Here is a 71573-nt window from a genome sequence, read left to right as displayed (position 1 = left end):
ATTTTAGTTTTCAATTGGATTATGCCTCACATGATAATTATTTTGTTGAGTTTGCTCCCACTACTATTCATGAGAAGAAATTTGCTTATGTGGAGAGTAGTAAATTTTCTATGCTTGTATATCATGAAAAGAATGCTTTAGGTGCTGGTTATATTGTTGAATTCATTCATGATGCTACTGAAATTTATTATGAGAGAGGAACATATGCTTGTAGCAATAGTATCAAGTTTCCTCTCTATGTGCTTAAAATCTTGAAGTTATGCTTGTTTTGCCGTCCTATGCTAGTTGATTATTGTTCCCATAAGTTGTTTGCTAACAAAAACCCTATGCATAGGAAGTGGGTTAGACTTAAATGTGCTAGTCATATGCTTCATGATGCTCCCGTTATGTTTCAATTCTCATCTTTTATGTGAGCATCATTGTCATCGTCAAGCCTAGCTAGAAAGGCATTAAAGAAAAGTGCTTGTTGGGAGACAACCCAATATTTACCCTTACTGTTTTTATGTGTCCACATGATTATGCTACTGTAGTAATCATGTTTTATAGCTTTTTTTTCAATAAAGTGCCAAGTAAGACCTTTAGGATAGCTTACGGTGATAGTTGTGTTGATCCTACTGAAAATCAGAAACTTTTGCACCTAGTAAATTAGTTTCACTAATTCACAGAAACGTGTTTTTGATCTGATTCATTTTGCTCTGGATTGGTACATAAATTTTTTAGGACTTCCTAATTTGGTAGGATTTTTTTAGTTCCATAAGTATACGTTTGATACAGATTACTACAGACTGTTCTGTTTTTAACAGATTCTGTTTTCTATGTGTTGTTTGCTTACTTTGATGAATCTATGAGTAGTATTGAAGGGTATGAACCATAGAGAAGTTGGAATATAGTAGATATTACACCAATATGAATTTAGAATGAGTTCACTACAGTACCTAAGTGGTGGTTTTATTTTCTTATACTAACGGAGCTTACGAGTTTTTTGTTGAGTTTTGTGTTGTGGAGTTTTCAAGTTTTGGGTAAAGAGTTTTCTTATACTAACGGGACCCGAGGACGTAGAGCACCCAGATGAGGGAAGGGGAAGGGGTTGATGCGAGTTTTGCTTAAGGACTGTCGCGGTTGTGGAAACGCGGCCAAGCATCACGCGGAGGCTGCTACCGCAGTGTGAAGATAAACGCGGATCGCAAAGATAAGTCTCTAAACATGCGCAAAGTATCAATCTCGCGATCAACGCCACGACCCTCGCGACCTCGCTCGGGCAAGGGTGCTTCCCTTTTGGTCCTTCGGGAGCTGATTGCACGTCAAAGGGGACCTCCTGAGCATCGTGCCTCAGGGGCTCTCACCGGACCTCGGGCCGCTCACCTCCTGGCCTTGACCACGGCATCGCGACCTGGCATACCAGCGATGGCTAAAGCCTGCCTAGGGACTGGGTCCTGCAGACTAGAGCGCTATGGTACCACGAGAATGAAAGGGGGGACCATGCCATAGTGGGGGACACAAGCATAGCACCAGTTGGAGAGTAAAAACTACTAAAAAAGCATTACAGTTTTTACATGCCCCAAGGGGTCTATCATGATATGCTGCAGGGACGAAGCAAAAGAAGAAGTCCTAAGGAGAGCGCGGCCTCAACGGCTTCACCTGCGACGTCGGGCTGACACCATTCTTGAGGCGCGAGCGTGGCGGCTCGGCGGCTCATAGCTAATGCCATCGCTCAAGTCGTGTTCATAAGAAGCACTGCTGCTGTCCAAAGAGGCGCTGCCATTGTCGGAGGAATCGTTGGCAAGGCCAAGGGCAAGTTCACCCCTAGTGGCCCTGTTACCGTAGCCACCTCCCTCAGAGTAGCACCTCAATCGTCGGCCTTCCTCGTCGAAGAGCTTGAAGAAGAGCGTTGACGCCCCGTCATACGTAAAGTGGATGGTGTGGGCCCCCTCCAGGCGGCACGCGCGAGCAATCGCGCCCCACCCTCGGGTCATGAAGGCATCGTCAACGTCCACAACCTCGACCTCAGCTTCTGCGGCCTAGCCGCAACATCCGTCGTGCTGCAACCACAGCTCGACAGGTCCCCTCGGTGGTATCTCCCTCGCAAAGGGCCCCGGGAGGCGAATCCATGTGTGCGGCGGCGTTGCCGCCCACACCATGAACTCCCGGGCCGAGCCTTCGGCATGGGTCCGTGAAGGAGGTGGCCTCACGGCCGCTGCATGTCCTCCTCCACGGCTCCGCTCCTCGCGGCGCCGGTCCTTGTGCGTAGGCCTTGCGAGCGTATGTACAAGGGAATCAGAAAGCCCGGCGGGGCCCATTCGTGCCAAGGCTGCGTCATCGCGGCCTTGTCAGCACTGCCCCGGGAGTGATCTGGCCTGTTCTTCGGCGGGGCGGCTTGGGTTCCACCTCGGGGGCCTTCCCTTTCTTCGCTACAGAGAACCTCCTGGTCGGTCCCAAGGACATGCTGGCTAGACGGTGAAGCAAGGAGAAGAAGGATCAAGAAACAAGAAGACGAAGATGGGAGGGGAGCTCCGCTCGCTCCCCCATTTATAGCCAGGAGAAGGTAAATTGCCAGCCTCCCACAATCCGGAGTAATGATGATTTCCTCTGCATGTAGCAGACAGTTCTCGAGTCGAACGGTTGCCGAGGCGACATGGGGAAGCGGAGACGCCTGATACGTCTCCAACGTATCTATAATTTTTGATTGTTCCATGCTATTATTTTGCCCGTTTTGGATGTTTATGGGCTTTACTTTACACAATTATATCATTTTTGGGACTAACCTACTAACCGGAGGCCCAGCCCGTATTGCTGTTTTTTTTGCCTATTTCAGTGTTTCGAAGAAAAGGAATATCAAACAAAGTCTAAACGCGATGAAACCTTCAGGAACGATCTTTTTGGAACAAATGCAAACCTGGAGACTTGGAGTGGAAGTCAAGAAACAAGGGAGGCGACCACGAGGGTGCCCGGCGCGCCCCCTACAGGTGGGCGCGCCCCCTACCCTCGTGGGCCCCTCGGGCGTACACCGACCTACTTCTTCCTCCTATATATACCCACGTACCCCGAGAACATCAGAACAGACCACGAAAACCTAATTCCACCGCCGTAACCTTCTATATCCGCAAGATCCCATCTTGGAGCCTTCGCCGGTGCTCCACCGGAGGGGGAATCAACCATGGAGGGCCTCTACATCATCTTCAAGGCCCTTCCGATGAGTTGTGAGTAGTTTACCACAGGCCTTCGGGTCCATAGTTATTAGCTAGATGGCTTATTCTCTCTCTTTGAATCTCACTACAAAGTTCTCCTCGATCTTCTTGGAGATCTATTCGATGTAACTCTTTTTGCGGTGTTTTTGTCGAGATCCGATGAATTGTTGGTTTATGATCAAGTTTATCTATGAGAAATATTTGAATCTCCTCTGAATTCTTTTATGTGTGATTAATTTATCTTTGCAAGTCTCTTCGAATTATCAGTTTGGTTTGGCCTACTAGATTGATCTTTCTTGCAATGGAAGAAGTGCTTAGCTTTGGGTTCAATCTTGTGGTGTCCTTTCCCAGTGACAGCAGGGGCAGCAAGGCATGTATTGTATTGTTGCCATCGAGGATAAAAAGATGGGGTTTATATCATATTGCATGAGTTTATCCCTCTACATCATGTCATCTTTCTTAATGCGTTACTCTGTTCTTTATGAACTTAATACTCTAGATGCATACTGGATAGCGGTTGATGTGTGGAGTAATAGTAGTAGATGCAGGCAGGAGTCGGTCTACTTGTCACAGACGTGATGCCTATATACATGATCATGCCTAGATAATCTCATAATTATTTACTTTTCTATCAATTGCTTGACAGTAATTTGTTCACCCACCGTAATACTTATGCTATCTTGAGAGAAGCCACTAGTGAAACCTATGGCCCCGGGGTCTATCTCTTATCATATAAGCTTTCAATCTACTTTTATTTGCATCTTTACTTTTCCAATCTATATTATAAAATACCAAAAATATATTTATCTTATCATATTATCTCTATCAGATCTCACTTTCGCAAGTGGCCTTGAAGGGATTGACAACCCCTTTATTGCGTTGGTTGCGAGTTCTTGTTTGTTTGAGTAGGTGCGTGGGACTTTTGAGGAGCCTCCTACTGGATTGATACCTTGGTTCTCTAAAACTAAGGGAAATACTTACGCTACTATTGCTGCATCACCCTTTCCTCTTCAAGGAAAACCAACTCAAGCTCAAGATGTAGCAAGAAGGATTTCTGGCGCTGTTGTCGGGGAGGTCTTCGCTCAACTCAAGACATACCAAGTCCCCATCACAAACTCCTCTCCCTCGCATTTACATTATTTGCCATTTGCCTCTTGTTTTCCTCTCCCCCACTTCACCCTTGCCGTTTTATTCACCCTCTCTTTCCCCAATCACCTCTCTCTTTCGCTTGCCTTTTTGTTTGCTTGTGTGTTGGATTGCTTGTCGCGATGGCGCAAGACAATACCAAATTGTGTGACTTTTCCAATACCAATAATAATGATTTCCTTAGAACTCCGATTGCTCCTCTTAATGATGTTGAGTCTTGTGAAATCAATGCTGCTTTGCTGAATCTTCTTATGAAAGATCAATTCTCCGGTCTTCCTAGTGAAGATGCCACTACCCATCTAAACAACTTTGTTGATTTGTGTGAGATGCAAAAGAAGAAAGACACGGATAATGATATTGTTAAATTGAAATTATTTCTGTTTTCACTTAGAGATCGTGCTAAAGTTTGGTTTTCATCTTTGCCTAAGAATTGTATTGATTCATGGAATAAGTGAAAAGATGCTTTTATCTCTAAGTATTTTCCTCCCGCTAAGATCATCTCTATTAGGAACGATATTATGAATTTTAAACTACTTGATCATGAGCATGTTGCCCAATCTTGGGAAAGAATGAAATTAATGATTCACAATTGCCCTACTCATGGTTTGAATTTATGGATGGTCATACAAAATTTCTATGCCGAATTGAATTTTGCTTCTAGAAATCTTTTAGATTCGGCCGCGGGAGGCACGTTTATGGAAATCACCTTAGGATAAGCTACTAAACTCCTTGATAACATTATGGCTAATTATTCTCAATGGCACACCGAAAGATTTTACTAGTAAGAAAGTGCATGCTATAGAAGAAATTAATGTTTTGAGTGGAAAGATGGATGAACTTATGAAATTATTTTCTACTAAGAGTGCTCCTATTGATCCCAATGATATGCCTTTGTCTACTTTGATTGAGAATAATAATGAATCTATGGATGTGAATTTTGTTGGTAGGAATAATTTTGGTAACAATGCTTATAGAGGAAACTTTAATCCTAGACCGTTCCCTAGTAATTCCTCTAATAATTATGAAAATTCCTACAATAATTCTTATGGTAATTTTAATAAGATACCCTATGATTTTGAGAATAGTGTTAAAGAATTTATGATCTCTCAAAAGAATTTGAATGCTCTGCTTGAAGAAAAATTGCTTAAAGTTGATAGATTTGGCTAGGAACGTTGATAGACTTTTGCTTGATGTTGATTCTTTGAAACTTAGATCTACTCCTCCTAAGCATGATATCAATGAGTCTCTCAAAGCTATGAGAATTTCCATTGATGAGTACAAAGAAAGAACGGCTAGATTGCGCGCTAAAAAGATTGCTTCGTAAAGGTGTGTTCTTCCAGTTTCCATGAAAATAATGATGAAGATCTAAAAGTTATTGATGTGTCCCCTATTAAATCTTTGTTTTGCAATATGAATCTTAATAATGATGGGACTGGAGATGAGTCAACTTTAGTTAAAAGGCGTCCCAATGATTCAGAGTTTATAGATCTTGATGCTAAATTTGGTAAAAGTGGGATTGGAGAGGTTAAGACTTTAAATAGCATTGAACCCACTATCTTGGATTTCAAGGAATTTAATTATGGTAATTGTTCTTTAGAAGATTGTATTTCCTTGTTGCAAACCGTTGTGAATTCTCCTCATGCTTATAGTCAAAATAAAGCTTTTACCAAACATATTGTTGATGCCTTGATTGCAATCTTATGTGAAAAACTTAATTTGGAAGTTTCTATACCTAGAAAACTTTATGATGAGTGGGAACCTACTATAAAGATTAAAATTAAAGATCATGAGTGTTATTCTTTGTGTGATTTGGGTGCTAGTGTTTCCACGATTCCGAAAACTTTATGTGATATTCTAGGTTTCCATGATCTTGATGATTGCTCTTTAAATTTGCACCTTGCGGATTCCACCATTAAAGAGCCAATGCAAAGGATCAATGATGTTCTTATTGTTGCAAATAGGAATTTGGTGCCCATAGATTTTATCGTTCTTGATATAGATTGCAATCTTTCTTGTCCTATTATTCTTGGTAGACCTTTCCTTAGAATGATTGGTGCGATTATTGATATGAAGGAAGGGAATATTAGATTGCAATTTCCATTAAGGAAAGGCATGGAACAATTTCCAAGAAATAAAGTTAAACTACCTTATTAATCTATCATGTGAGCTACTTATGAATTGAGTGCCAAAGATGACACTACTTAGATCTATCCTCGCTTTTATGCCTAGCTAGGGGCGTTAAACGATAGCGCTAGTTGGGAGGCAACCCAATTTTATTTTTGTTTTTTGTTTTTGCTTATGTTTAGTAATAAATTTTGCATCTACCTGCTGTTTAGATGTGTTTTCATGTTTTAATTAGTGTTTGTGCCAAGTAGAACCTATAGGATAACCTATGGTGATAGTTAATTTGATTCTGCTGAAAAACGGAAACTTTGCGCACACGAATATAATTTTAGTAATTCACAGAAACGTGCTTTTGCGTTTATTCTTTTTTCTGTAGATCAATAGCTAAATTGCCCAGGACTTCCTAGTTTGGTAGGATTTTAGAGTTCCATAAGTATTCGAGAGTTACAGATTGCTACAGACTGTTCTGTTTTTGACAGATTCTGTTTTTCGTCTGGTGTTTGCTTATTTTGATGCATCTATGGCTAGTGCGTAGGGGTATGAACCATAGAGAAGTTGGAATACAGTAGGTTTAACGCCAATATAAATAAAGAATGAGTTCATTACAGTACCTTATGTGGTGGTTTTTCTTTCTTGCACTAACGGAGCTTATGAGATTTCCTGTTGAGTTTTGTGTTGTGAAGTTTTCAAGTTTTGGGTAAAGATTTGATGGATTATGGAATAAGGAGTGGCAAGAGCCTAAGCTTTGGGATGCCCATGGCACCCCAAGATATTCAAGGATAACCAAAAGCCTAAGCTTGGGGATGCCCCGGAAGGCATCCCCTCTTTCGTCTTCGTCTATCGGTAACTTCACTTGGAGCTATATTTTTATTCGCCACATGATATGTGTTTTGCTTGGAGCGTCTTGTATGATATTAGTCTTTTCTTTTTAGTTTACCACAATCATCCTTGCTGTACACACCTTTTGGGAGAATCCCACTTGATTAGAATTTATTAGAATACTCTATGTGCTTCACTTATATCTTTTGAGCTAGATAGTTTTTGCTCTAGTGCTTCACTTATATCTTTTAGAGCACGGCGGTCGCTTAATTTTGAAGAAATTATTGATCTCTCGTGCTTCACTTATATTATTTTGGGAGTCTCTTAGAACAGCATGGTATTTGCTATGGTTATAAAATTGGTCCTAGAATGATGAGCATCCAAGTTGGGTATAATAAAAACTATCATAGAAGTGAATTGGATGCTATGATCAATTTGATGCTTGATAATTGTTTTGAGACATGGAGGTAGTGATATTAGAGTCGTTCTAGTTGGGTGATTATTAATTTAAAGAATACTTGTGTTGAAGTTTGTGATTCTCGTAGCATGCACATATGGTGAACCGCTTTGTGATGAAGTTGGAGCATAATTTTATTTATTGATTGTGTTCCTTATGAGTGGCGGTCGGGGACGAGCGATGGTCTTTTCCTACCAATCTATCCCCTAGGAGCATGCACGTAGTACTTTGTTTTCAATGACTTGTAGATTTTTCAATAAGTATATGAGTTCTTCATGACTAATGTTGAGTCCATGGATTATACGCACTCTCACCTTCCACCATTGCTAGCCTCTCTTGTGCCGCGCAACTTTCGCCGGTACCATACACCCACCATATACCTTCCTCAAAATAGCCATCATACCTACCTATTATGGCATTTCCATAGCCATTCCGAGATAATATTGCCATGCAGCTTTCCACCGTTCCGTTTATATGACACGCATCATCATTGTCATATTGCTCTTTGCATGATCATGTAGTTGACATCGTATTTGTGGCAAGGCCACCTTCATAATTTCCATACATGTCACTCTTGATTCATTGCATATCCTGGTACACCGCCGGAGGCATTCATATAGAGTCATATCTTTTTCTAAGTATTGAGTTGTAATCTTGAGTTGTAAGTAAATAAAAGTGTGATGTCTTCATTATTAGAGCATTGTCCCAGTGAGGAAAGTATGATGGAGACTATGATTCCCCCACAAGTCAAGATGAGACTTCGGACTAAAAAAAGAAAAAAAAGAAAAAAAAGGGAAAGGCCAAAAGAAAAAAAGAGGCCTAAAAAGAAAAAAAGAAAAAGAAAAAAAAGAGAAAAAGAAAAAATGAGAGAAAAAGAGAGAAGGGACAATGCTACTATCCTTTTACCACACTTGTGCTTCAAAGTAGCACCACGATCTTCATGATAGGGAGTATCCTATGTTGTCACTTTCATATACTAGTGGGAATTTTTCATTATAGAACTTGGCTTGTATATTCCAATGACGGGCTTCCTCAAAATACCCTAGGTCTTCGTGACCAAGCGAGTTGGTGCACACCCACTTAGTTTCTTTTGTTGAGCTTTCATACATTTATAGCTCTAGTGCATCCGTTGCATGGCAATCCCTACTCACTCACATTGATATATATTAATGGGCATATCCATAGCCCGTTGATACGCCTAGTTGATGTGAGACTATCTTCTCCTTTTTGTCTTCTCCACAACCACCATTCTATTCCACATATAGTGCTATGTCCATGGCTCACGCTCATGTATTTGCGTGAAAGTTGAAAAAGTTTGAGATTACTAAAGTATGAAACAATTGCTTGGCTTGTCATCAGGGTTGTGCATGATTAAATACTTTATGTGATGAAGATAGAGCAACAACCAGACTATATGATTTTGTAGGGATAACTTTCTTTAGCCATGATATTTTGAGAAGACATGATTGCTTTGATTAGTATGCTTGAAGTATTATTATTTCTTATGTCAATATGAACTTTTGTTTTGAATCATTTGGATCTGAACATTCATGCCACAATAAATAAAATTACATTGAGAATTATGCTAGGTAGCATTCCACATTAAAAATTCTGTTTTTATCATTTACCTACTCGAGGATGAGCAGGAATTAAGCTTGGGGATGCTTGATACGTCTCCAACGTATCTATAATTTTTTATTGTTCCATGCTATTATATTACCCGTTTTGGATGTTTATGGGCTTTACTTTACACAATTATATCATTTTTGGGACTAACCTACTAACCGGAGGCCCAACCCGTGTTGCTGTTTTTTTTGCCTATTTCAGTGTTTCAAAGAAAAGGAATATCAAATAGAGTCCAAACGTGATGAAACCTTCCGGAACGATCTTTTTGGAACAAATGCAAACCTGGAGACTTGGAGTGGAAGTCAAGAAACAAGGGAGGCGGCCATGAGGGTGCCCGGCGCGCCCCCTACAGGTGGGCACGCGCCCCACCCTCGTGGGCCCCTCGAGCGTCCATCGACCTACTTCTTCCTCCTATATATACCCACATACCCCGAGAACATCAGAACAGACCACGAAAATCTAATTCCACCGCCATAACCTTCTGTATCCGCGAGATCCCATCTTGGAGCCTTCGTCGGCGCTTCACCGAAGGGGGAATCAGCCACGGAGGGCCTCTACATCATCTCCAAGGCCCTTCCGATGAGTTGTGAGTAGTTTACCATAGACCTTCGGGTCCATAGTTATTATCTAGATGGCTTCTTCTCTCTCTTTGAATCTCAATACAAAGTTCTCCTCGATCTTCTTGGAGATCTATTCGATGTAACTCTTTTTGCGGTGTGTTTGTCGAGATCCGATGAATTGTGGGTTTATGATCAAGTTTATCTATGAGAAATATTTGAATCTCCTCTGAATTCTTTTATGTGTGATTAAGTTATCTTTGCAAGTCTCTTCGAATTATCAGTTTGGTTTGGCCTACTAGATTGATCTTTCTTGCAATGGGATAAGTGCTTAGCTTTGGGTTCAATCTTGCGGTGTCCTTTCCCAGTGACAGCAGGGGCAGAAAGGCATGTATTGTATTGTTGCCATCGAGGATAAAAAGATGGGGTTTATATCATATTGCATGAGTTTATCCCTCTGCATCATGTCATATTTCTTAATGCGTTACTCTGTTCTTTATGAACTTAATACTCTAGATGCATGCTAGATGGCGGTCGATGTGTCGAGTAATAGTAATAGATGCAGGCAGGAGTCGGTCTACTTGTCACGGACGTGATGCCTATATACATGATCATGCCTAGATAATCTCATAATTATTCGCTTTTCTATCAATTGCTCGACAGTAATTTGTTCACCCACCGTAATACTTATGCTATCTTGAGAGAAGCCACTAGTGAAACCTATGGCCCCCGGGTCTATCTCTTATCATATAATCTTTCAATCTACTTTTATTTGCATCTTTAGTTTTCTAATCTATATTATAAAATACCAAAAATATATTTATCTTATCATATTATCTCTATCAGATCTCACTTTCGCAAGTGGCCTTGAAGGGATTGACAAGCCCTTTATTGCGTTGGTTGCGAGTTCTTGTTTGTTTGTGTAGGTGCGTGGGACTTTTGAGGAGCCTCCTACTGGATTGATACCTTGGTTCTCAAAAACTGAGGGAAATACTTACGCTACTATTGCTGCATCACCCTTTCCTCTTCAAGGAAAACCAACGCAAGCTCAAGACGTAGCAACGCCCACGTTCCATCAAGCGCCACACATCGGCTCGGTCCGCAGGTGATTGGGGCTCGGGGCGTTCCGCACTTGCCCTTTGGCTTCGCCTCGAAGCCAAGTGCAAGCGCGCCTTGGGCCTAGGGGCTTCTGTCGGCATTCTGGGAACCAGGGTACCCAGACCTGCTTGCCTGCAGCCTAGGGCGTGGCTTCATCGACGGCCTGGTACGGCCCAGCTTCAACTGCGACAAGACAAGACCCTTGTGAGGGGCCAAGCCTCGCGAGGCGGGCGACATCAAGAGCTCCCAAGGGAGCGGCCTCCACAGGTGGCCTCCTGAGCGGAACGCAGATTTCTATGCAAGGCCCAGCCTCACGAGGCTGAAATGACATCAGCCATGACGACCAAGGCCAGGTGCGCGCCAACGGGCGCAGAGCGGCAGGTTTCCTCTGTGGTGCTAAGGAGGCAAGCGCAGATGTGGAGTCCCAAGGAATCAGCCAAAGGTTGCCATTTGCATGCAACGAGACCAAGACCGCCAGAATGGCAGGATGGATGTCATCGCCGAGCCCACCATGATGTCACGCTCAGAGGCTTTGTATGTGAATACCACCTTTCGTCGGGATTAGATGTACTTCTTGTCCCCTTTCAAATTTGGCCGCTGTGGGATCCCTTCCCGCCTAAGTTTTGGAGGAAGAGGACCCAAGCCACTATAACTATAGACTAGCCACAACCATAGAAGGGATCGGACCCCTGGAGACCGAATCCCCGGAGCTCATCACAAGAACACGCCTCCTGAGGCTGTTCTTTCACTTGTACTAGTTCATCCTCATCCCCTCGCTAGGCTAATCCACCACAAAGTAGGAGTAGGTATTACACCGCAAGGTGGCCCGAACCTGGGTAAACTGTCGTGTCTTTCTCTGTCGTGTTCATCGAGCTAGGTCATGAGAGCAGCGGATCGATCGGCTTGATAGGTTGAGTTCTTCGCACACGCCCGTGAGTTCGAACCTTTCTTGGGTCTGCGGAGCCCAGAATCCGACAATATGTGTTTTTCTTGGAGCGTCTTGTATGATATGAGTCTTTTGTTTTTAGTTTTCCACAATCATCCTTGCTGTACACATTTTTTGAGAGGGACACACATGAATAGTGAATTTATTAGAATACTATATGTGCTTCACTTATATATTTTGAGCTAGGCAATTTGCTCTAGTGCTTCACTTATATCTTTTTTGAGCACGATGGTGGCTTTATTTTATAGAAAATGTTGAACTCTCAGCTTCACTTATATTATTTTGAGAGTCTCTCAACAACATGGTAATTTTCTTAGGTTATCAATTTAGTCGTAATATGATGGGCATCCAAGAGGGTATAATAAAAACTTTCATATAAAGGGCATTGAATACTATGAGAAGTTTGATTCCTTATGATTGTTTTGAGATATAAAGATGGTGATATCAGAGTCATGCTAGTGAGTAATTGTGGATTGGTAGAAATACTTGTGTTAAAAGTTTGTGATTCCCGTAGCATGCGCGTATGGTGAACTGTTATGTGATGAAGTTGGAGCATGATTTATTTATTGATTGTATTCTTTATGAGTGGCGGACGGGGACGAGCGATGGTCTTTTCCAATCTACCCCCCCCCCAGGAGCATGCGTGTAGTACTTTGTTTCGATAGCTAATAAATTTTTGCAATAAGTATGTGAGTTTTTTATGACTAATGTTGAGTACATGGATTATACGCACTCTCACCCTTCCACCATTGCTAGCCTCTCTAGTACCGCGTAATTCTCGCCGGTACATTAAACCCACAATATACCCTTCCTCAAAACAGCCACCATACCTACCTATTATGGCATTTCAATAGCCATTCCGAGATATATTGCCATGCAACTTCCAGTGTTTCGTTTATTATGACACACTTCATCATTGTCATATTGCTTTGCATGATCATGTAGTTGGCATAGTATTTGTGGCAAGGCCACCATTCGTATTTTTTATACATGTCATTCTTGATCATTGCACATCCCAATACACTGTCGGAGGCATTCATATAGAGTCATATCTTGTTCTAGCATCGAGTTGTAATTCTTGAGTTGTAAGTAAATAAAAGTGTGATGATCATCATTATTAGAGCATTGTCCCACGTGAGGAAAGGATGATGGAAGATATGATTCCCTCACAAGTTGGGATGAGTCTCCGGACTTTACAAAAAAAAAATAAGAGGCCAACGAAGCCCAAATAAAAAAAGAGAGAAAATAAAAAATGAGAGAAAAAGATAAGGGGCAATGTTACTATCCTTTTTCCACACTTGTGCTTCAAAGTAGCACCATGATCTTCATGATAGAGAGTTTCCTATTTTGTCCTTTCATATACTAGTGGGATTTTTTCATTATAGAACTTGGCTTATATATTCCAATGATGGGCTTCCTCAAATTGGCCTAGGTCTTCGTGAGCAAGCGAGTTGGATGCACACCCACTTAGTTTCTTTTTGAGCTTTCATACACTTATAGCTCTAGTGCATCCGTTGCATGGCAATCCCTACTCACTCACACTGATATCTATTGATGGGAATCTCCATAGACCGTTAATACGCCTAGTTGATGTGAGAATTTCTCCTTATTTTTGTCCTCTCCACAACCACCATATTCTATTCCACCTATAGTACTATATCCATGGCTCACGCTCATGTATTGCATGAAAGTTGAAAAAGTTTGAGATCACCAAAAGTATGAATCAATTGCTTGGCTTGTCATCAGGGTTGTGCATGATTTGAGTATTTTGTGTGATGAAGATGGAGCATAGCCAGACTATATGATTTTTTAGGGATAACTTTCTTTTGCCATGTTATTTTGGGAAGACATATTGCTTTATTAGTATGCTTGAAGTATTATTGTTTTTATGTCGATATTAAACTTTTGTTTTGAATCTTATGGATCTGGATATTCATGCCACAATAAAGAAAATTATATGGATAAATATGTTAGGTAGCATTCCACATCAAAAATTATGTTTTTATCATTTACCTACTCGAGGACGAGTAGGAATTAAGCTTGGGGATGCTTGATACGTCTCCAACGTATCTATAGTTTTTTTATTGTTCCATGCTATTATATTATCTATTTTGGATGTTTTATATGCATTAATATGCTATTTTATATTATTTTTGGGACTGACTATTAACCTAGAGCCTAGTGCCAGTTTCTACTTTTACCTTAGTTTTGAGTTTTACAAAAAAGGGATATCAAACGGAGTCCAAACGGAATAAAACTTTACGATGATTTTTCTTGGACCACAAGACATCCACGGAGCTTGGAGAGGGGCCAGAAGAGTCCCGAGGGACTCACAAGCCCTCAAGATGCGCCCTAGGGGGCGTCCCCTGGCTTGTGGGCCCCTCAGGAGTCCTCCAACCCTAATTCTTGCGCTATAAATTCCCAAATATTCCCAAACCAATAGAAGCGTCCACCAAAATACTTTTCCGCTGCCGCAAGCCTCTGTTCCTGTGAGATCCCATCTTGGGGCCTTTTCCGGCACCCTGCCGGAGGGGTATTCGATCATGGAGGGCATCTACATCAACTCTATTGCCCTTCCGATGAAGCGTGAGTAGTTTATCACAAACCTATGGGTCCATAGATAGTAGCTAGACGGCTTCTTCTCTCACTTTGATCTTCAATACCATGTTCTCCTCGATGTTCTTGGAGTTCTATCATATGTAATATTCTTTTGTGGTGTGTTTGCGAGATCTGATGAATTGCGGATTTATGATCAAATTGTCTATGAATATTATTTGAGTCTTTTCTGAACTCTTTTATGCATGATTAAATTTCCTTGTATTTGTCTTATAATTATCGGTTTGGTTTGCCAACTAGATTGGTTCTTCTTGCAATGGGAGAGGTACTTAGTTTTGGGTTCAATCTTGCGGTGTCCTCACCCAGTGACAAAGTAGGGGTAGCGAGGCACGTATTGTATTGTTGCCATCAAGGGTAAAAAGATGGGGATTTCATCATATTGCTTGAGTTTATCCCTCTACATCATGTCATCTTACTGAAGGCGTTATTCCATTCTGATGGACTTAATACTCTAGATGCATGCTAGATAGCGGTCGATGTGTGGAGTAATAGTAGCAGATGCAGGCAGGAGTCGGTCTACTTGACACAGACATGATGCCTATATTCATAATCATTGCCTTGGATATCGTCATAACTTTGTGCTTTTCTATCAATTGCTCGGCAGTAATTTGTTGAGCCAACGTATGTTTTCTTTCAAGAGAGAAGCCTCTAGTGAAACCTATGGCCCCCGGGTCTATTTTCCATCATATATTTTCAGATCTATAAACCAAAAAACACAAAAAATACATTGCTGCAATTTATTTTGATTTACTTTAGTTTGCTCTTTTATTTATCTTTTATACCTATCTCTATTAGATCTCACTCTTGTTCGAGACCTTGAAGGGATTGACAACCCCTTTTTCGCATTGAGTGCAAGTGTTTGTTAGTTTGTGCAGACGCATAGATTGGATACTTGCTTGTGCCTCCTACTGGATTGATATCTTGGTTCTTAACTGAGGGGAATACTTATCTCTACTTTGCTGCATCACCCTTTCCTCTTCAAGGGAAAAAAAACTCAAGCTCAAGAAGTAGCAATACCTCTTGGGAGGGGGCTTGACCCTGGGGTTCCTCTCTGGAACCTCTTCAGACACTACGGACTCCTCATCGGAATCCGAGCTGTCATCAGGTAGGACCATCTTGGGCCTACACTGTTTCTTCGGGCATGAGGAGGTTGCTCCTCCTCGACATCATTAGGCATCACCCTCTTCTTGGAATGGGAGGAGCCGCTCTCCTCCTCGTGCTCTTCCTACTCGCCCTCTTGAGCGGAGGAGCCTGAGCGTCTCTGGACTTGTTATCCGGATGTCCCCTTGGGCGGAGGCCTTCCCTGGCCTCCGACACTTCCTTCTTCTTGTTTTCCTTCTTCTCCGGCACCTTGTACGATGCCACGGTCAACATCTCCTCCAGCAGAGCTGACCGGGGGTCTTCGGGCAGCGGGCCCAGACTATTGGTCTTCTCGGCCTTCTTGAGTCAGCCATGTGGAAGTAAAAGAACGGAGGACAAATCTCCTGGAATGCGAACATCCGAACTTAAAGCAAATATGAACTTTGTTACCTCCTTTGGGGGGTGCACGGCGTCGAGGCCGATGTCCTCCTCCTTGGCCAGCCACACCTTTTGAGGCTTAAACAACACCTTCCACAGCTTGTCGTGGGTGGTGCCGTAGAAGTATTGTATGGTGGCTAAGTCCTTGAGCTTGTAAGACCACATTGGGGTGGCCCTTTGTTGGCAGGGGAGGAGGCGAGGACAAAGCATCACCTGCACCATGTTGGTCAGCTTGGCGCCCGCCTTTATCATGTTGGAGACGCACTTCTGCAGTGCCTCCACCTCCGTGGAGGACCCCCGGTCAAGACCCTTCTTGGTCCACGAGGTTAGCCTCGTCGGGGGTCCAGATCTAAATTCAGGAGTCGTTGTCCAGGATGCATCATGTGGTTCTGTGATATAGAACCACTCCTTCTGCCAGACCTTGACACTATCAATGAACATGCCTTCCGGCCACTCGACTCGGCGAGCTTGCTGATCATTGCCCCACTGCAATCCGCCTACTGGTCGTCGACTATCTTTGCCTTGACGTTGAAGACCTTCAACCATAGGCCGAAGTGCGGCTTGACTCGCAATAAAGCCTCGCAGATGACGATGAAGGTCGAGATGTGGAGGAAGGAGTTCGGGGCCAAATCATGGAAATCCATCCCGTAAAAGAACATAAGCCCCCTGATGAAGGGGTGGAGCGGGAAGCCCAGTCCCCGGATGAAGTGAGGGACGAACACCACCCTCTCACCTGGTCGAGGCGTGGGGATAGCCAGGCCCTCCTCTGGGGCCCGATGAGCGATGTTGGCCGAGAGGTAGCCAGCGCACTTCAGATCCTCAATGTCATCATTGGTGACATTGGAGGCCTCCCACTTTCCTTTGGCACCAGATCCGGCCATTGCTGGAGTGAGGTGATGGCTTGAAGGGATTCTCTTTGGAAGAATGGCACGGGGCGCTTGATGGCTCGTGTCTGTGTTAGTTTTTCCCCGAAGAGGAAGGGATGAGGCAGCACAAGTACGGTAGGTATTTCCCTCAGTGATGAAACCAAGGTTATCAAACCAGTAGAAGAACCAAGCAACACTATGTAAACGGTACCTGCACACAAAGACAAATACTTGCAACCCGACGCATAAGAGGGGTTGCCAATCCCTCCTGGGTAAAAAGATAGATTGATTTGTATGATTTTGGATAAATAGATCTCTCGATAAAACAAAATAAACAAAATAAAGAAAAAGTGCAGCAAAGTATTTTTGGGTTTTTAGAATTATAGATCTGAAAACAAAAGCAAATAAAAATAGACCTCGAAGCAAATATGATAAAGAATAGGCCCCGGGGCCGTAGATTTCACTGGTGGCTTCTCTCGAGAAAATAGCATACGGCAGGTAAACAAATTACTGTTGGAAAATTGATAGAACTTCAAATAATTATGACAATATCCAAGCAATGATCATTATATAGGCATCACGTCCAAGATTAGTAGATCGACTCCTACCTGCATCTACTACTATTACTCCACACATCGACCGCTATCCAGCATGCATCTAGTGCATTAAGTTCATGGAGAAACGGAGTAATGCAATAAGAACGATGTCATGATGTAGACAAGATCTATTCATGTAGGAATAGACCCCATCTTGTTATCCTTAATAGCAATGATCAATACGTGTCTTGCTGCCCCTCTTGTCACTGGGAAAGAACACCGCAAGATCGAACCCATCACAAGCACCTCTTCCCATGGCAAGAAAATCGATCTAGTTGGCCTAACTAAACCAAAGATTCGAAGAAGAAATACGAGGCTATAAGTAATCATGCATATAAGAGATCAAAACTCAAATAACTTTCATGGATAGAATTGATCTGATCATAAACTCAAAGTTCATCGGATCCCAACAAACACATCACAAAAAGAGTTACATCAAATAGATCTCCAACAGACCATTGTATTGAGAATCAAAAAGAGAGAAGAAGCCATCTAGCTACTACCTACGGACCCGTAGGTCTACAATAAACTACTCATGCATCATCAGAGAGGCACCAATGAGGATGATGAACCCCTCTGTGATGGTGTATAGATTAGATCTCGTGGTTCTGGAACTTGCAACGGCTGGAATTGTGTTTCGTCGACTCCCCTAGGGTTTTTGGAATATTTGGGAATTTATAGGGCGAAGAGGCGGTGCGGGAGGCCACCGAGGTGGGCACAACCCACCGGGGTGCGCCTGGGCCCCCAGGCATGCCCAGGTGGGTTGTGCCCCCCTCGGGGCACCCCTCTAGTACTTCTTTGGCCCATCTTGTGTCTTCTGGTCCAGAAAAAACTCCAAAAAGTTTCGCTATGTTTGGACTCCTTTTGGTATTGATTTTCTGCGAGTAAAAAACAAGCAAAAAACAGCAACTGGCACTGGGCACTATGTCAATAGGTTAGTCCCAAAAAATGATGTAAAGTTGTTATAAAATGATTGTAAAACATCCAAGAATGATAATATAACAACATGGAACGATAAAAGTTTATAGATACGTTGGAGACGTATCAGCATCCGCAAGCTTAATTCCTGCTTGTCCTCGAGTAGGTAAATGATAAAAACAGAATTTTTGATGTGGAATGTTGCCTAACATGTTCATCACGTAATATTTTCTTTTGTAGCATGGACATATGGACTTTTATATGATTCAAAGCAATAGTCTTGTTTTGACATGAAGACTTCAATACTCAAGCATATCAACAAGCAACCAAGTCCTTCGAAATATCAACACTAAAGCAAGTTATCCCTAGCCCATCATGCTCAATAATTGATCCATTTATGAAACACACTCGCATATTAGCTACACCCAATGCTCAAGTACGATCATAGTGCCCCTTAGTTGGTGCTTTATAAGAGAAGATGGAGACTCGAATAAAAATTGCATAAAGTAAATAGAAAGGCCCTTCGCAAAGGGAAGTAGGGATTTGTAGAGGTGCCAGAGCTCAAAGCAAAACAAACGAGAGATTTTTTTTTCGGGTGGCATACTTTTCCCATCAACGAAAATGACCGAGTAATTCCCAACACTTTCCATGCTAGATATATCATAGGCGGTTCCCAAAGATAAAATAAAGTTTATTCATTTTTCCACCATTCTTTCACTTTTCATGGCTAGCCGTATCCACGGGTGCCTTCCATACCAACATTTTCCAAGGAATTTATTACTTGACAACATAAAGTAAATTTCTTTTTCATTTCGGGACTGGGCATCCCTAATACCTTTGTCGTACTCTCGTGCAATGACATGTGAATGAACACTCATCTTGAGAATAACACATCTAGCATGGAAAATATTGGCCACCCCTTGTCGCTTCATGAGCAGTACGAGCACACAAAAGGGAAATTATTTTGAAATTAGAGATGGCACATAGAAATTTGCTTAGAACGGCATGGTGGACTCATGTGGCAAATTTGGTTTAAAGGGTTTTGGATGCACAAGTAGTAATCATACTTAGTACAAGTGGAGGCTAGCAAAAGATTGAGAAGCAACCAACCAAGAAATGAAAAATCTCATAAGCGAGCATTAAGCATAACTAACACCGAATAATGCACCACAAGTAGGATTTAATTTCATTGCATAACTATTGACTTTCGTGCTTGCATAGGGAATCACAAACCTTAGCACCAATATTCTTACTTAAGCATAATTACTCGTCAACATGACTCATATATCACTATCATCATATCTCAAAACTATTACAAAGAATCAAGTTTATTTTGTCCAATGATCTTCATGAAAGTTCTTATTACATCCCTCTTGAATATCTATCACTTTGGGACTAATTTCATATGTTGCTTTTGATAAGCTCAAACAAATCTAAGTGAAGAACATGAGCATAATTTTTTTTTCTTCTTCTCAAAATAATATAAGTGAAGCATGAGAAAATTTCTTCAAAATTTTACTAACTCTCAAATAAATCTAAGTGAAGCATGAGAGCATTTCTTAAAAAATATTAAAGCACACCATGCTCAAAAAGATGTAAGTGAAGCACTAGAGCAATTCCATAGCTCAAAAAATTTAAGTGAAGCATATAGAGCAATTCTAACAAATCATAACATAATTTTGGCTCTCTCAAATAGGTGTATCCAGCAAGGATAGATGACACTAAAAATTAAAAGCAAAGACTCATATAATACAAGACGCTCCAAACAAAACTCATGATATGTGACGAATAAAAATATAGCTCCAAGTAAAATACTGATGGTCGTTAGAAGAAAGAGGGGATGCCACTCAGGCTATCCCCAAGCTTAGTTTCTTGTTCCTCTTTGGATAATAACTTGGGGTTCCATGGGGCATCCCCAAGCTTAGGCTCTTCTTACTCCTTATCCCTTCATCCACCGTGATCTCACCCAAAACTTGAAAACTTCAATCACACAAAACTTAACAAAAACCTTCATGAGATCCGTTAGTATAACAAAGCAAATAACCACTCTAAGTATTGTTGCAAACCAATTCATATTTTATTTTTCCATTATATCTACTATATTCCACCTTTGCTATGGCTTATACCGATGAGGACATCAATACCATTGTTACACCCACAGCCCCTGCTGCTATACATACTGGACCAATTACTAGAGCTCGCGCACGCCAACTAAATTACCAGGTACTTTTGTTTCTTGGTAATGATTCTAATGTTCATGAGAATATGATGCTGCCTAAATTGGATACATTTGTTTTGCTTACAAATGAAGGGCCTAGCTTGGAGAAGGATGAACATTTGAGCAAGAGAAAGCATGGAGATGATGGCATGCGCAAGGGGAACAAGAACGGAGTTACGAGTGATGATTTCAGGTCTTTGAAGCCACCATAACGAGTGCATGAAGCCTTGGATGAAATATACAAGATGCCACTTCATAAATTTCGTCCAGAGGCTATTATAGGTGCTGCGTCACCTTTTTATTGGGCCAGGCCCATGTAATTTCGAAATACATTAGTATAGGCTATTTTTAGAGTCCGTATGTGTGGGGAAACAAGAGATAGGGTTGATTTCGGACCCCTCCACCAAGGGCCACGAAATTCCCCCTCTCTTCCTCCATATATACAGCCCTTAGGGCACCGTTTAGACTTTGGGTTTTGTTTAGATTAAAGTTCGCCATAGCTGCAACTTCGCGTACTTCGTTTGTGTTCAACGACCAGACAAAGGCGTCACAGAACCCCACCTTGATCAATAAAGCTTTCATCTTATATTCGCAATATCCAGATTGCAATCTTAGTTTCTTGCTTGTTCTTCGTTTGCTCGCAGGAAAAAGACCCTCGTGGTCAGGTTGATCGTGCTCCGGCGTGGTCAATAACCTCTCGGAGTTGGTTTAGCGATTGCTAAGGCGCGACGTCCTCGCACGTTCGTAGTCGGATCGTCAAAGTCGACTTCCACCAAAGCGAAATCCATCATCTCATCGAAAGACGGGACACCTTTGCCTCTATCAAGTGGTATCAGATTTCCAGGTTGCTCGGTGAGATTTTGCATTTTTTCGTAGTTTAGATCGAGTCTGTTCTTCATACCTACAGTCCATGAAAAAGCCACAAAAAAATTAGGGTTAGTTCATCATATCCGAACCAATCTGAGCCTTTGCATAATCTTTTTAGGGTTTTGCTTTGTTGAATTTGCGGTTGCATCGTCGTGTCTAGTTGCTGGTCTTAGAGTGTAGTCTTTTAGAGTTTCGAGTTCTGGTCATAAGTTGTCACGCCGCTGCCGCACCATCATCATCGCCCCTGCCATCTACCACCACCGCTTATCCGCCACCGCTTCGAATCCGTATCCATATACCACCACCGCTGCCATATACCACCACCGCTGCCATCTACCATCATATATCCACCACCAATCTGAGTTCTTGTCATATTAGGTTTGTTTTCGAGATCCATCTAGTTTTCGATTCGTGTTTCCTTGCCGGAGTAGGTTTCGGCAAAAAAAAGAGTCCGGAAACCACCCTCCGTTTAGGCCCAAAATTTTCTGAAAACGCACTTGTCGAAAAAATTTCTGGCTATCCTATTTTTAGGTGTTTCTAAGCGTATTGAGACAGTCGCTGTTATAGAAAGTTGTTTTGACCCGTTTCCAGTTTTTGGGTCCGGGCAGTCGAAAAAAAAAATTGGTCAAAAAAATTTCGTGCCCATCCTGTCAGTTTGACCTCGGAAGAGTTTTGAGACACTCGCCATTATAGTGATTTTTCGCAAAAAAAAACAGCGCAAAAAAAAAAGGAGCGCAAAAAAAAGCGAAAAAAAAATCCAAAGTGTGCTTTTCCCTTGTTTACATGCAGCGCCGTGATTTTGTTAGTGTTCTAGGCTCGCGTCTCTAGTACAGTCTAGCCTAGGACCAGCACAGTACCGTCGTTGAGCGTTTATTCAACTTTGCATCTCTGAATTGATTATTGCTGATCCTTTTTTCCTACCATATTATAAGCTTTCCCAGCTCCACATACATCTACGTCGTGCGTTTGACTCTCCCTGGTAATCGCTCTGTCCAAGCTTTGAGAGTTTTGACTACAACGGTTGCCGATCACCACCTGCTGCTGGGTAAGAACTAGTAAGAATTTGAGATTTTCTTGACGGGTTTGTGATACACCACCACCACTTCTTAGTACTCTGTAGGATCATATTCTTGTGTGTTTCTATTTGCTGCTAACCATGGTAGGATCACAAGCCGATGAGACTGATTGGGAGAACCTGACGAACAAACAGCTACATGATAAATTTCAGCAAATGATGAGTGGACAGGTGCAAGATGTGCTAAACAGATTTGACGAGGCCATGGAGAAGATAGATGGCATTGAGAAGACGTTTGAAACAAAGCTTGATAGCAAGTTTAATGAATTGCTCACGCGTTTTCCACCACCACCGCCGGCTGCACCTATCGCACCTCTGCAACAACAACAACAACGCCTCCTTCCGAATCAGTATGGACGAGCGAAGCGTGTTCCTATTGAGGATGGCCAAACTTTTGGTGCTGCTGTTCCTGTTGTTGATGCTTCTTTGGCTCGTGCTACTGCTGCTGCTGGTACCCAGGAGGAGGATGAGTATGCGGGCGATTATGAGGATGAGGTTGATCAAAATCCGAACTACGTGCAGCCACCAGCACCACCACCAGCAGGTCGACCTCAGGTATATATTCGTAATGGTAGGCCTGCACCACCACCTCAGGTATGAGATGATGTCCATATTCCTAAACTGAAATTGAATATTCCACCATTTGAGGGTAGATATGTTCCTGATATATATCTTACTTGGGAGTTAGAAACTGAACAATGTTTTACATGTTTACAATATCCCGAGGAGAGACGGGTTGCTACTGTTGTTTGTGCTTTCACTAGTTTTGCATGTGTCTGGTGGTCTGAACATTGTAGATTATATCCTATTCCAACTACTTGGGCTGCTTTGAAAACTGCTATGCGTACGCGTTGGGTTCCACCATATTATCAACGTGAATTGCTTAAAAAATTGCAGCGTTTAAGACAAGGAAAAATTCTATAGAAGAATATTATTAGGAATTACAAACTGGCATGATTCGATGTGGTATTGTTGAGGAGAATGAAGCTATGCTTGCACGTTTTCTGGGTGGATTAAATAAAGAGATTCAGACCATTCTAGACTATAAGGAGTATACTAATATCACTCATTTATTCCATCTTGCTTGTAAAGCTGAACGTGAAGTGCAGGATCGACAAGCATTGGTGCGAACTAACTTTTCTGCAGGCCGACTTTCATCATGGACATCGTGTGCATCTTCTACTTCAACTGCACCAGCACCTCAATCAGGTGCCTCCTCCAGCCGTGATACAAGAAAACAGGCACAACCACCATTATCTGCCAAGAGCGCACCTGCCGGGCCTGCACAGAGTTCTTCTTCTTCCATGGCATCAACAGGGCACACAAGTGATATTATTTGTCGTCGTTGTAAGGGAGGAGGTCATTATGCGAGAGAATGCAAATCTCCGCGTGTGATGATTGCTACCGAGGGTGCTGGATATGAGTCCGCTAGTGACTATGATGAGGAGACTTTGGCTCTTATTACACATGAAGAACATGGTGGAGATGATTCTGATCATGAGACGCAATACATGGCTCCTGAAGACGCTGACAGGTATGAATGTTTAGTTGCTCAACGTGTTTTGAGTGTGCAGGTCACACAAGCTGAGCAAAATCAGAGGCACAATTTGTTCCATACCAAGGGAGTTGTGAAGGAACGTTCTATGCGCGTCATAATAGACGGAGGGAGCTGCAACAACTTGGCTAGCATGGAGATGGTGGAGAAGCTTTCTCTCACCACAAGACCACATCCACATCCTTACTACATCCAATGGTTCAACAACAGCGGCAAGGTTAAGGTAACATGTACTGTTCGTGTGCATTTTAGTATCTCTACATATGCTGATTATGTTGATTATGATGTGGTACCTATGCAAACATGTTCCTTATTACTTGGTAGACCATGGCAATTTGATAAAAATTCTGTACACCATGGTAGAAACAATCACTATACTCTTGTTCATAAGGATAAAAATATTAGTTTGCTTCCTATGACTCCTGATTCCATTTTGAAAGATGATATTAATAGAGCTAATAAAGCAAAACAGGAGAAGAATAAGAGTGAAAATCAGATTGTGGCAAAAGAATTTGAGCAACAAATGAAGCCTAATAATAAACCATCTAGTGTTGCTTCTGAAATTAAATTGAAAAGTGCATGTTTATTTGCCACCAAATCTGATATTGATGAGCTAGATTTCAGCAAATCTATTTGCTATGCTTTTGTGTGCAAAGAGGCATTATTTTCATTCGAGGACGTGCCTTCCTCTTTGCCTCCTGCTGTCACTAACATTTTGCAGGAGTTCGCTGACGTCTTTCCACAAGACGTGCCACCGGGATTACTGCCTATTCGAGGGATTGAGCATCAGATTGACTTAATACCCGGTGCTTCACTGCCAAACCGTGCACCATACTGTACCAATCCAGAGGAGACGAAGGAGATTATGCGTCAAGTACAAGAGCTTCTCGACAAAGGTTATATACGTGAATCCCTTAGTCCTTGTGTTGTTCCTATTATTCTAGTTCCGAAAAAGGATGGTACATCACGTATGTGTGTTGATTGTAGAGGCATTAATAATATTATTGTTCGTTATCGCCATCCTATTCCTAGGCTAGATGATGTGCTTGATGAATTGAGTGGCTCTACAATATTCTCGAAAGTTGATTTGCGTAGTGGATACCATCAAATTTGTATGAAATTGGGAGATGAATGGAAAACAGCATTTAAAACTAAGTTTGGATTATATGAGTGGTTAGTCATGCCTTTTGGGTTAACTAATGCACCCAGTACTTTCATGAGATTAATGAACGAAGTTTTACGTGCTTTCATTGGACGATTTGTGGTAGTTTACTTTGATGACATATTGATTTATAGTAGATCTTTGGAAGAACATTTGGAACATTTACGTGCTGTTTTTATTGCTCTACGTGATGCACGTTTGTTTGGTAACCTTGGGAAGTGCACCTTTTGCACCGACCGAGTATCTTTTCTTGGCTATGTTGTTATTCCACAGGGAATTGAAGTTGATAAAGCCAAGATTGAAGCTATTGAGAGTTGGCCGCAGCCCAAAACGGTCACACAAGTGAGGAGTTTTCTTGGCCTCGCTGGATTCTATAGGCGTTTTGTGAGAGATTTCAGCACCATTGCTGTACCTCTCAATGAGCTTACAAAGAAAGATGTGCCTTTTCTTTGGGGTACCGCACAGGAAGAAGCCTTCACGGTATTGAAAGATAAGTTGACACATGCTCCTTTACTCCAACTTCCTGATTTTAATAAGACTTTTGAGCTTGAATGTGATGCTAGTGGAATTGGATTAGGAGGTGTGTTATTACAAGATGGCAAACCTGTTGCATACTTTTCTGAAAAATTGAGTGGGCCTAGTCTGAATTATTCTACTTATGATAAAGAATTATATGCTCTTGTTCGGACTTTGGAAACATGGCAACATTATTTATGGCCCAAAGAATTTGTTATACATTCTGATCATGAATCTTTGAAACATATTAAAAGTCAAGCTAAACTGAATCGTAGACATGCTAAATGGGTTGAATTCATTGAGACTTTCCCTTATGTCATTAAACACAAGAAGGGAAAAGAAAATGTGATGAGGACATCAATACAATTGTTACACCCACAGCCCCTGCTGCTATACATACTGGACCAATTACTAGAGCTCGTGCACGCCAACTAAATTATCAGGTACTTTCGTTTCTTGGTAATGATTCTAATGTTCATGAGAATATGATGCTGCCTAAATTGGATACATTTGTTTTGCTTACAAATGAAGGGCCTAGCTTGGAGAAGGATGAACATTGGAGCAAGAACAAGCATGGAGATGATGGCATGCGCAAGGGGAACAAGAACGGAGTTACAAGTGATGATTTCAGGACTTTGAAGCCACCATAATGTGTGCATGAAGCCTTGGACGAAATATACAAGATGCCACTTCATAAATTTCGTCCCGAGGCTATTTTAGGTGCTGCGTCACCTTATTATTGGGCCAGGCCCATGTAATTTCGAAATACATAAGTATACGCTATTTTTAGAGTCCGTATGTGTGGGGAAACAAGAGATAGGGTTGATTTCGGACCCCTCCACCAAGGGCCACGAAATCCACCCCCTCTTCCTCCATATATATAGCCCTTAGGGCATCGTTTAGACCTTGGGTTTTGTTTAGATTAAAAGTTCGCCATAGCTGCAACTTCGCGTACTTCGTTTGTGTTCAACGACCAGACAAAGGCGTCACAGAACCCCACCTTGATCAATAAAGCTTTCATCTTATATTCGCAATATCCAGATTGCAATCTCAGTTTCTTGCTTGTTCTTCGTTTGCTCGCAGGAAACAGACCCTCGTGGTCAGGTTGATCGTGCTCCGGCGTGGTCAATAACCTCTCGGAGTTGGTTTAGCGATTGCTAAGGCGCGACGTCCTCGCACGTTCGTAGTCGGATCGTCAAAGTCGACTTCCACCAAAGCGATATCCATCATCTCATCGAAAGACGGGACACCTTTGCCTCTATCAGGATATGAGTCCGCTAGTGACTATGATGAGGAGACATTGGCTCTTATTACACGTGAAGAACATGGTGGAGATGATTCTGATCATGAGACGCAATACATGGCTCCTGAAGACGCTGACAGGTATGAATGTTTAGTTGCTCAACGTGTTTTGAGTGTGCAGGTCACACAAGCTGAGCAAAATCAGAGGCACAATTTGTTCCATACCAAGGGAGTTGTGAAGGAACGTTCTGTGCGCGTCATCATAGACGGAGGGAGCTGCAACAACTTGGCTAGCATGGAGATGGTGGAGAAGCTTTCTCTCACCACAAGACCACATCCACATCCTTACTACATCCAATGGTTCAACAACAGCGGCAAGGTTAAGGTAACACGTACTGTTCGTGTGCATTTTAGTATCTCTACATATGCTGATTATGTTGATTGTGATGTGGTACCTATGCAAGCATGTTCCTTATTACTTGGTAGACCATGGCAATTTGATAAAAATTCTGTACACCATGGTAGAAACAATCACTATACTCTTGTTCATAAGGATAAAAATATTACTTTGCTTCCTATGACTCCTGATTCCATTTTGAAAGATGATATTAATAGAGCTAATAAAGCACAACAGGAGAAGAATAAGAGTGAAAATCAGATTGTGGCAAAAGAATTTGAGCAACAAATGAAGCCTAATAATAAACTATCTAGTGTTGCTTCTGAAATTAAATTGAAAAGTGCATGTTTATTTGCCACCAAATCTGATATTGATGAGCTAGATTTCAGCAAATCTGTTTGCTATGCTTTTGTGTGCAAAGAGGCATTATTTTCATTCGAGGACGTGCCTTCCTCTTTGCCTCCTGCTGTCACTAACATTTTGCAGGAGTTTGCTGACGTTTTTCCACAAGACGTGCCATCGGGATTACCGCCTATTCGAGGGATTGAGCATCAGATTGACTTAATTCCCGGTGCTTCACTGCCAAACCGTGCACCATACCGTACCAATCCAGAGGAGACGAAGGAGATTATGCGTCAAGTACAAGAGCTTCTCGACAAAGGTTATATACGCGAATCCCTTAGTCCTTGTGCTGTTCCTATTATTCTAGTGCCGAAAAAGGATGGTACATCACGTATGTGTGTTGATTGTAGAGGCATTAATAATATTACTATTCGTTATCGTCATCCTATTCCTAGGCTAGATGATATGCTTGATGAATTGAGTGGCTCTACAATATTCTCCAAAGTTTATTTGCGTAGTGGCTACCATCAAATTCGTATGAAATTGGGAGATGAATGGAAAACAGCATTTAAAACTAAGTTTGGATTATATGAGTGGTTAGTCATGCCTTTTGGGTTAACTAATGCACCTAGTACTTTCATGAGATTAATGAACGAAGTTTTACGTGCTTTTATTGGACGATTTGTGGTAGTTTACTTTGATGACATATTGATTTATAGTAGATCTTTGGAAGAACATTTGGAACATTTACGTGCTGTTTTTATTGCTCTACGTGATGCACGTTTGTTTGGTAACCTTGGGAAGTGCACCTTTTGCACCGACCGAGTATCTTTTCTTGGCTATGTTGTTACTCCACAGGGAATTGAAGTTGATAAAGCCAAGATTGAAGCTATTGAGAGTTGGCCGCAACCCAAAACGGTCACACACGTGAGGAGTTTTCTTGGCCTCGCTGGATTCTATAGGCGTTTTGTGAGAGATTTCAGCACCATTGCTGCACCTCTCAATGAGCTTACAAAGAAAGATGTGCCTTTTCTTTGGGGTACCGCACAGGAAGAAGCCTTCTCCGTATTGAAAGATAAGTTGACACATGCTCCTTTACTCCAACTTCCTGATTTTAATAAGACTTTTGAGCTTGAATGTGATGCTAGTGGAATTGGATTAGGAGGTGTGTTATTACAAGATGGCAAACCCGTTGCATACTTTTCTGAAAAATTGAGTGGGCCTAGTCTGAATTATTCTACTTATGATAAATAATTATATGCTCTTGTTCGGACTTTAGAGACATGGCAACATTATTTATGGCCCAAAGAATTTGTTATACATTCTGATCATGAATCTTTGAAACATATTAAAAGTCAAGCTAAACTGAATCGTAGACATGCTAAATGGGTTGAATTCATTGAGACTTTCCCTTATGTCATTAAACACAAGAAGGGAAAAGAAAATGTTATTGCTGATGCATTGTCTCGTCGCTATACTATGCTTTCACAACTTGACTTCAAAATATTTGGTTTGGAGACCATCAAAGATCAATATGTGCATGATGCTGATTTTAAAGATGTAATGCAGAATTGTAAAGAAGGAAGAATGTGGAACAAGTTTGTCGTTAACGATGGATTTGTGTTTCGTGCTAACAAGCTATGCATTCCAGCTAGCTCCGTTCGTCTTTTGTTGTTGCAGGAGGCGCATGGAGGAGGATTAATGGGACACTTTGGCGTGAAGAAGACGGAGGACGTACTTGCTACACATTTCTTTTGGCCAAAGATGAGACGGGATGTTCAGCGTTTTATTGCTCGATGCACTACATGTCAAAAAGCTAAGTCACGCCTCAATCCTCATGGTTTATATATGCCTTTGCCTGTACCTAGTGTTCCTTGGGAGGATATATCTATGGACTTTGTTTTAGGTTTACCTCGAACAAAGAAGGGGAGGGATAGCATATTTGTTGTCGTGGATAGATTCTCGAAAATGGCACACTTTATACCATGTCATAAAAGCGATGATGCTGTTAATGTTGCTGATTTGTTCTTTCGTGAAATTATTCGCTTGCATGGTGTGCCAAATACTATTGTTTCAGATCGTGATACTAAATTTCTTAGCCACTTTTGGAGATGTTTATGGGCTAAGTTGGGGACTAAACTGCTTTTTAGTACTACTTGTCACCCCCAAACTGATCGCCAAACTGAAGTAGTCAATAGAACATTGTCTACTATGCTTAGGGCTGTTTTGAAGAGTAATAAGAAAATGTGGGAGGAATGCTTGCCTCATATTGAATTTGCTTATAATCGTTCATTGCATTCTACTACTAAGATGTGCCCTTTTAAAGTTGTGTATGGTTTCCTACCTCGTGCACCTATTGATTTGTTGCCTCTTCCATCTTCGGAGAAGGTTAATTTTGATGCTAAACAACGTGCTAAATTGGTTTTAAAAATGCATGAGTTAACTAAGGAAAACATTGAGCGTATGAATGCTAAATATAAACTTGCTGGAGATAAGGGTAGAAAACATGTTGTGTTTGCACCTGAAGATCTTGTTTGGTTACATTTGCGTAAAGATAGATTTCCTGATTTGCGCAAATCAAAGCTAATGCCACGTGCTGATGGTCCCTTTAAGGTGTTAGAGAAAATAAATGATAATGCATACAAACTTGAGCTGCCTGCAGATTTTGGGGTTAATCCCACTTTTAACATTGCAGATTTGAAGCCTTATTTGGGTGAGGAAGATGAGCTTCCGTCGAGGACGACTTCATTTCAAGAAGGGGAGGATGATGAGGACATCAATACCATTGTTACACCCACAGCCCCTGCTGCTATACATACTGGACCAATTACTAGAGCTCGCGCACGCCAACTAAATTACCAGGTACTTTCGTTTCTTGGTAATGATTCTAATGTTCATGAGAATATGATGCTGCCTAAATTGGATACATTTGTTTTGCTTACAAATGAAGGGCCTAGCTTGGAGAAGGATGAACATTTGAGCAAGAGAAAGCATGGAGATGATGGCATGCGCAAGGGGGACAAGAACGGAGTTACGAGTGATGATTTCAGGTCTTTGAAGCCACCATAACGAGTGCATGAAGCCTTGGACGAAATATACAAGATGCCAGTTCATAAATTTCGTCCAGAGGCTATTATAGGTGCTGCGTCACCTTTTTATTGGGCCAGGCCCATGTAATTTCGAAATACATTAGTATAGGCTATTTTTAGAGTCCGTATGTGTGGGGAAACAAGAGATAGGGTTGATTTCGGACCCCTCCACCAAGGGCCACGAAATTCCCCCTCTCTTCCTCCATATATACAGCCCTTAGGGCACCGTTTAGACTTTGGGTTTTGTTTAGATTAAAGTTCGCCATAGCTGCAACTTCGCGTACTTCGTTTGTGTTCAACGACCAGACAAAGGCGTCACAGAACCCCACCTTGATCAATAAAGCTTTCATCTTATATTCGCAATATCCAGATTGCAATCTTAGTTTCTTGCTTGTTCTTCGTTTGCTCGCAGGAAACAGACCCTCATGGTCAGGTTGATCGTGCTCCGGCGTGGTCAATAACCTCTCAGAGTTGGTTTAGCGATTGCTAAGGCGCGACGTCCTCGCACGTTCGTAGTCGGATCGTCAAAGTCGACTTCCACCAAAGCAAAATCCATCATCTCATCGAAAGACGGGACACCTTTGCCTCTATCATATACCCCCCGACAAAGTCCATAGATTCATCAAAATAAGCACACAACGTAAAGAAAACAGAATCTGTCAGAAACAGAATAGTCTGTAGCAATCTAAAAACTTTGTATACATGTGTAACTTCAAAAATTCTGAAAAATTAGGACAACGTGGGCAATTTGTATATCAATATTGTGTACAAAAATCAGAAATTTATTGCACTTCTGTTATTTTTAATAATTCCGTGGCTGGCGCACAAAGTTTATATTTTCCAACAAGATCAAAGCAACTATCACCCAACATGATCCCAAAGGCTTTGCTTGGCACAAACACTAATTAAAACATAAAAAATACAATCATAACACTAGCATAATTGTGCAAACACTCAAGAACAAAAAGAAAAAGGCAAAAATAAAATTTATTCATTGGGTTGTCTCCCAACAAGCACTATCGTTTTATGCCCCTAGCTAGGCATAAAGCATAGATTCAAGTGTTATCATCTTTGGTTTTAGATCCATAGGATGACCTCATGATTGATTCATATGGTGGCTTAATTCTTGTTCTAGGGAAGTGTTCCATACCTTTTCTTAGTGGAAACTGAAATTTAATATCGCCTTCTTTCGTATCAATCACGACATCTATAATGCGTAAAAATGGCCTACCAAGTATAATTGGACAAGCCGGATTGCAATAAATATCAAGAACAATAAAAATCTATAGGCACATAATTCCTATTTACAAGAATAAGAATATCATTAATTCTTCCCATAGGCTTTTTAATTGTAGAATCTACTAAGTGCAAATTAAGAGAACATTCTTCAATACCGGTAAGATCAATCACATAACATAAAGATTTCGGAATTGTGGAAACACACAAGGCAAAACAGTCATAATTTTTAATCTTGACTTTGATAGTAGGTTCCCATTCATCATGTAATTATCTAGGAATTGAGATCTCTAATTCCATTTTTTCTTCCAAAGCTTTCATCATGGCATCTACGATATGTTTAGTAAAAGCTTTATTTTGTTCATAGGCATGAGGTGAATTAATCATGGATTGCAATAAAGAAATACAATCAATCAAAGTGCAATTATCATAATTAAAGTCTTTATAATCCAAAAGAGTGGGCACATCACTAGTTCAAGTTTTGACCTCTCCAAACCCACTTTTATCAATTTTCTCAACAAGATTTTCACCCTCCGAATTATTGGGACGCCTTCTAGCTAAAGTTGACTCTCTTCCAAACCCACTTTTACTATTATCACAAGCATATTCATCATGATGTTTAAATAAATTTTCGAGATCATAAGAATCATTATCACCCTAATCATGATCATTGCAATAAGTAGTGGATATAGCAAAACAAGCATCCCCAAGCTTGGGGTTTTGCATATCACTAACACAATTGACATTAATAGAATTTATAATAACATTCTTGCAATCATGCTTTTCATTCAAGGAGCTATCATGAATCACTTTACAAATTTCTTCGTTTAACACTTCATCACAATTTTCAGATTCATAAATCTCAAGCAAAACTTCATAAAGATAATCTAGTGAACTCAATTCACTAGCAATTGGTTCATCATAATTAGATCTCTTGAAAAAATTAGCAAGTGGATGATGATCCATATCAATAGATTTTTAGCAAGCAAAGATGCAAGCAAATAGAAGGCACATGGCAACACAAGCAAACATAGCAAACAAGAGATCTAACGAGAAAAAAGGAAAACAAAAAGGAGGCGAATAAAATGACAAATTTTTGTGAAGTGGGGGAGATGAAAACGAAAGGAAAATGGCAAATAATGTAAATTGCAAGGAGATGAGATTTGTGATTAGGAACCCGATAGATGTTGATGATGTCTCCCCGGCAACAACGCCAGAAATCCTTTCTAGATGGCTCATGTCCGCGTCAGTTTTTCTCCGAAGAGGAAGGGATGATGCATCACAACTACAGTAGGTATTTCCCTCAGTGATGAAACCAAGGTTATCGAACCAGTAGGAGAACCAAGCAAAACTATGTAAACGGTACCTGCACACAAAGAACAAATACTTACAACCCGATGCGTAAGAGGGGTTGTCAATCCCTCTTGGGTAAAAAGATAGATTGATTTGTATGATTTTGGATAAATAGATCTCTCGATAGAACACAATAAATTAAATAAATAAAAGGTGCAACAAGGTATTTTTGGGTTTTTAGAATTATAGATCTGAAAACAAAAGCAAATAAAAATAGATCTTGAAGCAAATATGATAAAGAATAGACCCAAGGGTTGTGCCCCCCTCGGGGCACCCCTCTGGTACTTCTTTGGCCCATCTCGTGTCTTTTGGTCCAGAAAAAATCTCCAAAAAGTTTCGCTGCGTTTGGACTCCGTTTGGTATTGATTTCCTGTTGAGTGAAAAACTGGCAAAAAACAGCAACTGACACTGGGCACTATGTCAATAGGCTAGTCCTAAAAATGATATAAAGTTGTTATAAAATGATTGTAAAACATCCAAGAATTATAATATAACAACATGGAACAATAAAAAGTTATAGATACGTTGGAGACGTATCAGCGTTGGAGCTCCGAAGATTGGGAAAGTGGTGGCGAGAGGAAGGAGAAGGCGTACACCGATAGTGGTGGTCGTTCCCCTTTTATATGCTGCCAAAATACCAAAGGTCCTTTAACTGTGCCGTAGGTCTCTCCACTTCCCCATATACTCGTAACATTATGCGCGAGTGGGATGATCGAAATCATTGATCATATCCCCAAAAAGCGGGGCACGATCCGCACCTAAGACGTGCCGATGAAGGGGCTGGCTTGAACCGCGCATCAAGTACTCACAACGGTTCGGTGTTTATGACCGGACGTGACCCTTCGCCGAAAGTTATCAGGCGAAGGCACTGTTCACACTTGAGAGGTTGGCCTTCGAGGCTAAGTAAGATCAACAATCTGGATTCCGGATACTACTTAATGGAGTGCGTGACCGATACTTGACCAGATGGTTTTTGTGGAGATTCAACCGAGGAAGATTATTCCGAACACAGGGGGAGAGAAGAACTCGCCCGCAAGCCGAAGACTGCAAATTCAGGAATTACAAGATGCCGGCGTTGGAGCCTAGTTCGGAGGCTACTGAGGGAGTCCTGGACTAGGGGGTCCTCGGGCCGCCGACCTACTTCTGATGGACCGGCCGGTGGCCCGCGATATGACTACTACGAGACCGAACTACAAGGCGACTCCGTATCCGGACAGGAAACCCTCGAAGTCTTTGTGTGTCCTCCAAGTCAAGATGGAAGATTCAACATGTTTATTTCCCTTGTTGTAACAGACCATGTGTAAACCTAGTACCCCTGGTGTCTATATAAATAAGAGGGTTTGGTCTGTAGAGGCTAGAACAACATCCATCATCCTACTAGCCTAGGGTTTAGTTTAACTGATCTCGTGGTAGATCGACTCTATAACCATCCTATACACTTCAATATAATTGAGCATGACGTAGGGTTTTACCTCTTAGAGAGGGTCCGTACCTGGGTAAACATTGTGTCCTTCGTCTCCTGTTCCCCATTAGTCCAAGATCCACAGCTCGGGACCCCCTACCCGAGATCCGTCGGTTTTGACACCGACAACATGCTCCACTCGCGAGCTGGTTCGCGCGGTGCTGCGAGGGCTGCATGCGTATGCTGCCAACTGAGCCACCTAGGGAGACAATGGCTGGTGCGTGATGACACTGGCGATGCGACCTGTGGTGCACCGAGCTTCCCCCTGTCTGTGAGCATAGCTACAACCGACCATGTCAGAGTCGCAACTGGCAAGGGGCAGAACTGCAATAGGCCAAGATAAAGCTGCAACCGACAACGACACTGCTACAATCATCGACGACGATACTGTGAGTGGTGTGTGATGGGGGACGAGCGATGGTGATGCGACGGTGTTGCTCCATGTGACGAAGGGCGCGGCGAGCTACACCGGCGAGTCGAGTTGCTGCAATGGGCGACGGGCAATGCTACAATGAGCCACCTACCGCGACAACAGTGCAAGGGCTGTGACGATGAGGACGAGTTGCAACGAGCGGCGAGGATGACGACCTGCGACCGATGGGGAGGGCGGCAAGCAACGACCGACGACGAGGGCGGTGGCCGGGAAGGACAACCGGCAGGAGACAGAAAACACGTTGTTTGTTTGTGAAGGGTGGCTACGCGTGCTGGATTGGGGTAGAAAGTGATTGTACTGCCGGGACATCGTGATGGAACGGACAGGAGGCGACCGATCCTGGGTTAGGATCGGTTGACCTACGCCGTTTATCGGCCTTACGCAAAAGCCTTTTGAACCTTGAACAGAGCACGAACTTGCTGAGAACCACACCCGTACGATCGCCAAGCCGACCTGACCGACCTGAGCCCATCCACCCAACCCAGCCCGAGCCGGTTCGTTCTCCCCAATCCATCCGCTCCCACTCCCAACCTCGCCGGTCGCATCCGACCCCGCCGCGCGCCGCCGGCCCCGCCCGTTCGTCCGAGGTCAGAAGCCAACCGCCGGCGACTGCCGCCCGTCGCGAACCCTCGACGACCCCCCCGGAGATTTCGCTTCGATTCCAACTCGAACCCAGCTCGCGGGAGGTAATTTCCGAGCCCCCCTCCGCGCATTCATCGACTCCCGGTTCGTGGTTGCTACGGTCGTTTCGATCCTTGCATGATTCGATCTAGGGTTAGTGGTTCGCGGAATGGGGGTGCTTCTGGTGGGTTAATCGCGTTGTTGGGTGTTTGATTGTTCCCCATCTCCTGTTCGATTAGTTCGTTTTGTGGAGTAATAACCAGCAGCTCTCTACTATTTTGCAGGAGGTTCCTTCAAGGGTTTGGACTCCGAGCCGGGGATGTACGGACATGGAGGGGGCTTTAATCCACACTTCCGTCATGCCGCACCACCGCCGCCTCCGCCGCTGTCGCAGCAACCGCTGCCGCCTCCACCGCCTCGACCACAAGCTGGGGTGACGGCTGGCTTCCTTCAGCAGTCACTACCACCGCCACCGCCGTTGGCGCAGTACCCGCAGACCCCAGCAATGCGTCCACCGCCTGGGCAGTACCAGCATGGCATGCTGCCACATCAGAATCAGGCCTATCCCTATGCCCATCTCGGTCAGATGCACCACATGCCAATGCTCCCACATCAGAGGGGTTTTGGGCATATGCAAATGCCTGGGCCGCCGCAAGCCATGTATCAGCCCCCTCCGCAGTATCCCATGCCAGTGCCTCTCCCTCCACCACCACCGCGGCCACCAAGCATTGCTCCAGATAACCTGCCACCTCCACCCCCGCCACCATCTTCTCCCCCTCTCATGCCTCCGTCACCACCAGCTGCTCCAGCAACTGCAGAGTCATGTGCAGAGACAGAAGGAAAGGAAGGTGCCACAGATGGTGGTCATGAAGGCAAAAGTGAGAAAGAAGCAACTGAATTAATTGTATCTGATGACTCGGATATGGATATGGGTGGTGAGTGGATCCTCCTCACTCTCCACATTGTGTATATCGTAGCATTCCTTTTTTGCGGGGTTGTATCATAACATTCAGCTTGGCACATCTTATGGTGCAAGTTGTTAATTACTCTGTGGGTTTATTTGGTATCCTGCCCATTTTACCTGATAGTGGTCCAGTATGTTCTCTTCTTCTTCTGTACAGTTCTATGATCATCAACCTTGTCCATCTGCATAGCAATCTATATGATGGCTAACTATCAATATATCTATGTCCTTCTCTACCAATGTACCACTACTAAGACTTCTGGATTGATATGACACAGCATTCAGCTTCATTCTTGAGCTAGTTTATTTCTGTAAATTTACTTTCTGAAGTTAAATTTCAGGAGATGAGGACTCACCATCAAGGGTTCATCTGAGCGTTGTCAATTCTTCGCCTGCTGCTGCTGAATGCTCTGGAGATAATAATACTGTTAATGTGCCAAAGGCTGTTAATGACATGTCCAACCTTGGCAGTGATTTGGCACCTGGCAGCAGTGGGAAGGCTAAAACTGGAAATGTGTCTGTCGAAGCTGGGAGCCAGTTGCACTTAATACAACAAGATTATGCCTCAGATGATAGCGAGGACGAGGAGGAGCATACTCGTGCTTCCAGCAACCCTCTGCTGCCTGAAGATAATGAGCCGAATCAATCAAGTGATATAAACACTGAAATTGGTCATCAGCAGGTTACTTATGCAGAGGAAAATGTGAATGCGGCTCCTTGCCTTCAGCAGAATTATGAGCCTAGAATGCATCAGCTTAAGGATGAGAGAAGCCCAATAAATCACAACTCAGATGAGCCGGGGCAGCCAGTCACAGAAAGTTTAAGTGGCAGTGAGTCTGCTGGAAGGCAACATAGTGAAAGGCATGGGAGGATCCAGACAAAACGAATTCGTAGCCAGTCACCTATAGCAAGGAGGAGCTGTAGCCCTTCCGGAGAGAACAAGCACAGTCCATCCCAAAGGTACCTGACCTTGTATCACTCACTAAAAAATGCATCTGCTTATCTCCATAAATTGGAAGCCTTTTTTCGCCTCTAATTCGTTTTACATGCCATCTAGTTTATTATTAGGGCCCCTTCTGGATTTCTAACAACATGTTTTTTCTTCTTTCAGTTCATCACATGAAAGGCAAACCAGGTCACCACTTGCTAAGCGGGCTAATCTTCATCAGAGCAAATCACCACACCATGTGAGTTTGCTACCAGGACAACCACCAGTTGCAAGTTCAGAACCCCACATGCAGTTTCAGCCAAATGCTATGGCACCATCAAATGATTTCCTGCAGAATCAGATAAGAACCTATCCTGCACCAGATCTTTCTCATCCTAGGCCATTGGATTTCCATCCTCATGCTCCCCAGCCAGCTCTTCCTTCTCAACAGCAGCCTGCTGCCTTCCACAATGATGAGTTTAAAAGCCCCTTTTCCCTCGACAATGCACCAGTTCTTCTTCCAGATGGACGGCCAGAATTTTCTGCTGGTGTAGGCCTATCTTATTCAAGTCATCAATCTTCATATAACCAGCAACAGCCTCCTCCTGGCAGTTTGGCTTCAGGAGCTAACATAGCTTACCCATCTTTCCAGATATTTCCATCAAATCTGCCAGGAAGTAGTGACTTGGGTCCTGTACCTATATCTGACATTGTTCTGCCTAAATCGTCTATCAAGCCACACTACAACCCATTTGCATCTACCTTTGAAACAGATCCGACTCTTGATATTAGTCCTATTCAAAGTCCAAATGCAGTTGAGTCTGCTTCAGCAAAAGCAGTAGAGCTCATGAATACAACTAGTCCTTTTGGTCAGTCTGTTCCTGGATCTGGAACTCGTTTCAACGAAAGTTCTGCAGAAGTTGTGCCCAGTCGGCAGAAACAACCTTGTCCTGGCTTTACTCCTATGGGTCCCTATGATCCACTTCTGGATAGTATTGAACCCTCAAGCAATTCAATCAACAAGATGGATCTTGGTCAAGAGGCGAATCTGAGTGCCACTGGTAGTCGCAATGCATCAAAACTTGTGAACATAGAAGTGGAGAGTAAAAATATGCATGGACTCGGGCTTGTTGCCGAATCAGAAGTTGTAGAACTTGGAGAGGTGGCAGCAGATACTGAAACAGGTGTGGTGGAGAATGTAAGTCCTGAGCCCTTAGGTGCTAAAGACTGGAGCTCAGATATTCCTGGTGATATCGACAATGACCAGTCATTGGATGTAAGTAAGAAGAGTAAGGACTCCAGATCAATGAAGCTTTTTAAGGTTGCTATTGCAGATTTCGTTAAAGAAGTTCTTAAGCCATCATGGAGGCAGGGAAACATGAGCAGAGAGGCTTTCAAAATGATTGTTAAGAAAACAGTTGATAAGGTCTCTAGTTCGGTTCCTGGCAATCATATACCGAAAACACCAGCCAAGATTAGACAGTATGTCCAGTCTTCTCAAAGGAAAGTGACCAAACTAGTAATGGTATGTCTGCACTGCTACCAGCATACTGGTTATGTACTGAATCTGCCAATACTCTTTCTGGCCATATGTTTACTTTACAGTTTCCAGTATTTACCATGCTGTAGTATACGGTCATCTTACATGGTTGTTTAAATATCTAAACACCCATGGAAAATATGCTATGCCACTTATAGTGTGAAACGCAACATATGTTCTTGTCTTCATGCTATTCAGTTCTTAAACTATGATTTTGTAAATGGAGATTTCGAGAATTCTTTGGTAATTGGGTATGAATTTAGCATCATGTAATTCTAGTTTGCACTGTTATGTTTGGGAGGCTGGGATTCATCTTAAGTTTTGTATGCTTAAATTAGATAAATAACAACCTGGAGGCAAGTAAGTTTTATTTATTAAACCGTTTATATTGAATTGTTGCAATGTTTTGACAAGAAGGAACAGTTGGAAGGCTATAGTTTTCAACAGTTTGCTGATGCTTTGTCTAATTTTTACCGAAAAAGGCTTTCGCCCCGCTTTATAGATAAAGCAGACCGCCAAAGGACATACAACCACACCAAGTCCACACACACACACCCAAGTACCACAACAAAGTCATAAGGTTCTGCTTTGTCTAATTGGCTGAGATGTTGAGTTTATTTAGGATGAATAAAGGCATTGTTGTGCACCTTTTGTTCTTCCAGCGTTCTTATTCTGGTTGCTGGTTTCAGTTTTAGGTTTTGGTTACTTTAGTTTCCAGATTGTGTAGGCTTCTTATGGCAATGAAGCTTTGCAGTCTGTTACAGTAGTAAATTTGTTTTATCTATTAATATGTTTCAGCAGGGAACCCCCTTACTGTTTTCCGAGAAAAAAGTGAACAAATTGGAAAAGCAGCTAGGCATGGGTGCACATAATTCTAAGTTTTACATATATATAGCGTTTCCCACGCTCTTTACTTGTGTCCAGCATAATTATGTTTGGATATGTATGTACCAATCGATTTATTTCATTTCTTCAGGGTTATGTTGACAAGTATGTGAAGTTATAGTTGCATCCTTAAATTGGACTGGGCCAATCAGAAGAGACTTCCTTTGCAGTTGTAAAACTTGTGAAGAATACTGATTCAGGTGGCAAGCCGTGTATTTCTTGGAACATCTATTTGCATGAGAAAGTCCTTTAGCAAGAAGGTATTCTTGTAAGTACTGAGGGAACGTCTGTATTGGAATCACGTGTTTAAACATCAGTTCCATATTCGGTTAAGTTGCTGCCTAGTCCTGTTCTGTTGGTTGTAAAGCACTTTGTTGATATTTCTTTCCCTTTCCACCCAACACAGGGTAAGTGATAGGTCTGATAGCAGGATGATGTATTTTTCCTTGAGCTGGTTTCTCTAGAACATTCATTTTTGTAGTAATACTTAAGTGTGGACCAAGCCGTCATGCTTACCTTCATCAGATGATCTTACATGTTCTGGGTGCTGATAGTCTAGATTTAGTTTCTAAGATCAAGTACAAAAGGAACTGGTGGAAAGATTAAGCTTAAGTCCGAGCAATCAGAAGTGTTTCGTTTTGGGGGTCATGTTATTTTCTCAGGAGCTCAAGCCATGGTCTGGTCGAATTCACTTGGAGAAAATTAGCTAGCAAAGGTTTTGTAGTATCAAGCCTTTATTTAGATAGATATGGGGAAATACTCCCTCCGTTCTTTTTTATAAGACGTTTCAGACAGCTGAGATTGAACTGTTTTGGGCACTGTCTGAAATGTCTACAACGTCTTATAAAAGTGAACAGAGGAAGTAACTTATTTGCATTTATTGGTCTGTGTGGGGTGACCCTCCCTGAAGTTGATCTATTTGTTGGATTGAGCTATGCTTTCAAATATAAGAAGAGGATAATGGACTATATCTGATTGAAGCTTGGGAGATCTGATGATTCCCTAATCGTTTTAATTGTCCATCCCGATGTATTCATGTTTTTTTTGAAATGGTCACCTGCGGGGGTGGGGGACTCCCCACCTGAACATATTTCAAAACGGTTTAGAGTTTACAGGAAATCACGCCACAGACCGGCGCGTTCCATCGGTGTCTCCGTCTTGAGAGGGTGAGCCCATACAACATGATCATCAAGGATAGCTTTAACAGTGCTATCAGCATAAATCTCTAGATTTTGGAAGACTTTCTTGTTCCTAGCATCCTATGTGGCCACTTGTGCTTTGGGTGATCTACCCCAGCACCGTTAAGTAATACAAGCGTTGCTTGACGATGGCAACATGGCATGGATCGGTGTGTTGAAGAACTCGGCGGTAGGGTTGAACCGAGGGCGAATCCCGGAGCCGCTGGGCAGGTGAAGAACAGACGGTTGCGGTCCTCCATCGCATGGTCGCATCGCAGGCAGGTCCCGTAGCTGAGAAAAAGTACAATATTGTTCCCTAACCGTTTCAAAAGTCTGCAGAGCATAATACTGTGCAGAAAAATGTTTTAAATGTGAACATCAATGTGAATAAGTTGATATGGCAGAGTTCAGTTGAGCTCCCGACGTCTCCAGTTCCTTTGCCATGTATACTTGCACTGTCGTGTCAAGTATATTTCAAGTCTTTGCCAGTTTTTTTTTTTTTTTGAGCTAAAAAAAAAGTCTTTGCCAGTTAGAGCCTAGAGCAAGGCAGACAGGGATTTTTTTTTTGAGACAATGCAGACAGGGATTAATGGCCTCAGCTTCTCTCTCACTGGGCTGAGTTTGGCTGGGCTGGGCCTGCAGGGAGAGAGAAATGAATGGGTGGGTTGAAGTCTGGGGCCATCAGTCTGTTTTCCTTTCTCGGGGCCCAGCTCGCCCCCTGGTGGTGATTGATGATTAGTCTGGAAAGAAAAATCATCCTAAACAAGCCCTCTCCACTGCCTCTCCTTTCTCCCTTCCGCTGGCGCGCCTTGCTCTGCACCTCCCCGCCGTCTATCTCTGTCTACCGGCGGGCCTCCCCGCTGTCGCTGCTGCCGAGGTACAGCTCCCCTCCCCGCTCCCCCTTCCCCCTTCCCTAGCAATGGACTCGCTCGTATGCCAACTTTGTAATATCTCATCGGTTACTGGCGTAGTTTTCTACTACCTCGGTTCCTAAATATAAGTCTTTTTTAGAGATTCCACTACGGACTACATACGGAGTAAAATGAGTGAATCTACACTCTAAAATATGTCTATATACATCCATATGTTGTCCGTAGTGGAATATCTAAAAAGACTTATATTTAGAGATTTCAATAACAACTACATACGGATGTATATAAACATATTTTAGAGTGTAGATTCACTCATTTTGCTTTGTATGTACTTCCTCCGTTTCTAAATATAAGCCTTTTTAGACATTTCAAATGGACTACAACATACGGATGTATGTAGACATATTTTAGAGTGTAGATTCACTCATTTTGCTTCGTATGTAGTCACTTGTTGGGATCTCTAAAAAGACTTATATTTGGGAACGGAGGGAGTAGTCCGTATTGAAATATCTGAAAGACTTATATTTAGGAACAGGGGGAGTACTACTCAGCAAATATTGCGACGATACCGCATTCGTACTAGGTTAAGTATTTCTGACTTCATGGTGGTTTTGTCTTGGTAAAAGGCTCATAGATTAATTTCAGAGTTACCAGCAATCAAGTCTGGTACTGGGAAACAGTAGGATTGATTTTTCTGGGTCATCTGGACAGCAAGCATGGCTTGATTCATCTTTGGTGAGAATTGCCGTGAGAGGATTGGACCGATTTATCATTTGTGTAGCCACCTAAACTCAGTGAAAACAATGCCTGCTAAATTGTAAATTGGTTTTTCATGTTATCCTGAAATCTGTCTGTATTCAAGTTTTTTGTTCTCTTCCTATTGCAGGCTGTTTGTTGCCCATCCAGTAGATTGTGAATTGCAGTAGACGAGAGGCACATTGGCCACAATGGCTCTAACGCTCTTACGAGGGATCAGAACACAAACCTTATCTGGAGCAAATGCAGGGCTGTTCTGTACCACTCGACGTCCTCCGCTAGCCCACTTCACAGCTAGGGTGGAGAGTGTGCAGACTAGTGAGCCCAAATCAGTGCACAAATCAATTCAACAGGCTACCAAGGAGGCAGTGGAGCAGAAGACACACGGTTTTGAAGCGGTGATCGGCATTGAGACCCATGTTCAGCTCTCAACCATCACAAAGGCATTTTGCTCCTGCCCATACGACTATGGCTCCCAGCCAAACAGCACCGTTTGCCCCACCTGCATGGGCCACCCCGGGACATTGCCGGTTCTGAACGCAAAGGTTGTTGAATGTGCTGTCAAGCTAGGCCTCGCTCTCAACTGTGAGATTTCCATGACATCCAAGTTTGACAGAAAGCAGTACTTCTACCCAGATCTGCCCAAGGGATACCAGATTTCGCAGTTTGACATTCCGATTGCTGAGAAGGGTTACCTTGATTTGGATATTCCAATGGAGTTTGGTGGTGGTCACAGGCGATTTGGGGTCACGCGGGTTCATATGGAAGAAGATGCTGGCAAGCTGCTTCACTCTGAATCTGGGAGTTTTTCTCAGGTTTTCCTTGTTATTTCCTAACTAAGTACTCCCTCCGTCCGGAAATACTCGTCGGAGAAATGCATAAAAATGGATGTATCTAAAACTAAAATACGTCTAGATACATCCATTTCTCCGACAAGTATTTACGGACGGAGGGAGTACCTGTTTTCTGTTATATTTTATTCTCATTCTATTCTGCCATGCTCTGTGATATGGCCCTGGAATCATGGAAAAGTTGACATTCACCACAGCGCAACAGTACATTTCTAAACCGATGCATTCACAAAAGCTAAAGATGGGGAGTCGTGGAATTTACTTAAGAGACGAACTCTCTGACACATTGGACTATAACTAAGAAGATCAAGTAATACAGGGAATTGTGTTTCTTGTACATTTGATGCTAGAGGGGGCATATAATAAGAGGAAACTGTACTTTCTGTCATACAGAAGGTAAGGACCAATCTCATATCAAACATAATTCAAATCCTACACATCATGGGGCAAGAGCAGCTTAATTGCACTTGATGTCAGATCATTGTGTTTAGATCTTTGCCTTTCATAGAAGCAAAGAGGCCTTCTCAAATCTGATACAAGAACACGAGGTTTGGGAAATCTGTAAAAAGGTGTCATTACATGTGTGGTTATGTGAAAGCATCGCTAGACAATGTGCTTGTGCACTAGCTCCTCCAATCTTGACAGAAAATCATACTCCCTCCGTCCGGAAATACTTGTCAGAGAAATGCATAAAAATGGATGTATCTAGAACTAAAATACGTCTAGATACATCCATTCCTCTGACAAGTATTTCCGGACGGAGGGAGTAGATAGAGAGAAGAAGTAATAAAATAGAGCAAATTCAGCATCAAATAATTATGTACTGGCTCATTGTACTGGTAGCTACAACTTTGAAGTCATTAAAGTGGTTGCTATTCTGGCTGGCTAGGTTGACCTAAATAGAGCCGGCGTTCCTTTGCTAGAGATTGTCTCAGAGCCAGATATGAGGACAGGCATAGAGGCTGCTGAGTATGGTGCTGAGATACAAAGGGTTGTTAGATACCTGGGTGTGGGCAATGGCAACATGCAGGAAGGTTCCCTCCGCTGTGATGTCAATGTATCTGTCCGGCCCATTGGACAATCAGAATTCGGTACAAAGGTAACCATCAAAACTTTAGACTTCCTCAACTGTTTTTATTCTGTATTAATATATTCCATGCCGACAATATTTGCATCAGTGTTATGATCTGATGATTCTTCAATACACTTATGTCCGGAGCACATGGTAGGCCATTAAAGCCTAGATTTCTTGCAAAGTTATCAGTTTAAACAATAAAATCCCTTTATGATTTTCTCAGATATTTTCAGTACATCATATAAAACTGACATTGCATGTTATATAGGTAGAATCAGAAGTTATTTGGTTAGCCAATTGGTGAATGCATGAAATATCTCAATTTTTTATAGGTTCACTTCTTTGTATAGGAAAAGAAAATCATGCATGCTTGTAAAAATTGTAGATATTTTCCCTTATTATCCTGAGTTATTTTTCTTTGCCTTCAAAACGTCCTGTCTTGTCATTGGCTGAATTCATCCTTGATGAAAATCCTTCATGCATGCTGCAATGACCGTCTGTTCGATCAAGCACGCTTGTATTGTGCAACACTGGTTGAATCCATCCTTGATGAGTCTGAAATATGGAAACAGGCAGGGGCTGTTGTCTATGGGAGCTGCGTCTGCACACATGGCCACTTGATGGCAGCCATGCCTGCTCGGCCTGCCAATGCTGCAGTTGCTGAGGCTTTGCCGAATCCCCTGTTTTCTTGCATTTCTCTTCTTTTATTAGTTAGTTTTTGGCTCCTATTTCTTATATTTTTCTGGTCTTTGTTTTCATGCCTTGGACATGTTGTGTTTCCCACTATTTTGGTGGTCTTCTAGTTACAACATTACAGCGTTCAGATGTGTGTTCAAGATAAATAAATCTTGTCTTAAAAGAAGTGGCCAGAGAGTCATGAACTACACCAAACTATGCTGCTAATTCCGTTGACACAGATCAGGAAATCTTAGCAACCATGGACATTACAACATGACCATTATTTTAAAAGGCGATAACTTCTGAGTTTTTGTAGCTATTGTAAGATGACAATGTGGCGTCACATGCTTCTTTCAATTCTAATTTCTGACAGGTTGAAATAAAGAATATGAACTCATTTTCTGAAATAAGTAGGGCAATAGATTATGAGATATCCCGACAGATTCTTCTTCACAAAGAAAGCCAGGCTGACAAAATTGTACAGGAAACCCGTCTATGGGATGAATCTTCTCAGGTTGTTGCCTCACCTTGCTGTTTGACTTTTGTTTTCACCTATTGGTCTTTTTCTACCATCTTTAAATTCGTTTCATTGTCTGCACTCAGAAAACTTTTACAATGCGGAAAAAGGAGGGACTTGCCGACTACAGATATTTTCCTGAGCCTGATCTTCCTGAAGTTGTTCTGACTAGTGAGTACGTTGATGAAATTCGTAATTCAATGCCGGAGCTTCCAGAGGCAAAGCGTAGGCGTTATGAGAACATGGGGCTCAGCATGCAAGATGTTATTTTCCTTGCTAATGATGATATTGTAATTATCTTCTGTATTACTCTCATTTTTACTTTGTCATGCATGTTATGTTACTGAAGTATATTTCAAAGTGTGATATGTGTATGTTCCTCCCAGGTTGCTCATTTCTTTGATTCTACACTTGAGCGTGGTGCTGATGCAAAGCTGGCTGCTAATTGGATCATGGGTGACATTACGGCTTATCTGAAGAATGAAAAGCTCTCTATTGATGAAATTAAATTAACACCTCTTGAGCTTTCTGAACTGATTGCATTCATAAAGAATGGTACTATCAGTGGGAAGATTGGCAAGGAGGTAACTATTCTTAAGTATTGTGGTTTGTGTGTCACGCCTTTTGGACTTTGATTTGGTTGAAGCACTTCTGGGTTGTTTGCAGTCTCTTCCATTCGATGGTGCCGCACTGATTATGATGGCCAAAACTTGAATTTTGACAGTTTCTTTTGCACTATATCAGTCTGAAGATTTGCATAGTTTTCACTTACAAAAAGAAATAAGATTTGTATAGTTGGGTGGCTATGATAAAGATAAGTTTCAAAATAGGAAAGGAAAACACTATCTGTTTCCACTGCTGCCTCTGGGGAATTTTTCGCAGATTGCACAAGAATGAACTTTAGTACTTCAGTTATTCTGAAATTTTTGCATGCCTTCCTGACACTTTCTGTTATAAAAACTTGGTCTTGTTAGGTTTTAGTACCTTTAGTCATAGTTAGTTTATAATACCATTTCCGATTCTGCCATTGCAGATTCTTGTTGAGCTCATTACCAAAGGCGGAACTGTCAAGTCGGTGATAGAGGAGAAAGATTTGGTTCAGGTAATGTTGTCACACTAGAACCATTTCGAATCACAGTAGTTTGAATGTCGTCAGATATTATGATCACTGCGGCCCTGCTGTGCTGAGGAAACAAACATCGTGAAGCTAATGAGAAAAAAAAATCGATGCGCCCTTCTGATTTACTACTATATTAAGTCTACTGTAGCAGATGAGATTTCAGTGCCTTTAATTTCTGCCTGGGTTTTTTCTGAGTGAAAAACTGTACTACTGGATATGACAGATAGCAGATCCAGCAGCAATTGAGGCCATGGTAGATAAAGTACTCGCCGAGAATCCGAAGCAACTTGAGCAGTATCGGGCTGGGAAAACCAAGTTGCAGGGATTTTTCGCTGGCCAGGTTTGTGATATTTTTGCATCTGGAGCTGTGTTCCCCTCACTATATTCTTTTGCCCCTGCAGTCCCGATAGCTGATCATATTATTTAAATTGATTCCAGGTGATGAAAGCATCGAAAGGTAAAGCAAGTCCTGTTTTATTGAACAAAATCCTCGGGGAGAAGTTGAAGGGCAATTAAAATTGCCGAGGGGTGTTTCGGCACACAGAGAATATTTTGCCCTTGATGAGTGAACCATCAGATTAACTAAAGTGGAACCCCGCAGCGGAAACGCATTCTTTTGTAAAGACACTTGGAGTTTTTTTTTGAGTTGTTGATTGTTTTTGAGATAGCTAACCGCTTATTCAAAGCGGTGACACTTACTTGGAGTTTGAAGTGTTGATTACATTTCGCTCTCTTTTCACTACAGAGTGGATTTTGGAAAAGCAATCGAGTTCACATGATACAATGAAGGATATGCATGGTATGTGTTTGAGCTGATGATGGAGTGGCCAGTTGTACAGATGAATCAGTTGCGTATGCTTACATGTTTCTACTCGCGTCTTTTTTTGCATTTGATCTTACGCAGCTGTAAACTCATTTTTAATTTGGACACATCAGTTACGATCCTGAATGTGGCTTTACCTTTTGAATTACTACTAAGTTAAGCCCTTGAGTTTGTTCCAGCATTACCATATCATTTTGAACTACTATTAAGTTGCTTAATTTTCGGTAATACGCGTATGAGCCCGGGCTCATCTCACTTTGGTGAACAGTATTTTTTTTTTAAATAGTAAAAAGAATCATCGAAGATGCTCAGGTGCTCAAGGAGCGTGCAAATGTTCGCAGTGTTTGGACATTCTAGGACCTTAGACAAATTTTTTTTTCGGATCCTAATAGTACTCTTATTCAAAGTTTCTTTTGAAGCCATTTTTTTGGTTTTTTGTCACAACCTCCTCAAATGTCCAAACACACACGAAGTTTTGCACTCACATCACTCATTCGGGCATCTTGGATGCCGAAAATTTCAGATTCTTTTGAATTTGTTTGGTATTTTATTTGATTTTACTGTTCCCGACCAGGCACCGAATCGCCACACTCCTTATTTTTGAACTACTACTTTTTTACTATTAAGTTGCTAATTTGCCAGCCATTGCAATATGCTACTCTTTTCATAAATAACATTATACTTTCGGTAAGTGATTCATTTGTTGGTCATTGAAACCACGGGAAAGTAATATGGCAACTAATTGCATGTGCAACTCATATTCTCACACCTCCTGTTTTTTGAGTTTCCAAAAATTGTGAAATAATTTAGGGATGCCATACAATGTGCATCCGCGAAGATATATTCACAAGAACATTGCTGTGAAAGGTAGTACAAACTATGCAATGTGTACATATTGTGGAGTTAATAAAGACTTAATTACACTATAGTTATTTACAGTATATTTCTACTAGTGTGTGTACTCTTTTGTTCCAATTATTTTCTGCTTCCTTTAACCATTTTCAGTTTAGAGCTTGTGAAGAAGAGTTTCCATGCCGGCTCGCGGTGTGCAGAGAGCTTCCAGAGCGACGGCCTTGAACATGACGATCCCGGAACTGGCGGCCATGTCGACCTCTTCATCCCCGACCCTTTTCCAATCGAAGCACTGGATGAGCGTGCCAAGAACCATACCCATGGTCCTCATGGCGAGGCTCTCCCCGGGGCACTTGCGTCTTCCCATCCCGAAGGACATCATGAGCTTCCCCTCGGCGCCGCCATGCTCGAACCTCTCCGGCCTGAACTCCTCGGGCGCCGGTCCCCACTCAGCCGGGTCGCGGTGGATGGCGTACGCGTTGACGAGCACGATGGTGCCCGCGGCGACGTCGTACCCGTGGAGCTGGCAGTCGGCGGCGGCCTCGTGTGGTAGCAGCAGCGGCGCGGCCGGGCACAGCCGCATCGTCTCGCTGATGATGCAGTGCAGGTAAGGAAGGTGGGGCAGGTCCTTCTTGTCGAGGAGGCGGCTCGGCTCGCCGCTGAGGTGCGCGTCGATCTCTTCATGTGCCTTCTTTAGCACCGCCGGGTGGTTCAGCAGGAGCGCCATCGCCCATTCCGTCGTCGTCGACGTCGTCTCTGTCCCGACGCCAAGAAGATTCTTCCATCCAAAATTCCAAATACGACAAGATTAGTTTGAAATAAGGTAAAGGAGCTTGAATGGAAGCTGCGAGACTCACGGCGACGAGGGCGGCGATGAAAGTGTCCGTGTACAGGTCGGGCTCTGACTTCTGCAGCGAGAGCATGACGCCGATCATGCCCTGCTCCTCCTCATGCTCGTCGGCGGCGGCCTGCTGCTTCTGCCTCTCCCTGTCGATGAGCTTGTATATGAAGGCGTTCCTCCGGCTCGTTACGTCCGCCAGCTGCCGCCCGACGCCTCGCCAGTCGAACCAGCGTAGCACCGGTAGGTAGTCCCACAGGTTGGCGACACCGACGAGCGGCACGATGGCGTCCACAACGTCCTTCATCTCCCGCGCCTCCTGCGACATGTCCGCTCCGTCGTCGGAGTAGGTGTTCCTGCTCCGCGCGAGGGCCTCCATGAGGACGCTGTGGGAGAGGTCGAACAGCCGCCGCTTCAGCTCCACCCTGGCCGCGGCACCGCCGGCGGTAAGGCGCGCGAGGCGGCGCACCAGGGCGCGCAGCTCGCGGGCGACGACGGCGTCGTACATGAGGTCGACGCGGCGCGCGGAGAGGAGGTGCACGACGGCGACGCGGCGCGCGGCGCGCCAGTGGGCGCCGTAGTTGGCGAGGGTGAGCACGGTGTAGTCGAAGGAGACCTCCCGCACGGACGGGAAGTGCGGGCGGTTGGCGAGCGTGGCGTCGAGGTCGGAGGAGAAGCACTCCCTGGCGAGCTCCGCCGAGGTGACGACGACGGCGGGGCGCGAGCCGAGGCGGAGGGAGAAGACCGGGCCGTGGCGCGCGGCGAGGCGCGCGAGCGTGGCGTGCAGCGGCTTCTTGAGGAAGGGGAGGTGGCCAAGGAACGGGACCGCCAGCGCCGGGCCGGGTGGCAGCCGTCGCCGCTTCTTGGTGAGGAAGGAGCGGAGCAAAAGGGCGGTGAGAAAGGTGATGGCGGCGACGTAGAAGAAGGGGAAGCTACCCATCTCCATTGTTGTTTCTGCGGTGCTCCTAAACCACACGGACAAGGGGGATTGGAGAGGGAAGCTGGGGCTCGGGAGGTAGACGGAAGCAATCTCTCACTGGGGATTGGAAATCCGGAGATATACAGGCAGAGGCAGGAGGAAGAAAAACTGAGGTTGTGACACGAAGCTAGCTGATCAGGCTGGACTCGTGAGGTGTTTGCAACTTTAAAAGTCAAAAGGTGTCAAGCTGCGTGTGTGGAATGGTCAGCTGACCATGTTTAAATCGTGTGTGGAACGGTCCAACTTTAAAGAGTTTGCTCTGTTGCGTACGATGTGAAGTGTCCGATTTAGGGCCGGTTCTTTTGGGCAGAATCGTCTCCCTCCGTAGCTTCTTCTAAAATCGTCACTTCATATATTTTTGACAATCCTATCTAGTTAAGGTCTAATTGACTAGGATTATATTTTTTTCGAGAGTATGCAATCGTGTACCGTATTTTTATAGAAGAAGAAGAACAAGATTTACAAGAGTCCACACGATGATGCGAACATCATCATGGGAGCACCCGCTCCAACCGAAAAAGAAACTAAGCTAATGTCTCACAAATCGTTGTAGGCCTCCAACACCGTTAAAAGCTAAGTTCCACTCTCTAAGTTCATCTAAGATTAAGCGAACAAGGTCTCTAGCTTGCACTTGTTGCTCCCTCCCGTTGAAGACTCGTGCGTTGCGTTGCTTTCAGAGCGTCCAAGCCGTGCAGATGACAAAGCTGTCAAAACCTCTCCTCTCGCTTGAGTGCACGCTTCTTCGTTTTTGGATCCACCATTCCACCATGGCATCGTCTACCGTCGGCCCCGAGATTGGAAGTTGTAGTTCATCTATGCAAGTGAACCACACTTCCTGTGCATACACACACTGGGCAAGAATGTGCTCCGCGTTGTCCTCGCTCTGCAGACACGTGAAACAAGGTGAAGGTTGATCTTGTAGACCATGGCGAGCTCTCCGGTCCGAAGTCCATATCCTGTGCTGCGAAGCCAACCACATGAATATCCTGAGTTTAAGAGGAGCTAAACTTCTCCAGATGCATGTGGCCGCCGGTGCCCGAATCAATCCTTGGCAAAGTCTGGCATATGTGGCCTTAGCCGAATAAGAGCCCTCCTCCCCTGAGCATGGCCAGGAGAACTTGTCTTCCACCTCGGCATCCCTCCAAATAGTGGCTATCGCATGCCTAAGGTGCATCAGTTGCATCTGGGCCATGAAGGGCATGTCCCCAATGATGTCTTGCTCCCACCTCTCTCCTACCAGCGCTTGCTCAACCGTTCGCGAGTTAATCACCCGGGTTTGAACCATCGCTAGAATGCTTGGAGCGATATCCTGGGCTCCGTATCCATGAATCCATCTGTCATGCCAGAAGAGCACGCGATCACCTCTGCCAACCTTAATGCCAACTAGACTATCAAAAACTTCTCTTGCATCATCATCCACCATTAGTGCCAGATTGCTCCATGGTCTGTCCTTGTCCACTCCGCTTAACCATTCCCATCTAACTCTTAGCGCCAGAGCTTGCAATTTCAGATTTTTCACTCCCAATCCACCAAAGCTCGCGGGTCTGCAAATCGTGTTCCAAGCCACCAAACATTGTCCACCATTGGCTTTGTCTTTGCCAGCCCAGAGGAAGGAGCACATCCAAGTGTTAATCTCCTCAAAGACCCAGTCAGGCGCATTAAGGATTAGCAGTTGGTGGACTGGTCTAGCTGATAAAACCGATTTAACCAACACCAGGCGCCCTGCCCTCTGTATGAAGCCTCTTTGCCAGCCCGGAGCCATTTTTTTGACCATATCCAGCAAAGGTTGCCATTCATTCCTGGTCAACTGACGGGTGGCGAGTTGGAGCCCAAGATATCTTATAGGGAAGTCAGCTAGGGCACAATGAAGCAGACTAGTCACCCTATCTTTATCCTCTTGCTCCCCTCTGAAGATGGTAGCCATAGACTTGCTGTAGTTCACTTTAAGGCCGGAGGCCTCACCGAAAACCAACAAGGCCTCCCGAATGAATTGCATATCTTGGAGCGATGGGCGGATGAAGAAAGCAACATCGTCTGCGTATATGGAGATACGTTGAACTGCCGAGATGCCTCCGAATGAGCTTAGAACACCATCCACAGAAGCTTTAGTCACCACCGCAGTCAGAGCATCCATTGCGATAACAAAAAGGAGGAGGGAGACCGGGTCTCCTTGGCGAAGCCCTTGCGCGTGTGTGATGCTCCTGCCATGCAGACCATTGACCATGATGCGGGTGGACGCGGATTGCAGTAGTATTGACAACCATTTGATCATCCTCTGTCCAAAACCTTTGGCCTTGAGCATCTCGAACAAGAAAGGCCAAGAAAGAGAGTCAAAAGCTTGCGAGATATCCAGCTTGAGGAAGACACCTTTGCACTTCCTCTAAGCAATCTTCTTGGCCACTTGTCTGACCAGGAGAAAGTTATCATGTAGACACTGACCTTTGATGAAGGCCGATTGATTGAAGGTGACAAGGTCCTTCATGTGCGGTCTGATTCTTATTGCCAAAAGCTTAGCAAAGATCTTGGACATGCTATGAGGCAAACTGATCGGTCTGAAGCCGCTAACAAGCTCCGCATTCGCTTTCTTAGGAATCAGCACAGCGAGGGCTCTATTCAGCTTGGCAAATCCTCTTCCATCACCCACATAAAGTTTCATTATGACCGACATAATGTTCTGCTTGATCACTGGCCATGTGCATTGATAGAACTTTCCAATGAATCCGTCCGGTCCGGGAGCACGATCGGGATGCAGTTCTTTGATCCCTGCCCACACTTCCTCCTCAGTGAAGATGGCCTCCAGGTCATGCAAGTCTGTCTCCTCAATACCCAAAAAGTCCAAGTCCAAAGTATATGGTCTAGCGTTGGCTGTACCGATGAGCGCATGAAAAGCGTCTGAGAAGACCTCTTCCATTCTGATCAGATCAGTTATGATCTCCTCGCCCTACTTCACATGCAGGATGAAGTTTTTGGCTCCCCGACCATTCGCCACAGCTTGGAAGATTTTTGAGTTTGCATCCCCTTCCTCGAGCCAGCGGAAGTGTGATCGCTGCCTATCGATCGTTCTTCTGAGAGACGCCAAACCGAGTAGACACAGTTTAAGTGTGCGCCTGAGCCAAGTCTCGAGAGCCGATAGATGGCGATGATCGAGTGCCTTGTCGAGCCTGAAAATCACCCACGTGGCCACTGCCATTAGCAGTTTCACGTTACCAGTTTTCCTTTGTCCCCATGCTTGCAGAGTAGCCCCGGCGTTTCTGAACAACGCATCCAACCTCTTGTAAGGATCTGCAATTGTCTCGTCGCATTTCCATGCATCCTTAACCGTGTCCTCAAACCCTTCCAGCTTGGTCCAATACATCTCGAAGCGGAACCGTTTCTTGTGTGCAAAAGGCACACAAATAGTTAGGAAGAGAGGCGCGTGGTCTGAAACACCGGTAGACAGGGCTTGTAGCAGACTCTCTGGATAATTCAACTCCCAATCCACCATGACAAGAACTCTATCAATTTTGGTTAAGGTTGGGTTGTCCCTCTCATTAGTCCAAGTGTACCGGCGACCGTGCATGTAGAGCTCCTTAAGCTTGTGATCATCCACAAACTGACGAAACTTGTTCATCATATTCTTGTTGATATTTGAGTTATTCTTCTCCGATGCTCTCAAGATCATATTGAAGTCTCCAAGCACCCTCCATGGTCCCGGGCAGAGCACCCTTCTTTGAGCCAATTCCGTTAAGAAGCTCGTTTTCCTCGCGTCCCCTTGAGGTCCATAAACAACCGAAATCCACCATGCCATGCCCACCTTTGGGCAGACCTCGCCCGTGAGAAAGTCAGTATCCATCTGTAAGTTTTGGACGTCAAGCACCGAGGAGTTCCACACCAAAAGAATGCCACCACGGGTCTCTAACGCCGATAAGTACGCAAAGCCGTCAAAGGACGGGCCCAAGCATTGCATAACAATGAAGTTATCGGTTACATCCATTTTAGTTTCTTGCAGGCAAACTAAGTTAATTTTAGTAGTGTCTAAGAACTCCTTCACCGCTTTCCTCTTTGCCGGGTTATTCAACCCTCTCACATTCCAGCAAACAAGGGATGGGTTTAGATCCATGAAGATTGATTTGCCACCCATGCCCTAGGTCCTCCATGGCTCAATGAGCCTCAACCACCATCCTCGTCTCTCTTTCCGCGTCAAAGGACGACACCGTCTTGCCAAACAGAGCAACAATGATGCAGACATGCTGATCGCGGAGTGGAGTGTCGAAAAGCTCCTTGAGCTCCTGTACATCCTCCCCGTGAGGCACCAGATCAGCCGGAACAAGTCCAAGCGCGCGAAGTAGAACATTCTCTCCCGGGGTAGCTTTCATTACCGATGCCGTTGTTGATCTTTTCGATGCTCTAGTTGTGCGCCTCGGAGTGCAAAGCTCAGGATCCGCACATAGCGCCTATGCCTGGACCTCTTTGAGCAATGGTGGGGCAAGCCTTTTGACAATATTAGCGCAGAAGGATTTCAGCTTTGCAAAGGCTACTACCTCTTGGCTAGTCATCCCTTCAGTCAGCGCGGCTAACTCCACTTGCTTGCGGGTCTCCATGTCCTTCATGTCATCCGGAAACCCCGCCAGGCTTAGGGTGAGGGCTTGAGTTCCACACTCCACTGTTGCCGTAGTATCAGCAGCGCCCAAATCAGGAGGCACATAAGTGGCAGCAGCGCCCATTATTTTATGAGCACGGGGATCAGCATGAGTCTCATCCAGAGCGCGGGGGTTTGCATGGGACTCGTCCAGTGGGCCCACCTCCACGTTCACTTCATGCATGGGGGACACAGCCAGGATCACGTTATTGGGATCATGCGCCCTTGATTCCATCAATGGAATCTCCAGGATTAGCGCCATAGGGTCAACCCCCACTGGCTCTCCCACCTCCTTCTCCGCAATGATGGCAGATGGAACATCTATCTGGCTTGCCTCGATTCGAGAGGCTGGAGCTGTCTGCATATCCGGGTTGGGCAGTGGTGGCCCCTCCACCAATGAGAGCGAATCCCTTTGCTCACCCATCTCTTTCTATGGGGCCGCTAGCTCCACCAACCCACCCTGTGATGCTGCCTGAGCGGTGGGCTCCTCCTTCGACAAAACACATGTCTCCGCCACCTCTCTGTCCCAAGCATGAGGGGGGATGCCTTCCAGCTCCAAGCGAACCTTGAATCCCATCAGCGCGTGCACTTCTTGTGCCTGTTGGTTCCATGGCCGGAAGTATAGACGAACTCCCCGGTGCTCCAGGAAAGGAAGGGCGCTCACCCTGCTCCGGTGCTCTGCACGCCCAAACACCACAAGGAAATCCTCCGGCTGGAATCTGATGACCGAAACCCAATCCCTATCAACCTTGACTTGCGTCCTCAGAGCATCTAGGACGAACTCTGGCGAAAGATCTCTCCTTGCACCGCCAGCGTATGCCACCATGGCGAACTGTAGCCGCCGCTCCAGGTCCTCCATGGACTGCGAACGGCGCACCACACAGATGTCCACCGGCTCCACCGGTTCCAGGACCGGGTCGGTGCGCACCTTGAGACGAGGAACGAACAGAGCCGGCCATACCGGAGTCGAGGGATGCCCCTGCACAGGTGGAGGTGGCGGAGGGGGAGGCCGCTGAGCAGGGCCGGCCGCACGCCTGTCTGCTTCACGACGGGCCGCCTTGGCCGCCGCCTCGCGACGCAGATCTTCCACAGCAGAAGGACTCCGGGGGCGCTTGCAGTCGCGCGAACCATGACCCGAAAGCCCGCATCTGAAGCACGCGATGTCGTTGGTGCAGTCCTTGTGAAAGTGCCCCTCCAACAGGCACCTAAAGCACTTGTTGTCCATCTCCGGCGAGACCTCCCGGCACAGCGGAGGAGAGGGGAGCAGTCGCGGGGCGTGCAGCTGAACGCCCGGCTCCACTTCCAACCCGACCCGGTGCCGCCAAAGAGTCTTCTTCGTGGGCGGCGGCTGCACCCACGACACAGCCCGACGCCTGGATTCGCCATCAGCCGCCGGCGCAGGCTCTCCCGGACCTCCCGACACCTCCGAGCCCGAGGAAAGCCCAAGTCCCGACACGACAGGCCGCTCCCCACTCCTACAGAAGGACGAGTTGATGGACCGCGGGCTCCCCGCCATGTCGCCTTCGCGAGGGGACCAGGGAGAAGGGGGGAAGGTGGCCGCCGTGGCCGGAGTGGTGGACGGCGGGGAGATGTGGATGCCGCCGCTGGAGTAGCGAGCGGCTGGAGGGGAGGGGAGGGGAGTAGTATTTTTCAATGACTACTACTAGTTTATCCTCCGTGTAAAAAAATTATGGAGTGGCGATTATGCGAGAAGCTGGGGAGGGGGGCGATTCTGGAAGAATCGCCAAAAAGAGCTGGCCCTTAGAGCATCTCCAGTCGCATCCCCAACATGCCCTCCAGGGCTCTTTTTTAGCGTCGGCGCCGAAAAATCGGCCAGTCGCGCCCCCATGCCCTTGTTTATCGCCGGTTTGGACCGAAATACCGGCCGACGAACCCGAGTCGAACCCAGGCCCCAGGGGGCGCCGACCGAAGCCAAAAGGCGCGTGGGTCCGCTCTGTCGGCGACAGACATGCCTTTTCCCATCGTTCCCCCGCTTTTCCCTCCATTTTCCCATTGCTTCCCCCTTCTGCCCCTCTCCTCCCGCTCCTCGCCAGCCCGCCATGCCACGGAATAAGTACTCGCCCCCCACCCCCCATGCGGGGCTGCCGCCGCCAATTCCACCAGGCAAAGCAGAGGAAGCCGAGGGCGTTGATGGCAATACTGTCGGGCATGTCGAACGCCGACTGGAGGGCAGAGGTTCAGCGCCGGGAGGCTGTCACCACCGACCGGTGGAACAGGCTCAACGCGAAGAGGGCCTAGGATGCGGTGGCGTCGGTGGCAGCGGAGAAGGCAGAGGCATCTCACACAGGGATGATGAATCCACCCGGCGGCCACGACCCGCAAGCTACGTGGAGCCAGCAGAGCGTCGCGTCGCCGACCAGCTTCTTGCCGCCGCCACCGCACTGGGGTACGCATCCTCGCCTGGCTACTCCGACGGCGACGTGCATGGTGGATTCAACCCCAACATCACCTTTCACATGGCCAGCGTGCCTCGCTCTCCGGTCTGAACCCCGACCAGCGCACTCCCTCGCCCGCGTTCGCCGGCGTCTAGTATCCCCCGTTCAACTAATCATTGCCGGCGTACACATCCTCCCCGACACTGCCTCTACACCGTGGCGCCCTGCCCTTCTCGCAGACCTTGTCGTCACATTTCAGCAACCCCGACGCGACGGAAGCCGACATGGACGAGATCATCACGAGCGGATCGGTCGCCGCCGCCTCCGACCCCAGGTTCCACGCGCAAGAAGACATAATGGATACCACCGGCGACATGGACGACGAGCTCGACGACGGCGAGGAGGAGGAGGAGGAAGAAGAGGAGGAGGAGATGGAGCTGGCGCCAGCGAGGAAAGGGAAAAAGAAGAAGCGAGGGACCAGGACGGGCGAGCCGCGCGTCAAGTGGACGTCCAAAGAAGACGAGTGCCTCGCCGAAGCATGAAAGACTATCAGCCTCGACCCAGTGACCGGCGTGAACCAGAACGCCGACACGTACTGGATGCGTATCAAGTCGGATTTCGATGAGCACAAGCTGGTTGACCCCTACTTCGCCACCATCCACATGCAGTGCAACCCAAAGGCCATGTCGAACCATTGAGCGATCATCCAGACGACCTACAACAAATGGCATGGGATCATCGAGGAGATCACGGCTAGCCCGGAAAGCGGCGCCAACATCGAGGGTCAGGTATGCACAGCCGCCGGCTTTCGCTTCTTTTCGCCGTGTATGTCGCCGACACTTGTTCTTCGGCTGCGCAGATGGTTCGGATGTTCACCATGTACCACCAGGACAACAACAACACCGAGTTCAAGTACCTCCACGTGTTCACCCGGATCGAGAAGTGCGAGAAGTGGACGGACGTCCGGCGCACCCACGCCAAGGCCAAGGAGACGTACAAGCCGGACGCGCCCGCCCCAGGGGCGGCGGATGGGCGCCCTGACGGCAACAAAAAAGCCAAGACGACGAAGGACGCTGCATCGGCTGTCGAGAGGCTACACTCGCCGATCAAGCAGTGCATCGCCGACGCCAAGAACCACGCCGTCAAGAGGGAGGAGAAATCCGAGGCGCGGTGGTCGGCGTTGATGACGAACAACGCCGTCAAACTCGACCTGCTCCGGACTAACGTCGCCGCGAAGAAGAGGAACACCGACCTAGCGTTTTTGATGGGGGCGGACATGTCGATGATGGACGAGCAGGTCAAGGCATGGTACTTGGTGGAGCGCGGCCTCATCTTGAACCAGATGCCTTCGACCACCGCGCCTACACCCACGCCGACCCCAACGCCTACGCCCACGCCAACCCCAATGCCGATGCCCAGCCCGAGTGGTGAAGCCACGCCGACGCCCAGCATAGGAACCACGGCGATGCCGAACAACCCGAGCACAGAAGCCACGGCGATGCCGAACAGCCGAGTACAGAAGCCACGCCGTCGCCGACGCCGGCCAGTCCCACGCCCGAGGAGCCCGTCGTTTGATGCATTTCTTTGTCTACGCGTCCTTCCTTTTGAGTGCCGAACTATCGTTTATGTTTGGTCGCCGAACTGTGGCAATGGTGATCGCCGAACTTGAAGCGTCTTTTTGGCAGCGGGAAAAGACAAGTTTGAACTTGTGTGCGTCTTGGGACCGAAACCTGGGGGCGCGGTTGCGAACTGCATCTCCTCCCGGGCGAAAAAACCACCGGTGCATTGTCCAAACCACTATTCCCGGGTGAGCTGAGGGGTCGAACGGCTGAAGATGCTCTTATATCTAAGGATATGATGCATCTTAGGCTTAGCATAAAAGGTGTGTTTCGTAGTGTCATACTGATTTTGGACAAATCCTGACGGACAACTCCAAATTGTCCACGGACACCCCGCCGGTGCTCTTGAAACATGCTTTCGTCCACGAGCACTGCTACATGGACGATGGTTGGCGGCCGATTCCTGCACGACAAAATATTGCAGCCATGTATTCCTTTTGTTCAGTGGGTTGCAGCCGTCGATAATGAGTGTCGTGCATGCAGCGTCCGCCAACCATCGTGTGTACAGTATTTCCGTTCGTCCACCGGTGCTACCACAACCATCCTATCCACCATGTTTCTTTCTCCAACGTTCGAACATACATAGTTTGGACATTGGTGTAGCCCGTTGGAGAGCAATTTTTGATCCAGAGCGATCCGGGCAAAGCGATCCGGGCAAATGGAGGCGGAATGTCGGAAGTCCGTTGAGGATGCATAAGTCGCATGTGTTTTTTTTTTCCTTTTGAAAAATTGTGTAGAGTGAGAAACATGAAGATTACATTAGTCATTAGGACCATCAATCAAGATACAAGAAAACAGTAGTTCTCATCTGACAAAAGGAGCGATTGCGTCAAAATCTGGTCGCTTCTAGCTAATCTGACTCTGCCCACGATTCACCAACAACCTAGAAATACGACTAGTTGTGGGTCCCAAACAACTGAAGAGTCAAGTCAAGATGCTTAGCCATTTAGTCAAATCTCTCTGCTTACTTTTTAGAGTAAAGCTATATTCTTTTTCTCATTGTGGCTTTGTGAACAAAGAGTTACTGAAAAATAATGTAAAACGCAAGAATGATGCATCATCTTGCATTACCACCCCCTTTTGAGCTCGGGTACTCCCAAGTTTTAGAAAGATATGGGTTATGTTAGGAGACCTTTTACAGTACATCTAAGATATATGGGCCATCCATTTTAGTGAACGAACCCACCAGATTTATCAATACTACCGCACAATTTGGATAGTTAAGGTGTTAAGGATATTTTGGGTAGTCAATAAATTAACTCGGCTTTCCTTGGACATGCCGATGTCATTGACGCAGGCACACCTAGTGATTCGACCAGCCACGCCACGATGACCGCGGCCATCTACTCAGACACATAGGAGCTGCTCTCTACATCGCTCAGAGCCCTAGGCCATGGACCCTACCTCTGGCCGCTCCCTGAGATCACTTCCTTCCTGCGTCGTAAACGAGTTCCTCTCCCTCACTTAGGTAGCTCAGTCCATATCTCTCTCTAGCCTTTCCACTGTTAGCTGTGTGTGCCTGCTGGATGGATGGTGCACATCTGTGCTACTCCCTCTGTTCACTTTTATAAGGCGTTGAAGACATTTCAGACAGTATGCAAAGCAACTCATTTTCAGTTGTTTGAAACGACTTATAAAAGTAAACAGAGGGAGTAGCTTATTTCTGAATGTGTGTGTGCGCGTGGGGGGATTAGTAGTGTGTGTGTGATGGATTGGTGATAGATTAGTGATGAAATACTCGAAACAAATCAATCCAGTGGCGACAGTCTTCCGAGTCCAACCTGCAGACCTTCTGATGTGCGCGACGAGGGGAGAGTAGGGAGCGTCGATGACAGAGGTTGTGGGGACGTGGCTTGCAAATGGCTTTGGGAATTGTAATGGTGAAGGTTGGGGGCTGCGGTCTGCATGCTGCGTTGGCGGCTATTATCGTCGGAGGTTGCGGACGACGGCCTGCAGTCGGCGTCCGCTACGATGATGATAGTTAATTAGATGAATCATGTTTTAATAGTTAACTGAATAATTACAGTTAAATCTTGAAGGACAAATTTACCCCTAATAAGGAATTACTAAGACCATTGGATCAGTTTAATACTACTCATTATATTGGGTAGTATAATGTATCGTAAAAAAATCTCAATGTTATTAGGAGAACTCCAATGCGCCGACCCAAACGGATGCTGTTTTTTTTTCTGGTTTTTTATCCGTTTAGGTCGCCAGTTTGGCCGACGTCTGCCCTTGTCCGCACCAATCTATCCATTACGCCCAACTAGCTGACACCATTTGGTCTGCATGGCTGTTTTTTTGAAACAACAAACACATTTTCAACATTAAACATAGTTAGTAGATTGCAAAATGAAGCTACAATTCATGTTAGCATCATACCCTAGGCCACCCTCATTGATCATCTCCTCCATGAAAGCATTGTAGTACACCGGGTCATCCGGCGTCGGGGTCGGCGTATAAACAAGCAGGTTGCAGGCATGATGCTCAGATTGCGTGGCTTCGCGAGAAGGTGCTCCATCCAACTAGGAGCTTGAGGAGTACGGGCGTGGTTGAGAAGAGCTGGATGTTGATTTTGGCTGGTTGCAATATTGTTTGAGTTGCTCAATTTCTCGAGGGTCTGTTAGCTATGTGTTTGTTTTGTAATGTCGTCCTGCTGTATGTTCTCATGCGTGAATGATGAATCTCTTGCTCCTGCACGAGCCTTGAACTAGTGGTAGGTTAGTTTGGTGTCATCGAGTTTTCGTCCTGTAGCGGGCGTTTCGATGACGAGCACCTATGGTGGGTTTCTCGGCGATGCATTGGACTCATTGCCCCTTTCCTGCCCCCTTTACTCTCTCTGGTTCCGGTAGATGTATTTCCGTTATTCAGCTAATGGAAAGGGTTATGTCCGGTTAAAAAAATCAAAGGAGAAAGATGAGGGTGCCTGTTGGGTTCTACGGCAGGGTGCATCAACTGCAAATTAAAAATTTTCTACGCGCAGAACAACCAGGAACATGCTACGGGAATGGATCACAGATCGTTATCACTAGACGCGCAGTGCCGTGCAGCAGAAGAAGAGTTGGGGCAGTGCGTCCGCGTGGTTCGTCTCCTCCTTGTCTGATCTCCCTCGAACAACCAGTCGTCGGATCCCTCGTACAGGTTCGCCGGAGCGGCACAAGTGCACCGCCTCTAACGGTATCCGCGCGTGCAGGAGGAACATCGTGCGGCAGACTGCTAGGTCCGATCACACAACCGGTGGCGAGTGGAGGTGTCTATTCGCAACACATGCAAACCCTAGTCGCAGCGCCGAAGCGATCAACCAAATGAGTGTGACCGCACCTCCACTATTTATAGGCATCCGTCGCGGGCTCAACACTTGGGCCTTGCACGGATCCTAAAGCCCAAAGTCTACTCGGTCGCGTTCCAAGTCCATCTCGGATCACATCCGACCAATGTCCTCCGAACCGACCTCGTAGGTTCCTTCCCTTAAGCGCGTGACCCCTGAGGTTCAAGTCGGCTTGGTCATAGTTCGGATCACCTCCGACCTACATGGTTGGTAGCGGCCTCTAGCAAGGCGTGCCGACCACCAAGCAGACTATGAAGCTGGTTAGGCGAACCTGTACAACGTGTCACACTTCTGTTCCCTTTGCCTCACGATATATGTTGTCGGGCTCAAGGAGAGACTGTCATCCTTGTGCTAGCCCGACCTCTTTCTCGTTCCAGTGATACCGACCACAAACCGGATTATCTCATAATCCCTGTCGCATGGCCATGCTTATTCTGGTCGGATCACACGAGGGGCCCAAAGTATATCTCTCCTGATCGGAGGGGCAAATCCCATCTTGCTCGACCATGTCTCGTAGCATGGGACTGGACAAACCCGAAACATACCTTTGTAACTATCCAGTCACGGAGTAGCGTTTGGTCAGCCCAAAGCAAGTCTATCACCATCCCGAGTACATGCGTCAGCTCAGGTCTTAGGACATAGAACATATGTTGTACTAGAGACTCACAGATGACATATCGTTGCGTCTCATAGTTGGGTCTGTCTGACTCGGACCTTTATCTCGACTCGGATCCGACTATGTCGAATCCGACCAGACCTTTCCAAGTCCATATTATTCGGTTAGCATCCAATGCTCCATGGCTAGTGAGACCGAGCCATCGACCGTGTCATATGCTAGTCTAGTCGGCTGCGCATCCACACAACCATTTCGACTAGGGACCTTTTAGGACATTCATCATACAATGCATAGTCCCACAAACAAGTCACGTACTTGCTGATACACATGATTGATAATGTCCAAGGACTATCTTTATTCATAAACACATAGGAAATACCATCATACATGATTGCCTCTAGGGCATATCTCCAACAGTGCCCTCCGTGGGCTGGGTTGGGTCAGCTACTATAGAGGCCGAGAGGTAAGTGCCCTTTCTTTTTTATTTATGTTTTTATCTATTTGCTGTTATTTTGAATATTTTGAGGATTCAAAATAGCACCAAATCTTCTGAAAGTTTAAGTGCAGTCCTTCGAGATCCTTCCTAGCGCGCACCACCATTTTCAGGATTTTAAGGTTTATATTTTTTATTCGAAAATATAAATAAACTATAATACATTATGATTTAATTCTCAAAGTCCAAAAATAATCCTTTTAATTCATTAAATTTGTAGCGAGTCCATCTGGATGACATGAAGCTCTTCCAAAATCTTAGAGTCTGAGGGCATTTTGGATACACAGATTCTTTTTAGGGTTTTAGCCCTTTAACATGAAGTTTGAATTAGTCTTCATTTGAAAATTCAAGGGATTTTAACATGATGGCATGCTATGCTTAGAACTAATGTAATATATTACCATAAGCTAAGACTGTGACATGGTGGACATGATATTCAGGTGGCTTCAATAATTGACAGCATGATGCTGTCTACTACTACGCTTTGCGGCAGGTATTACAAGATATATATCAAGTAAGTTTTTATTCAAACACTTCTATATAAATTTATATTCTTTAAGTATAGCGTTGCAAGTTTGGGCATATTTAGCGCAGGCCTCCAGAAGCGCCAGTGCATAGCGGACGGCTAAAGCGTGCGGATAACGTCAAGAGAGGTCGGGGTAGACCGAATTTAACATGCGAGGAGTCCATGTAAAGAGATATATGAAGGATTGGAGTATCGCTAAAGAGCATGAAAGCTTACTATCCATATGCCAGAAGAGTTATTTACGCAAAACCATCACACTTGGGGCTAGGGTAACAACTTGATACCATATTTGTGCCAGAGCACAAGAAACCACTAACTTTGTGCCTAATCGATAACATGGAGCACTAATAGTTGAATTTACTCGCGAAAACAGCAAACTGACAGGTAGGGCCCACCTGTCAGGACGACGTGGCATGCTTATCTGGACAATTCGCTGAGCTGGAGGTAGTGTCGCACCTGTCATCCTCACGAACCTTCTTCTTCCTTATTTTTGTCTTTCTCTCTCCAACCAGCCACATAGAGGACGTCATGCCCGCTCCCGCAACGCGCGCCTCGCCCTGAACAGCACCGCCCGAGCAGCTTGCCTCTAGCCTCACCGCCCGCGGCTAGTGGCTATGCTCAGTCTGGACACGCGCCTCCAGCGCCATGGTCGACCACCACGGCCATCCCCACCAACAAACTAACGCCTGATGAGCCGCCGCTTTCCCGCCATCAACCTCATCCTCTTGTCCAGCCCACTCTGAAGATGTGCGCCTCGCCCCGAGCACCACTGCCCGAGAAGCTTGCTTTGCTGGCCGCCGCCAGTTCCCACACTCAGGCTAAACCCACGCATCCGCCGCCATGGTCAGGCACCTCAGTCGTCCATGCGGGCATCCCGATGACCGATGAGGTGTTCCGAGCCTGGCGCTTGAAGCTGGGGGATCAAGGCACACTTATGGGAGCGCAGAGAGTAACGGGCCAAGCGGAGGAAGGCGAGACAGCTGAGGAGCTTGCACGCACTTAAGGGCGTGTTTGGTTGCCTGCATATGGCCCAGCCCGGCCCGTGCGGGAAGAACTTGGCCTGTTTGGTTGCCTGTGTTTACTGTGCGGCCGGCATCGCACGGAACTTAAAGCACGTCCAGGCCTGGCCAAGGGAAAAGGCCCGAATCGGCAGTAGCTCCCGAGCCTGGCTCGGGCGAGGCAGGAGAGGGTGATGTGCTTCTCTCCTCGTGCGACCAGGGAGATGGCACGAGCTCCCCCGCGTCGCCGAAAAATCGGCGGGAGGATTTCGGCTCACCTCCTGCCGAGTCCACCCCTATTTAGCCCCCTCCCTCACCGCCCCAACTCCCGCCAACATTCTCCCTCCCTTCAAGCTCCTCGCCGACGCGCATCGGCACCGATGAGCAGGTAAGCGGCGCATCTTCATCGGCCGATGGTCCACGGCGTCGGCGCTCCTTCACCGGCCGGCGGTGATCTTCTACGACCGTCCCCCCTCGTCCTTGAGCTGCAGCCATGGCCTTTGTGAGTTCAAATCCCCTTTCTCTCTGTTCCTTCTAGCTAGATCTGAGCTGCAACTAGGGTTTGATCTAGATGCATGGTTGATTAGTGGTCTGATCTGTGAGCTCATATGGTTGATTGCTATGCTGCGGTTGCAATTTGTGGTAGGGCTAGATGTTCAAGCATGTTGTAGGCTAGATTAGTAGTAGAGTTTGAAGTTGAACCTTGTGCTTGTGTTGATTCGTGCTTAGATCTGTGAATTTTAGCTATTGGTGGTCCATTTGTAGCATGCTATTTGTTGTAGATGTATGTTCGTGCTCATAGATTGTCCAATATGCTTAGTATGATAGCGATGAACCATGTGCTTAGTATGATAGTGATGAAGCATGTGCTTGCTATGATAGTGATGAACCATGTACATGTATGCTCCGGTTTTCATGGATTGTCCGGTATGTTGTGTGCTATGCTTACTGTCAATGCGTGCTACGATTGTAGGGCATGACCACGCAGACGCAAGATCTTAGTCAGGCCATTGTCCTGTCCAATAGCCACTTTGCTCCATCATTTGTCGAGGAGTCGCGACCTATGTCTGAGATGGCACCTGATTCAGAGGTGTTCGCGTCTGATTCCCTCTATGTGCCAGTAGTGCTCGTTGAGCCAACTCTTGCTATTGCTGCTGCTGCCGCTGCACTCAAGGTAGCAACAACAAAGGCAAAGAAGGATGGTAGATCAAACAACATGAAGTGGTAGCCGTTCATGTCCACGTTCATGCTGAACAAGATGCATGAGCTCATCTCTAGTGGAGTTAGGACTGACAAGGGCTTCAAGGAGGTGCACTTGAACACTGTTGTAAAGCAGGTGTTCAAGTTCTGTGGGTAGGAGGTGTCTGCCACCCAGGTGTACAACCACCTAAGGAAGTGGAGAGGTCAATGGATCCAAGTGTCCAAGCTGAGAGACCTTAGCGGCACATCATGGGAACACTTGCTCCATAGTTCTGGAGGCAGAGCACTACGCCGGCCATGTCGCGGTTAGCTCACATCCCTCTTCCTTCTCATACAGTCCACCATTGCATGCTCCTAACCGCAACTAACAACACTTGTGTTTCATTCTTAGGACCACCCAAGGGACGCTGAATTCCTCAACACACCCATATAGAACTACAGCCAGATGCAACACATCTTCTCCTTCGGGCTGGCAACTGGGAAGCATGCCAGGGGCTCGGAAGAGCCTCTTGGTTCTCCCATGCTAGACTTCCCTGGGACCCCGGACGTCGAGGTCCTTGATGGCCCTGACAAGCCCTTCGTGAAGCCCTTCGACCAGCCATTTGACCCCGTCCATGATAGGAAGAGGAAGAGAGGAGGCCTGATGGGGGAGGAGATCAATGTCTTTTGTAGCATGACTAAGGTGGTGAAGGAGGTGGCAACATCCATCAGGGAGTGCAAGCCCCTCGACGTCCACCCTGACCTGTATGGTGCTGTCATGACCCAGGGCGGCTTCAACGACGAGGCTCTCATGGCAGCTCTCAACCACCTGCTTGACAACAAGGCCAAGGGTGTTGGGTTCGTTGCCATGGCAGACGCTCACAACGTGTTGTGGCTCAGGAGCTGGCTGGGCAAGCACTACTACTAGAGTAGTGCTGCCTGTGAGCGTGCATGATCCCCGACGGCGATGGAGGTGGCAACAACAACGACGATGATGACGTACATTTTCTGTAGCTAGGGCTGAAGAACTATTTGATGGTCTGTATATTTTGGTGAGGTGGTATATATATACTAACCCCTCACGCTGATGGTGAACTTGCGGTGGTAGGACGACACCCTCTTTTGGATGTGGTGGTAGGTTAACACCAAGGTACTGCTAGGTAGAACTTGCTATGCCGTATGATCATGCATGCTTTACTTCTTCTCTTCTGCTCCATTGTTGTTTGTGCGCTGCTTTGCTTGCTACTTGTGTGCTCCATTGATTTACTACTTCAACTCTTGCTCTTGTGCATTGCTAGGGCAAGTGGTATGTCGTGTTCATCGGTAAGGCTCCAGGGGTTTACAATTCATGGGAAGAAGCCAGTGCACAAGTGGCATCGTATAGCAACAACAACCATAGATGGTTCAAGACTAGGCATGCAGCAGAACAAGCTTACTCCGACTGGGTGCGAAAGCACGGAGGCAGCAGTGTTGACAGTGGCAAGGCTGGAGGTGTCAAAGTGGAAGGTGCTAAGGTGGATCGTCAGTTTGGGCTGAAGTTGAAGAACTTCATCACCTTCGCCCAGTTCATCGTCATTGTTGTGTTGTGGCGTTGGTGTGTTAGGTGTGATCATTGTGGGTAAGCTCACTAACTAGGGTACAAGGTAAGCACACCATGTACGCCGTATGCAACCAAACGCCGTGTTCATGTGCCGCTTGGGCCAATGCAGGCAACCAAACAAATTGCACTCGCGTATTACCTAATGCAGGGACACTAGATGCAGGCAACCAAACAACTTGCAGATGGCGCATTAGGGCCAGTTTTTGCTCAACCAGGCTAGGTTGAGAAGTGTATGCGATGCAGGAACTGTTCACAACTTGAACCAAACACGCCCTAAGTTGTTCGACGGATGGCAGAGAGCTCAGTGCAGAAATTGGGAGGCCAATGTTGGTGGATGTATTCCTTCAAGCTAAAAACGCATGCATGCTTACGCGTCCGATGGATTGCTAGAGGGCAGCGGCTCTATTTCTGGCCAGAAAGAACACACACGAACGCGACATAGAGACACTGATTTGATGGCCACACGACAGTGCCAAGCCGGCTAGGCCGTGCGGACCGCGCGACATGATTCCTTCAGGAGCGACGCACTAGCATGAGCTCCGCTACAGATGCCTTGTGCCCGCCCCGCTGTGGAGCTGGCCAGGTGGGGCTCCTGTCTGGATGAGGCACTGCTGGTCCTTGCTATGTCCATCTAGGCAAGGATGCTACCAGGTTAAGGCGCTGCCCGTGCTCCCGTAGGCATGGTTCAACAGGCTCGACGACTGGCATGATCGGGATTGAAAAAAACGGTAGAGTTGACCAAGTGTCCAGCCACCCAAAAGCTACTCGATGGAATGCCTCGTAGAAAAGATACATGAAGAAGATGCGTGTCTAGTCATTGATAGGTGGGGCCTGTGTCTCATTTTCCACATCAGTTGGTCAAATTTTTTTTCTTCGCCACGTCAGCCCAATAAGTGGGCCCAACCGATCAGAACGGCTATTTTCGCGAGTAAATTCAACGATCGGTGCTCCGTGTTATCGGTTAGGTGCAGAGTTGGTGGTTTCTTGTGCCCTGCCACAAATGTGGTACCAAGTTGTTACCCTAGCCCCAACTGTGATGGTTTTGCGTAAATAACTCGTGCCAGAACCATGAGTTGGTCATGGGATCTTATGAGTTTCACCTCTAGCCTACCCCAGCTTGTTTGGGGACTAATGGCTTTGTTTTTGTTTGTCGGAATCGGGGCTCCGGGGACCCAAAGGTTCGAACTCTGGGGTGCGCTCGTTCCTATCGCCCTACCCTCTTCTTCTATGAACCACGACGAAGCTACGGCAACCCCAGGTTACACAATAGTTAGCCAGGTTCCGGCCACCTTCCGGTGTAAAACCCTACTCCTGCTTGGTTGTTGGATTGCACTGGTGCGTGGGCGAGAATATAGGGGTGGAGGCTCAAGTGGTCGACCTCATCTATGGCGACACCTTGCCCTCCTTTTTATATCTGCCTTGGTCCTCTTCCGCGAAAACATTGGCGGGATAGGTTGCCACACAATGACCATTTTGAAGGGGGACAGGGGCGTGGTCTATCCTGACGAAAGTTGGTCTTCGCCTACAAAGTCACCGTCCATGACGCACTGGTGGGCTCGGTGATGACCTTCGCCCTGTGCGCCCCTCATCTTGGTCTTCTTGCATCAATCGAGCAACCTTTGGGGGCTGCTTTGGGAACCAGCGTGCTGGCCCTGCTCCCTTAGCATAAAAGGGGAAAGCCTCCTCATCCGCGCCTGCTGGCACGGCCTCGGGCATCGTTCGTCGCCTCACATGTCATCCACGTGAGGACTCACGATCGCGCAACCGGGGTGAGCAGCCCCTGACTTCTCCGCCTCCGGGAGGGGGCCTCGGGAGGCCGCCTCACGAGAGGGCCTCGCGAGGCTCCTAGGGGCACCTTCCGGTCCGCTTGGGACGCCTACTGATGTGGGCCTCGTTAGGCAAGGCCCTCACGAGGACTCTTGCTCGTGAAGCTTACTGGTGGGCCATCCGCTGGGCCCTTGACACACGCCGCTTCCTGGGCCGAAGGTAGACGGGCTTGGGTGCCCCCAAACCCCCGGGCCCGACAGTAGCCCCCGGGCCCACGACACGCATGTCTCCGCTTTTCAAGGGGCGAGACGATGCGGGCCCCAACAGTGTGCTGGCCAGGCTCGACCCATGACACATGATGGAACATGGGACGCCCCACTTCTCCCACGTGCGGTGTGAGGCCATCATTGCCTTCCTTGTCCCGCTGAAGGCGAAGAGGCGCAGGGTGCTCCTTCTTCGTGTGCTATAAAGATGGGAGGGAAGGACCCCCGACCTACCTTCTTCCTCCGACACCTTCCTCCAACTCCACGATCCAAGCCGATTTCTATGATGATGGCGAGGAGGAGAGGCCGCCCTCGTGCAGCTGCCGCGACACCCAAGGTGCCGCCCGGGGCACGGGCGCTCTCCTGCGGCGGCCGCCATCAGCCCAAGCAGCTAGGAAAGGGGCGGCGCCGTGGGCGCGGGTGCGGAGGCTGAGGCGGCGCGGCCGAGGTGGCCGAGGCGGCGCGGCCACCCTACCTTCCCAGGTAGGGCACCACTTTGCTGAGGCAGTCCGCGAGTTCATCATGGACATGCACCGCTGAAAGTGCAACTAATGCCCGGGTGGTTTTGGTAATTCATAACAACACATAGCTCATTGAACTAATATTCATTCAAGATTAATATTTCTGAAAGTTCAATGATTGGCATGGCATGGACTAGAGGTGTGGACCCCTCAAAATGCTAAGGACACATATTGGCAAAAGCTCAAGACTCTTCATTTTCATTTTAGTGATCCAAGATCACATTGAGTCCATAGGAAAAGGCAATACAATTAAAAGGGGATGAGGTGTTGCTTAATGGCTTGCTTGCTCAAAATGCTTAGTGATATGCTCCAAAAGCCCTCAACCACTTCTTCATTTCCACAGGTGTCCTAAACCTAAAGTCAAACTCGGCCCCACCGATTTGATCTATCCGGCGCCACCGAGTTCACCTGACATAGCCATAGCCAGAAACCCTAACCAGTTCGGTCTCACCGATAGGGATCTCGGTCTCACCGAGATGGCATTGCAAACTCTCTGTTTCCTTTTGTAATGTTTCGGTCTTACCGAGATGAGCGATCGGTCCCACCGAGTTCGCAATGCAAACTCGCCGTTTCATTTTCATAACATTTCGGTCTCACCAAAATGAGCAATCGGTCCCACCGAGTTTTCTTGACCAAGTCTCTGTTTGCTTATTGCTGAAATCGGTCTCACCGAGTTCATGTGATTGGTGTCACCGAGATGAGGTTTTGCCCTAACCCTAGCACATCGGTCCCACCGAGTTGATATTGTCGTCC

General features: G+C 45.6%; 3 protein-coding genes across 4 annotated transcripts; 2 read left to right on the top strand and 1 right to left on the bottom strand.

Moving 5' to 3' along the window:
• Window positions 1–35864: 35864 nt before the first annotated feature.
• On the top strand, window positions 35865–40884 carry LOC119363893 (YLP motif-containing protein 1-like). The gene is made up of 5 exons (XM_037629262.1): window positions 35865–36105; window positions 36325–36975; window positions 37346–37964; window positions 38116–39457; window positions 40449–40884. Exons 2-5 carry the CDS (start codon window positions 36360–36362, stop codon window positions 40476–40478), a joined length of 2607 nt encoding a protein of 868 aa, XP_037485159.1. The 5' UTR covers window positions 35865–36105; window positions 36325–36359; the 3' UTR covers window positions 40479–40884.
• Window positions 40885–42270: 1386 nt separating this feature from the next.
• On the top strand, window positions 42271–48392 carry LOC119363892 (glutamyl-tRNA(Gln) amidotransferase subunit B, chloroplastic/mitochondrial). Of its 2 annotated transcripts, XR_005174508.1 has the most exons (10): window positions 42271–42412; window positions 43294–43978; window positions 44904–45113; window positions 46141–46281; window positions 46371–46574; window positions 46671–46868; window positions 47318–47386; window positions 47628–47744; window positions 47843–48022; window positions 48150–48392. XR_005174508.1 is itself a non-coding variant. In XM_037629261.1 (9 exons), exons 2-9 carry the CDS (start codon window positions 43355–43357, stop codon window positions 47918–47920), a joined length of 1641 nt encoding a protein of 546 aa, XP_037485158.1. In that variant the 5' UTR covers window positions 42271–42412; window positions 43294–43354; the 3' UTR covers window positions 47921–48391. The 2 variants fall into 2 exon arrangements, 1 of the variants encoding a protein (XP_037485158.1); XM_037629261.1 differs by having other exon boundaries at window positions 47843–48391.
• Window positions 48393–49021: 629 nt separating this feature from the next.
• LOC119363891 (cytochrome P450 81Q32-like) lies at window positions 49022–51288 on the bottom strand. The gene is made up of 2 exons (XM_037629260.1): window positions 49937–51288; window positions 49022–49857 (listed from the first exon to the last, which is right to left on the bottom strand). Exons 1-2 carry the CDS (start codon window positions 50861–50863, stop codon window positions 49234–49236), a joined length of 1551 nt encoding a protein of 516 aa, XP_037485157.1. The 5' UTR covers window positions 50864–51288; the 3' UTR covers window positions 49022–49233.
• Window positions 51289–71573: the final 20285 nt, after the last annotated feature.

Source organism: Triticum dicoccoides, chromosome 2B (genome assembly GCF_002162155.2).
Source record: "Triticum dicoccoides isolate Atlit2015 ecotype Zavitan chromosome 2B, WEW_v2.0, whole genome shotgun sequence".
Lineage (NCBI taxonomy): Eukaryota > Viridiplantae > Streptophyta > Magnoliopsida > Poales > Poaceae > Triticum > Triticum dicoccoides.
This window is presented reverse-complemented; position numbering and strand designations above follow the sequence as displayed.

Bases quoted from the DNA above. Each gene is read 5' to 3' on its own strand.
- LOC119363893 (XM_037629262.1), top strand. From the start codon at position 36,360: ATGTACGGACATGGAGGGGGCTTTAATCCACACTTCCGTCATGCCGCA. The intron at 37,965-38,115 runs GTACCTGACCTT...TTCTTCTTTCAG, and splicing joins AAGCACAGTCCATCCCAAAG to TTCATCACATGAAAGGCAAA. The intron at 39,458-40,448 runs GTATGTCTGCAC...TCATTTCTTCAG, and splicing joins AAGTGACCAAACTAGTAATG to GGTTATGTTGACAAGTATGT.
- LOC119363892 (XM_037629261.1), top strand. From the start codon at position 43,355: ATGGCTCTAACGCTCTTACGAGGGATCAGAACACAAACCTTATCTGGA. The intron at 46,282-46,370 runs GTTGTTGCCTCA...GTCTGCACTCAG, and splicing joins TATGGGATGAATCTTCTCAG to AAAACTTTTACAATGCGGAA. The intron at 46,869-47,317 runs GTAACTATTCTT...CTGCCATTGCAG, and splicing joins GTGGGAAGATTGGCAAGGAG to ATTCTTGTTGAGCTCATTAC.
- LOC119363891 (XM_037629260.1), bottom strand. From the start codon at position 50,863: ATGGAGATGGGTAGCTTCCCCTTCTTCTACGTCGCCGCCATCACCTTT. The intron at 49,858-49,936 runs GTGAGTCTCGCA...TTTGGATGGAAG, and splicing joins TCATCGCCGCCCTCGTCGCC to AATCTTCTTGGCGTCGGGAC.